At 41.4% G+C, this 72089-nt stretch overlaps 1 protein-coding gene and 2 pseudogenes across 3 annotated transcripts; 2 read left to right on the top strand and 1 right to left on the bottom strand.

Moving 5' to 3' along the window:
* The window catches only part of LOC142422731 (jouberin pseudogene), a 1277-nt pseudogene extending 208 nt beyond the window's left edge, over window positions 1-1069 (top strand).
* Window positions 1070-2605: 1536 nt separating this feature from the next.
* LOC142422730 (ubiquitin-ribosomal protein eS31 fusion protein-like) lies at window positions 2606-3103 on the bottom strand (annotated as a pseudogene).
* A 38468-nt stretch (window positions 3104-41571) lies between these two features.
* Window positions 41572-57337, top strand: LOC142462390 (transmembrane protein 254-like). Of its 3 annotated transcripts, XM_075564214.1 has the most exons (5): window positions 41578-41887; window positions 45052-45155; window positions 45351-45410; window positions 52251-52333; window positions 55061-57337. In XM_075564214.1, the coding sequence occupies exons 1-4, from the start codon at window positions 41603-41605 to the stop codon at window positions 52288-52290; spliced, it is 489 nt and encodes a 162-aa protein (XP_075420329.1). In that variant the 5' UTR covers window positions 41578-41602; the 3' UTR covers window positions 52291-52333; window positions 55061-57337. The 3 variants fall into 3 exon arrangements, with proteins under 3 accessions (XP_075420328.1, XP_075420329.1, XP_075420327.1); XM_075564212.1 differs by lacking the exon at window positions 52251-52333 and having other exon boundaries at window positions 41591-41887; XM_075564213.1 differs by lacking the exons at window positions 45351-45410; window positions 52251-52333 and having other exon boundaries at window positions 41572-41887.
* Window positions 57338-72089: the final 14752 nt, after the last annotated feature.

The following is a 72089-nucleotide window of genomic DNA, read 5'->3' as shown; positions in this document are numbered from 1 at the left end:
ATGAGAGCCCTAAAGTTACAATATTCTTTGAGATTCTTGATTTCTTAAGCAGGTAGTACTTTGAGAATTGTGGATCTCCGAATATTAGCAGCAAGGGAATTTGTAGGTGCTGTGAATCACCGGGAGACGATCCACAGTACACTGACACACTGTGGGACTCTTCTTTATGCTGGAAGTGACCATGGTACAGGATATGTAAGGAGAACAGGAGCACAGGCAGCAATGTAGTCTGACCTTCCTTTCAAGGCATGCATTCAGGACATCTTTTGCTACCCACTTACTTGCGCATGTGGTGGCGTCTTGTACCTTTGAGCAGAACGAACCAATTCTTTTTTATATTTCTGATTTCCATGTTTCCCAGCAGAAGGCAGAAATGTTCCAATACTACAATGGAACACTGCTGTTAGCTAGAACACAACCAAGTCCAGATGCATTGTGCATCTGTCCCAAGCTGCCTCATGGATTCTTTTCAGACCGATGACTTTGTCCATGGCACACTGCTTATTAAATATGCAGCCTGTGAAACAGAGGCTTGATTCTGTCATGGAGGCGATCCGAGCCTGAGCTGCAAAAGTCAGCTGTGTCCTCTTCATCGCAGCCCACATCAAAGCAGGCAAACTTGTCCACTTAAGCGATTCGGTATCATTTTTGCTCAGATTGGGGGTATCAGTATAGAAAGATGGCCGTGTAGCCATCATGGAGACACAGCATCAACAGTAGTGGCTGTTTATGACTACACCGTGAATCGATCAGATGAACTTACTATCCATTGCGGAGACATTATCTGAATGTTTTTCAAAGATATGAAAACTGGTGGTATGGCAGATTAGGAAGGGGCCAGGAAGGTTATTTTCCAGCTAATTATGTGGCCAGTGAAACACTTTATCAAGAACTGCCTCCAGAGATAATGGAGCGATCCCCTCCTTTAAGCCCCAAGGAGAAAACCCAAACAGAAAAGCCTTCCCCAGCGTCTCCTGAGGGGCAAGTCCCGGGGCTTCAGATTGGGCTCAGAGAACATGATGCTGAGAGATGCGGCGCACACACTAGATATGCAGGTGAACAAGAATGAGAAAATGGACCCAAAACTCACCTTAACAGAGCAAAGCGTTGAAGACAAATGAAGAGGAAAAGGATCAATTGCAGGGAAATGAAGCCAAGTGGAATGTCTTGGTCAACGTTCAGGAATTAAAGATACTGAGGTAAAAATGAAGGATCCACTATTTTTGTCCTAATAACAGAATCCAAGACATCCACAGGAGAGTGGGGGTGGAAAAACAAATGTGGCCTTTGAACTTAATTGTTATAAATTATTGTGATTGTTTTGGCGAAAAGATTGGCACTTTGTTTTTTTAATCAATGATTGTATTAGAGTTATCTGATTGGAATAAGCCAACTTCCTTGTGACTCAGTAAACATGAAGAGAAAGTGTTTGTACTGTTGGAATGTCTGTTAAGTAGTCCTTTAATGTTATTGAATCTGTATTGTGGTTATATATATGAATGCTCAGAATATGAAGGATCTGGGTTTGAACTTTAACTTTATTTAAAGATAAAGCACCTTCAGAATATTGTGTACTCCAAGTGTGTTATTTTAGTTATTAAAATGGGAACTACTTTGCATTTTTAGTATTAAAATTTTATATTTAGTTTGCAAGATTCATCTGTGTAACTTGGGATATACCTAAACCCATACGGATTTTTTTGCTGGACTGGCAACATTCTTCTAATTATTATCATTTTATGTCTTTAAAATACGTTTCATTTAAATCATATAAACAATTTGTGGACTGACATTTTAAAAATATGCAATTTAGTTTTAATATTTTATCTAAAATTATTTCATTGAATTATTTACTTCTTTCGTTCCACAATAGCACTATCATGTACACTATCATGACTCTATGACTATAAATTATTTCATTGAATTATTTGCTTCTTTCGTTCCACAATAGCAGTATCATGTACACTGTCATGACTCAATGACTATATATTTTGAAATATGACATTATCACAGGAAAATCCTTTTTTGGTTGCGTGTGTGTGTGTTTTCCCCTTTGATCCTTCTAGTTTCATTATGTGATTCTAAACTGGTTGATAAAATATTTGACCCCAAGAAGATTAAAATTAGAAAAGCTTTTTGTCAAATTAGACAATTGGCCCCATTAATATAAGAAGTGAGAAGAAAAAGGAAGAAAAGTAAGTACACACAAGCCTGTGCTACGGCTGTGGACATCATTGCCACCCCATGGCATTTGCACCTACTTCTCCTGGAGCGGAGTGTGGTGCTGTCCCCCCTGGTGAGTGTTGCTGTAGGAGCTGACAAGGCTGGCAGGTCCTGGGAGACCTAGAGTACTGTGAAGACAGACAGACTTTGCATGGCCCCACACACTCTACCAAGGCAAGCAGGTCCCAGGAGACCCAGGTTGAGTATGGGCACCTTCCAAGGGTGCCAACGCATATAGGCCCAAAACAGAGCCCTCTTTTTTGTTTCTTCTTTTGACTTTTCCTAGGCCTTTTTTTTTTGGGGGGGGGGGGAAGGCGAGGGGAGGGTGTGTCTACTCTCTTTTTTCTTTTAAACAATGGACCTCTTTCATATTAAAATTTTTTTAAATGTTCATGGTCTTTATTACCCAGTACAGTTCCTTGTCCTCCGGTTTGTGGAAGCAGTGGGCCAGACAGCACTGGCCACAGTCGTGTCTGTCAAAGGGGCTGGCCATGAGAAGCCCAGCACGACACTCGTCTGAAGGGCACTTGCCCAAGTCAGCTGATTTTTCCATTTTCATCCACCTTATAGTGTTTTAAGATGGCCAGTGTAACCTTCTTTCTCTTATGCTTGTTCTTCTTGAGAGCGGTGTACGACTTCTACCTTTTCTTAGCACCACCACGAAGTCTCAGCGCAAGATGAAGCGTGGATTCCTTCTGAATGTTGTAGTCAGGCAAGGTACATCCAACTTCCAGTGGCTTGCCAGCGAAGACCAGCCTCTGCTGATCAGGAGGAATTCCCTCCTTGTCCTGGATCTTGGCCTTCACATTCTCTATTGCATCTGAGGGTTCGACCACGAGAGGGATGATCTTCCCATAAGGGTCTTCACGAAGATCTGCATCCAGGCGGCGGCCCCACCAGATGGCACGTCAGAAAGGGCTTCATTTGAAAAATATTTCAAAGTTTACTTTTCTCTCTTCCCCAACTGCAAAGTCCCTTCAGTATTTTTTATTTCCTTTCAAATTTCATTTTCCTTTGCTTTCTCTTTCTGTTTTTCCTCCCCTTTCTCTCTTCCTTTTTCTTTTTTTCTTTCGTGAGACAGTGAGTGAGAGAGTGAGTGAGTGAGAGAGTGAGTGAATGAGAGTGAGTGAGTGGGAGAGTGAGAGTGAGAGAGTGAGTGAGAGAGAGAGTGAGTGAGAGTGAGAGAGTGAGTGACTGAGAGTGAGTGAGAGAGTGAGTGAGTGAGTGAGAGAGTGAGTGACTGAGAGTGAGTGAGTGAGAGAGTGAGTGAGTGAGTGAATGAGAGTGAGTGAGTGAGAGTGAGAGAGTGAGTGAGAGAGTAAGCGAGTGAGTGAATGAGTGAGAGAGTGAGTGACTGAGTGAGTGAGTGAGTGAGTGAGTGAGAGAGAGTGAGTGAGTGAGTCTCTCTCTTCCTTTTTCATTATTCCTGCTTTCCCCTTTGTTTTGTGGATTATTTCGTTCCTCTCTGGCATCATGTTACAGGGTGAACTACTGCCATGTAACCAGCAGCCCCTTCAGTTCTAACAGATTCAATAAGATATGGTGGAGTCAGCAGTCGATTTCAAAATTAAAAAATTAATAAAAAAAAACACTTTGGATCTGAGTGCTGTTCATATGTTTGTTTTTCCAATTTTTTAATTTTAACAATTTATTGGGGCTGATATAATTCTTTTCACAGTTCATACATATACATACATCAATTGTATAAAGCACATCTGTACAGTCTTTGCCCTAATCATTTTTTTCTCTTTTCTTCTTTTACATTTTATTAGGGACTCAAACAACTCTTACCACAATCCATACATATACATACATCAATTGTATAAAGCACATCCATACATTCCCTGCCCCAATCATTCTCAAGGCATTTGCTCTCCACTTAAGCCCCTTGCATCAGGTCCTCTTTTTTCCACCCCCCTCCCTCCCCATTCCCCCCTCCCTCATATGCCCTTGGTAATTTATACCTCGTTATTTTGTCATATCTTGCCCTATCCGGAGTCTCCCTTCCCCCCTTCTCTGCTGTCCCTCTCCCAGGGAAGAGGTCACATGTGGATCCTTGTAATCAGTTCCCCCTTTCCAACCCACTCACCCTCCACTCTCCCAGCATCATCCCTCACACCCTTGGTCCTGAAGGTATCATCCACCCTGGATTCCCTGTACCTCCAACCCTCATATGTACCAGTGTACAGCCTCTGTCCTATCCAGCCCTGCAAGGTAGAATTCGGATCATGGTAGTTGGGGTGTTTTTGTTTTTAAAGGAATAAAAGGCTCTGGAAATAGTAAACAAACAAACAAAAGAATTCATAAAAATAATGGTTAGGTTCCTTCAATAAATGAAGAAAGTAATTGAAACAGCTCCTGAAAAAAAAAATCTGGAAGATGAATAATAGAAACCAGAAGAAAGCAATACTTTAAAAGACCAGAGAATAGAACTGAAGAAATGAAAAACCAAGTTACGGAGCCTGAAGATAAATCTCTGAACTCCAACAAAATAGGTACCTGAAAACACTTAACAATTATGTGGGTCACTATGAAGAGGAACAACTTATGTCTCATTTGAATTCTGGAGCAAGAAGGAAGAAAGAAACAAAGTATCCAGGAATCTGAGAGAACCACAAACAAGATAGACACCCACCCCTCCAAACAGAAAAAAATATCATGGCATATTGTTAAACTCTTAACTATTAAGAACAAGGCAGATGACTGGGAGCAGCTAGGGAAAAAAGAATGGTCACCTAAAAGGGAAATCAGGAAGAACAAGCTTGACTTTTACAGTAGAAACCCTGCAGGCAATAAGAAAAGTGAATGAAATAGATAAAACCCTGAAAAAAATTGCTAATGAAGATTCTTAAATTCAGTAGTCTTAAATATGAGGAAAACTGAGATTCTTTTTTTAAAAAAATCATTTTATTGGGGGCTCATACAACTCATCACAATCCATATATACAAAAATAAGATTTCTAGAAAAATTAAAAACTGAAATTCACTGCCATTGAGTTGATTCTGAATCATAGTAACCTGTGAGGATGGAATAGAACTGCCCCTGTGGGTTTCCAAGTCTGTCAATCTTTCTGAGAGTAGAAACCCTCATCCTTCTTCCTTGGAGTAGCTGGTGGTTTTGAACAGCTGGCCTTGAGGTTAGCAACCCAATGCTTAACCAATACTCCAAGGGATTTCCAGACAAGGAGAAAAAATTTAATTGTAAAAAGTAAGAGCAGTATTAAAAAATATTAAGTGGAGTAATCTGAATAACCAACAATAACAAATAAACCTGAGATCAATAAACAAGACAACACCACTTGTAAATCAAACTAAAAACAGTTTCCAAAATAGTACAGAAAAAGAGGGAGAACAAAGAAACCAATAAATGGGTGGGGAATGGGGTGGAGGGATAACGGGTGTGACACAAAAAAGAAACACAGCAAAATGACAGCAACAAACCCATACATAACAATAAAAACTTTGGATGTTAATGGGTTAAATGCATCAGTCAAAAGAGAGAGAAAAGCAGACTGGATAAGAACACAAGACCAATTAATATGCTGTTACAAGAAACTAAGAAAATAGATTAAGCAGCAGAGAAGAGGGCAGGGGGAGACGTCAGACAGTGTAATATATGACAAAATAATAATATATGAATGATGAAGGGTGCACAGGGTGGAGGGGAGTAGGGAGGGGGAAAATGAGCAGCAGATATTAAGGGCTCAAGTAGAACGCAAATGTTTTGAGAATGATGGCAACAAATGTACATATGCTTTTGACACAATGGATGGATGTATGGATTGTGATAAGAGTTGTATGACTCCCCAATAAAATGATTTAAAAAAATAGAAAATAGATGAAAAACAAGGGATGGGGGTAAGGGGACAAGACAGGAATCAAACTAGTGGTAACGAATAAACAAGCAACAAGAAGAGTGACAATGTTAATCTCTGACAAAATAAGACTTCAGGCAAAATAGATCATGAGAGACAAAGAAGGATGCTACATATAGAACCTGAAGACATAACTAATAAACAGGTGTACCCAATTAAAGAAAGGCGTCAAATTCTTAAAGAACTGAGAGGGAGAGAAATAGACAAAACCATGATAGTTGGGGACTTCAATATCCAATTCCCGAGGAAAGACAGATCACTGGGAAAGAAATTCAACAAGGACCAAAAGAAATTAGCACAATTAAACAATTCGACCTCCTAGATACATACAGAATACACAGCCCAACAAAAACAAAGCATATAATTGTTCCTTCCAGTGTACAGAGAACATTCTCTAGATAGACCAAATATTAGGTCACAAAGCAAAAAGCCTTAATAAATAAACAAAATAAGATTTGCAATTCATTTATTTCAGACCACAAGGTTATAAAACTGGTATGTCCTATCAAGTTAGTTCTGACTCGTAGTGACTCTAAGTACAGCAGAATGAAATGCAACTCGGTCCTTTGCTGACCTCACGCTTGTTCTGATGTTTGAGGCCAGTGTTACAGTCATTGTGTCAATATGTCTTGTAAAGGGCTTTAGTCTTTTTTCATTGCCCTTCTACTTTACTAAGAATGATGTCTTTTTCTAGGGTTGGCTTCTTCTTGTCCAAAAGTACATGAGATGACGTCTTACCATCCTTTCCTCTCAGGAGCATTTTGGCTGTACTTCTTCTAAGACAGATTTGTCTGTTCTTTCAATATTCTTCACCAGCACTATAATTCAAATGATTCTTCATTAGTCTTTTTTTTTTTTTACAGTGTTCAACATTCACATGCCGACAAGATGACTGAAAATATGGCTTGGATCAGGGAGACTTTAATCCTCAAAGTAATCTCTTCATTTTTGAACATTTTAAAGAGGTTGTATGCAGCAGATTTACCAAATGCAATATGTCATTTAGTCTCTAGACTGCTGGTTGCATGAGCATTGGTTGTGTATCCGAGAAAGATAAAATCCTTGACCTTAATCTTTTCTACATTTATCAAGATGCTACCTATTGGTCCAGTGCTGGGGATTTTTGTTTCTTTTACATTGAGTTGTAATCCACACTGAAGTTCAAGATCCTTGATCTTCATCAGCAAGTGCTCTTCACTATCAGCAAGCAAGATTATATTGTCTGCATATTGCAGGTTGTTAACAAACCTTCCTCTAATCTTGAGACTGCATTCTTTTCATTTAATCCAGATTTTCTGATTATTTGCTCAGCATATAGATTAAGTATGAGAAGGTACAAGCCTTATTTTAAAACATGAAATAATACCTTATTGTGTTCAAATGACTGCCACTTGATCCATGTACACGTTCTGCCTGAGCATAACTAAATTTCTGGAATTCCCATTCTTCTTAAGGCTATTCAGTTTGTTATGAATTCCTTTGCATGGTCTATAAAATAATAAAAAGCTTTGCATGTTATTCTCTACATTGAGCCAAAATCCTGACACCAGCAACAATACCCCTTGTACCATGTCCTCTTGAATCTGGTCTGAACCTCTGGGAGCTCCCTGTCAATGTAATGCTGTAACTTGTTGGATGATCTTCAGCAAAATTTTACTTGCATGTGATATCAATGATATTATTCTATAATTTGTCTGTTCTGTTGGGCCACTTTTCTTTGGAATGTGTGTAAATGTGGATTTCTTCCAGTCAGTTAGTCAAGTAGCTGTTTTCCAAGCTTGTTGGCCTAGGTGAGTGAGGCTTTCAGTGCTGCATCAGCTTGTTACATTTCTTTTTTTTTTTTTTTTTGTTACAACATTTCAATGGGCATTCTAACAATTCCTGGTGCCTAGTTTTTGGCTAAAGCTATTAGTGCAGCTTTGACGTCTATAAAATGAAAAGTCAACAATTAGAAGAAAAGGGGTAAAGAACCCAACCACATGAAAACTGAAAAATACATTTCTTAAAAACTATGGAGTTTTGTGTTAGTCTGTATAGACTAGAGAAACAAATTCATAAACACACATATGTGTATAAGAAAGAGCTTTATATACAACAGCAATGAAATATTGAGAAAACATCCCAGCCCAGTCCAGATCATGTCCATAAGTCTGGTATTAGCCCATATGTTCAATACCAATAGATAAATTCCTCTTTAGACTCACAAAACCACTAGATAAATTCCTCTTTAGACTCACAAAACACATGTAATGATGCTGAATACAGGACAATTACAGGCCAGTGGGTGGAAAGTCTTGTGGATCCAGTGGCCGTGTAAGCACCTTAACTCTGGCAGGGGTCTCCATGTAGCTTCTCTATAGTTTCTTCAGTTGAGGCTCTGGCTTCCATCAACCTGTCTCCATGTGATTTGTCAACAAGAATGTCTCGTAGGAACTGAGCGTGTGTCCTACCTCCAATGAGCTATTTATCTCCTTAGCTCCTCCAAATGAGGTCATCAAGCTGCGACCTGATTGATAGGCTTAACTCCACCCCTTCACTCATAAGTCTCAAATTGACAACAGATAATGTAACTACCACAAGTTTCAAAACTTATGAATTAAAAAATGAAAATTTAAAACTCTTTGAAACAAATGAGAACAAAACACAATATATCAAAACCTTTGGGACAGAGCTAAAGAAGTTCTCAGAGGGCAATTAATTATAGAACTAAACTAAGAATAATTAGTTCTTAAGGCATAGTCCTACTGAACATTGCCTCATAAAGAGATCACTGTAGGTTTAAGTGGTGACATGTGGTGAAGAAATCAGATAGTGCCTGACTATCAGAAAGAATAATGTCTAGCTTCTTAAAGGCTCATCTTTTAAAAAAAAAAGTTTTATTAGGGGCTCATACAACTCTTATAACAATCCATACATACATCAATTGTGTAAAGCACATCTGTACATTCATTGCCCTCATCATTTTCAAAGCATTTGCTCTCCACTTAAGCCCTTTGCATCAGGTCCTCTTTTTCCCCCCTCCCCCCAGCTCTCCCCTCCCTCATGAGCCCTTGATAATTTATAAATTATTATTTTGTAATATCTTAAAGGGTCGTCTTAAAATGAGGTGACAGCTAAGTTCACATGGAAGAATATCAGTCTGTGGGATCCAAGGATTGTAAAAAATAAATATTCAAGACTAGAGGACAGAACAATTTTAGAGGTTAAATCCTGAGCACCTGGTTTACAGAAGACTAGATTAGCGGTTCTCAACCTGTGGGCCGTGACCCCTTTGGGATTTGAACGACCCTTTCACAGAGATCGCCTGATTCATAACAGTAGCAAAATTACAGTTATGAAGTAGCAATGAAAATAATTTTATGGTTGGGAGTCAGCACCGCATGAACTGTATTAAAGGGTCACGGCATTAGGAAGGTTGAGAACCACTGCTAGAAGACAATGAAAACCTAAAATCAGTTCGTAGACTCCCCACCTGGATTAAGCCTCCAGTGAATCCCCTCTGACCACCGACCAGGGATGTGAATAGTCTTGCTATCAGACTCATGCAGATGTATTTAGGTTAAAATGTAACCTAATGTAACATTTGCTCTCTTTTGGCCGATTTTAAAGTTGTTCTAGTTTTTGTGATTTTCTGTTGTTTTTTTCAACTGAGGACTTCCTGTTTTTATTTTATTACAATTACTGGTTTGTTTGTTTCACTTTCATTTCTGTATTTCTCTATGAAATCCAGGATAGGTAAATCTATAGACAGTAATTGTTTCTTGTGGTTAAGGCAGAGGAGGTAGGGAGGAAAAGGGAAGATAACAAAAACAAGTACAAGGAAGAAAAAATGTTCTAAAATTGATTGTAGAGAAGATTGTACAACTCTTCATATGTTCAAATATTTGAACTGTGTAATATGTAAATTATATGTCAATAAAACTGCTAATTTTTTTCCTTTTAAAATCATTTTATTGGTGGCTCATACAACTCTTATCACAATCCATACACTCATCCACTGTGTCAAACACATTTGTACATATGTTGTCATCATCATACACAAAACATTTTCTTTCTACTTGAGCCCTTGGTATCAGCTCCTTATTTTTTGCCCTCCCTTTCTGCCCCATTCCCTCACAAACCCTTGATAATTTATAAATTATTATTATTCTGTCATGTCTTAAACTGTCTGAACTCTCCCTTCACCCACTTTTCTGTTGTCTGTCCCCCAGGGATGAAGTTATATGTAGATCCTTGTAATCGGTTCCCCCTTTCAATCCTCCTTCCACCCTCCGGGAATCGCCACTCTCACCACTGATCCTGAAGAGGTCATATGGCCTAGATGCCCTGTGTTTCCGGTTCCTATCTGTACCAGTGTACATCCTCTGGTCTAGCCAGATTTTTAAGGTAGAATTGGGATCGTGATAGTGGGGGCAGGGGAGGAAGCATTTAGGACCTAAAGGAAAGTTGTATGTTTCAAATGTGCTACACTACACCCTGACTGGCTCATCTCCTCCCCACAACTCTTCTGTAAGGGGATGTTCAGTTGCCTACAGATGGGCTTTGAATTTCCACTCTGCACTCCCCCTCATTCACATTGATAAGACTTTTTGTTCTTTGATGCCTGATACCTGAACCCATCGATACCACGTGATCACACAGGCTGGTGTACTTCTTCCATGGGGCCTTTGCTGCTTCTGAGCTAGATGGCCGCTTATTTATGTTCAAGCCTTTAAGACCCCAGATGTTATATCTTTTGTTAACCGGACACCATCAACTTTCTTCACCACATTTGCATATGCACCCACTTTGTTTTCAGTGATCATGTCGGGAAGGTGAGCATCATGGAATGCCAGTTTACTAGAACAATGTATTCTTGCATTGAGGGAGTACTTGAGTGGAGGCCCAGTGTCCATCTGCTACCTTAATACTAAACCTATACATATATGCAAATAGATCTATTTCCCCATAGTCATATAAAATATATTTACATATGAACATGTCTGTATTTAGACCTCTATAAATTCCCTTTGTCTCCTAGCTCTTTCCTCTCATTCCTTTGACTTTCCTCTTGTCCCACTATCATGCTCAGTCTTCATTTGGGCTTCAGTAATTCCTCTTGGTTATATTAGCCTTGATGAAGCCCTACCAGGCCTCCTACACCCGCCTCACCATCGAATTTTGGATCCCTTGTTCCTGTGTCCCTGGGTTTGTTAACACCCACTTCCTTTCCCTTGTTTCCCTGTCTCCCATGTCCCCCCAAAACCATCATTCTTGTTGTTTTCTCCTCCAGATTATTTATCCTGCCTCTCTTATCTAGATAGACCTGCAGAAATAATAATATGCACACAAAATAAGAGAGAGCAAAACAAAGCAAGAAAAGGAAACAAAACAACAGGAACAAAAACCCACTGACACAAAAAAGAAAAGCCTGTAAATAGTTCTAGATCTATTTGTTGTAATCTGATGGGGTGCCACACCCTAGCCTCAGAGTCTATTTTTGGTATTCCCTTGGGACTTCCTTGCTCTTTTCCCTTTGCTGTTCTTTTGCACGCCCTTAGTGTTTTGCCTCAGTGTGTTGGGGTCAGATCAGGCACAATTCCTGCACTTTGTCTCCAGTGTTGTTCCCCATAGAACTATGGGTCCTTGAGGGATGTCGTGTCTCATAATGGGGCCAGCCATATTGTTCTCTCTGTACTTTGGCTGCTCTGAATAGAAATATCATCTTCATAGCTTGGTAAGTCACGATGTGTTCCACTCTCTCTTCCTCCCCCTTTGTTTGCTCCTGTGTGCTCTGGTCAGACATGTCCCTCTTCCTGAGAGTAGCTTGTGTTGTCCTCTGAAGTAAATTCTTCTGGGAGAAGGGGTCGCTGTCCATGTAGTTGGGATTGGGGCCGACCCCTCAGACCTCTCTACTAGTTCATGCTTCATGCTGGTATGTTGCATTCACATCTTGGAGCACCAGATTGAAGTCTGGTCCCTCTTTCCCTGTGGAGATATAAACAATACTCTCCCCTTGGGTGGGTTAGTGCCCTGTTCCACCACTACCCATGTCCCCCCCCCACAGCCCCCTGCTCTTTTTAGTTGGTTATCATATGTATCCCTGGATTTGGTCTGGCCCCAGCCATACTATGTGGACCTCACCCCAGGAATGTTTGAATACAGTAGATTTTCCCTATGCCCCTTTTGCATTTTTTTTTAAAGGTTACCTCAGCGGACTCATGTTGTACTTGTCCTTTTGTGCTTGGCTTACTTCACTTAGCATAATTTTCTCCAATTCTTCCCATGTGGTGATGTGCTTCATGTGCTCACCACTGCTTTTTAGGGATGTGTAGTACTCCATTGTATATATGTATAACAGTTTTTAATCCATTCATCTGTTGATGGAAATTTGGGTTGTTTCCAACTTTTTGCAATTGTGAACTGTGCCAAAATGAACATTGGAGCACAGATGGCTGGTTGTGGTTTGTTTCTTGCCTCTTCTGGGTATATGCCCAGTAGGGGGATTGCTGGGTCGTATGGTAGCTTGATTTCCATCTCTTTCAGCTATCATCTAATCAATTTGCATAGTGGCTGTACATACCTACAGGTCCACCAGCAGTGGATGAGAGTTCCTATTTCACCACAGCCCCTCCAACACTTGTTGCTGATTTTTTGAAATGGGCTGTCTTTGAGGGTGTTAGGTGGTATCTCATAGTTGTTTAAATTTGCATTTCTCTTATGGCTAATCATCATGAACATTTTCTCATATGTTTCTTGGCCATTTGGATTTCTGCCCTTGTGAAATTTCTGTTCAGGTAAGTGAAAAAAAAGTTCCTACAAAAAATAAAACCCATGGCCAGATGACTTCACCAGGGAATTCCACCAAGTATTCAACTAAGAGCTGACACCAATTATATTCTAATTATTCCAGTATATAGAAAAGGACCGCAAACTTCTGAAGTTATTTTATGAAGTCAGCATGACTCTAATATAAAAATTCAGCAAAGACATCAATTAAAAAATGGAATTATAGACCAATATCCCACATGAATACCTGTCTTGGAGGAGGTACAGCTAGAGAGCAGTAAGAGGAAAGGTCATCTCACAGACCTTGGACATATTTTGCAGGAGAGACCAGAATCTGGAAAAGGTAAAGCGCTTGGTAAAGTAGATGGTCAGCACAAAGTAGAAAGACCTTTAAATCGAGGGATTGGTACAGTGGTGGAAGCAAAGGACTTAAACCTAACAACAATTGTGAGACTGGCACAGGAATGGGCAGGGTTTTGTTCGATTGAACACACAGTCGCTATGAGTTGGAAACAATTTGAAGGCACCTAATAAAAACAACAACATCCATGCAAAGGTTTCAACAAAATTCTAGCCATTAGAATCTATGTAATTATGTATCCAACTATATCAAAGCCAAATAGAATTCATACCACATATGCAATTATGGTTAACCATTAGCAAAACAATCAATGTGACACTGTTGGTAGATGCCATTGTGTTAATAATTTCTTTTAGAATAATTAATACCAGACTAGTCTCAAGATTAGTGATGTTCCAAATGTCAACTTTAATGAGATAGTTAAAGTTTATTGTGCCAACCTGGCTGATAAACACATGTGGGACTACTTGAAGGGCAGAGAGATAAATGACCCGGTGAGCCTCACCTTTCTAGTTCTCGGGTCTCTTGCTTTCTGATAGTCAGACCAGGGTGTAGCTGCCTTAGCCAGTTCCTTGCTTCAGCTGGCAAGGCTTACTTCCTGCAAGACATCCCTGAAGAGAAGCCACATTGACCTACACAGATGCAGCCCTGGGTGCTGGAGCAGCCGTGTGGAGACCCCTGCCAGCGCTGAGATGCTTAGGCACTCACTGATTCAGCTTTCCTCCTGTAGTCTGCAATATTACGTGTGTTTTGTGAGATTGAGAAGGACTTTAGTAGATTGGTATTGGACATATGGGCTAATGTTGGACTTTTGGGCTTGGACAGCACTGGGTTGGGATACTTTCTTTTCTTTCTTTTTTTTTAAAATTAATCATTTTATTGGGGGCTCATACAATTCTCATCACCATACATACATACATCCATGGTGTCAAGAACATATGTACATTTGTTGCCATCATCATTCTCAAAACATTTGCCTTCCACTTGAGCCCTTAATATCTGCTGCTCATTTTTCCCCTCCTTCCCCACTGCCCCCTACCTCATGAATCCTTCATAATTCATAAATTATTGTTTTGTCATATATTACACTGTCCTATGTCTCTCCCCACCTTCTTCTCTGCTGTCCCGCCCCCAGGGAGGAAGTTATACATAGATTCTTGTAATCAGTTCCCCCTTTCTACTCCACATTATCTCCACCCTCCAGGCATCGCCACTCTCACCACTGGTCCTGGATGAGTCATCTGTCCTGGATTCCCTGTTTCCAGTTGCTCTCTGTACCTATGTACATCCTCTGGTCTAGCCAGATTTGTAAGGTAGAACTGGAATCATGATAGTGGGGGGAGGAAACATTTAAGAACTAGAGTAAAGTTATATGTTTCATCGCTGCTTCCCTGCACCCTGACTAGTTCATCTCCTCCCCACAATTCTTCAGTAAGGGGAAGGATGTTTTCTTAATGTACACTTACCCTTTATATAAAACTCTCTCTTATATATATGAGTTTCTGTGGATTTGTTTCCCTAGTTTACCCAGACCAACATATCTTCTAAGATGCAATTCAGTTTCATTCCCCACCACCATCACCTGCCCACTTTTCTCTTCTTTCACATGCTTGTGGTGCCCCACAGAAAATCATGAAACTTTGATGCTGTTAAGTCAAAGTTCTGAAGGTCAGCCACATTCAAGGGCCAGAGCCAGAAATGGCAAAAAGTAAAACAAAACAACATCCTAAAATTACAGCAGTTCTCCTTGCTTCTAACAAAGCTCAGGAAACAGAGGTCTGGTTTTCTGGGTGAAGTCATGTGTGTAGAATGGTGTGGTATCACTATTATACAATCCAAAGGGGGGGAGGGAGGCCCAGTTCACACCCACTACTGAGGTGGGGTCTTAAAGTGTCATCTAGAAAACAAGCTAAGGTTAGGTCTTAGTCCTATACTACTTCTGTCCATTAGAAGAGAATGGCCTCCAAAATGGGACGATAGCCACAGATGTATGAAGTTCATAATGTATCACATAAGGAGTTATGGCTAGAAGGCCCACATCAATTGACTCTAATTCAGGGCACTTTCGGGTTATTCTAGCCATTAATGCATTCATACTTGAACGGAGAGAAGATTATTCTCTTGCTTTGAACATCCCTTAAGTAATGAGCATGAGGTTGGATTTTACCTTCTTTGTAATCCAGTTATTCATTCCTTTACTTCCAGCTATTCTTTCTCCTTCCTTCCATTTATAGTTTATTTTCCCCCAAATGTTTTCACCTTGGGAAGGTTGTTGTTAGCAATCACAGATTTAAAGGTGCATCTCCCTCACTCCATTTCTGTTCATGCTGGGTGGGGTTAAATAGGTGCAAGACTAGTGGACTATCTTGACCATGAGGCAATATGACACTATTCATAGTCAACATCAGTTTATCCCAATGAGGAGAAAGCATAACCCACCTGTATTAGTCCGGGTTAAAAATAAATGCAGATACAGACCCCACCACGACAAGCCAAACTAGGAGGACAACGTAAAGTGCGGAAGAATACACAAAGAGACTGGAGTATATGCCAGCCCCAACCAGAATTAGCCCGACCCCCATAATCGAAGGGAGTACCACAGAAAATGAAAATAGATCGTCTGGTGTGGGAAAGGAATTGAGCTACCACACCACACCCAGAAGGAAGCTGAAGCAAAGGAAGGAGGAAGAATGGAGTGGAGCACACCTGGGCCCACCAAGCTCAGAGGACGATAGCCCGGCTCGAAGGGCCCATTGTACAGAGAGGACCATACAGCCGGACCCACGGCGAGATGCAACACCCTGTACTGACCCATGGCCCTACACGGGACAGCACCTGAGACACAGTGGGGGATGTGCGACTGAGCTGACCTCACCACACTGAGGCAAAACACTGGGGGCGTGCAATGGAGCAGCAGGGGAAGCAGAACAAGGAGGTCCTAAGGGAGTATAAAAGATGGACTTTGGGGCCAGGACGTGGCACCCCATCAGACTCATCCGGAAAACACTCCTAAAGGTCAACAAACAGACCTCAAACTACTAACAGGTGGTGGGTATTTTTTGCTGTCTTTTTTTTTCTTTTTATCTCTTTTCAATTTTGTATGTCAGTGACTTTTTTGTTTGTTAGCATGTCAGTGTTGCTGCTGTTGATGCCATGTTCTTATGTGCCACTTTGGTGCTGTCAAAGCCATCTGCATTTTTATGCACATATTACTATATCTGCAGGTCCACTACATAAGAGAGGCTGGATAAACAATATGAGAAGAAAATAACCGGACCAACGGTCCCAAAGGGACATGAGAGTGTGGGAGGTAGGGGAAGGGAGGAGGTGTTCGCCAACCCAGGGACAAGGGAACAGCGAGTGGTTCAAAACCAGTGGAGGGAGGGGATGGGAGGAGTGGTAGGGAGTGACCAAGGGCAAGGTAACTGAGAGGAATTACTGGAACCAGAATGAAGGCTGAACATGGTAGTGGGACAGGAGGAAAGTGTAAGGAAATAGAGGAAAGGAGTAGGAAGCAAAGGGCATACAGAGAAGCCTAAATACAGACATGTACATATGTAAATATATTTATGATTATGGGGGAAATAGACCTAGGTGCATATATTTATAGGTTCAGTAGTAGGGTAGCAGGTGGACATTGGGCCTCCTAGCGCACACTCCCTCAATACAATAGCACCTTGCTCAGCTAAACGATCATTCCATGATACCCACCTTCCTGACATGATCACTGAAGACAAACGTGTGCATAAGCAAACATGGTGAAGAAAGCTGATGCCGACTGGCTGTCAAAAAGATATAGTGTCTGGGGTCTTAAAGGCTTGAAGGCAAACAAGCAGCCATCTAGCTCAGAAGCAACAAAGCCCACAGAGAAGAAGCACACAAGCCTAAGTGAACACGAGGTGTTGAAGGGATCAGGTAGCAGACACCAAAGAACCAAAACCATCATCATGTGATCACCTAAGGCTGATGGTGCCCGGCTATTGAGAGATATAGCACCTGGGGACTTAATGGCTTGAAAGTAAACAAGCGGCCATCTAGCCCAGAAGCAACAAAGCCCACATGGAAGCAGCACACCAACATGATCATGAAGGACCGAGGGGGCCAGGTTTCAAGCAATAAAGGCGGGGGGAAATCATATCATAGTGAATGAAGGGAGTGCATGATGGGGACCCAGTGCCCGTTTGTAGACAACTGGACATCCCTTGGAGAGGGGTAGTGGGGAGAAGATGAGTCACCCAGGGTTCAGTGTAGCAATAATGAAACTCACAACCTTCCTCTAGTTCTTAAACGCTTCCTCCTACTCCAACTATCATGATCCCAATTCTACCTTGCAAACCTGGTTAGACCAGAGGATGCACAGCGGTATAGTTGGGATCTGGAAACACAGGGAATCTAGGACAGATGAACCCCTCAGGACCAACAGTGAGAGTGGTGATACCGGGAGGGAAAGGGGTGTAGAAATGGGGAACCAATCTCAGGGATCTACATATAACCTCCTCTCTGGAGGATGGGTAATGGGAAAGTGGGTGAAGGGAGATGCCAGGCAGTGTAAGATAAGATAAAATAATAATTTATAAATTATTAAGGGTTCACGAGGGAGGGAGGAGTGGAGAGGGAGGGGGAGGGCAAAAAGGAAAATGAGCTCATTCCAGGAACCCAAGCAGAAGGCGAATTTTGAGAATGACAAGGGCAATGAATGTATAACGGTGCTTTACTCAATTGATGTATATATGGATTGTGATAAGAGTTGTATGAGCCCCAATAAAATGATTTATTAAAATAAATAAATGCAGAGATACTTATGTGTGTAAGAGAGTGTTTTAAATCCAAGAATAATGATATATTATGAAAACATCCCAGTCCAGTCCAGATTAATTCCATAAATTGGATACCCATTAGTCTGATATTAGTCCATGAATTCCTCTTCAGACTCACACAGCACATACAATGATGCTGAATTCAGGAAGGTCACAAGCCAGTGGGTGGAAAGTTTTGTGAATCCAGTGGTGGTGGAAGCATCTCAGCACTGGTTTGGGTCTCCACTTAGCTCCTCCAGCTCCAGAGCTTTGGCTGTCACCAGCATAGCTCCATATGGCTTGTCAACAGGAATGTGAAGCAGAAATATTGTGTGTTCCGCTTCCAGGGAGGAAGACAGGAGTTCCCAGAGTCCTTAGGAGAAGGCCATGCCCACATAGAGGCATCATTGGCTATGACCTGATTGATAGGCTAGATCCCACCCTTTTGTTCAAGTTGGCAGGAGATTATGTAACTGCCACACCATCCCATCAAGACCCTGAGAATTCTCTCATAAATTGCCTGGGATTATAAAGAGACTTTTCCCCAGCTTTGTCTCTCCCAAAGACATACCAAACATTAGGGATTTTTTTGTCATAATATGGTGTGAGGTCAGATGCTTAGAGACATCCTCCCTAAAGGCAGTCAGTTGCCAGACACTGTCTGGTCTCACCAAGGTAGGGCCTGTTCCCTGCTGTTAAGGACAATGGGCTACTTCTCTCTAAAGACTTGCAGTCATGATTTGGTTCCTGTAGGTGGAGTACACATCCTACTGATAATGGTCTCCATAGTTGAGCCAGGGAACAGGTCAAACCGGCTCAGTGACATCCAAAGTTAGGCTGCCATTCTGAATCTAGGATCCACCCTTCTGGTCACATGCATACCCCAATCCCTCCTCTTCCTATTGCGTGTATATCCCTAGATTGTCCCCTCTCGTTGCTGTATAACCTATAGTGCAACCCCTTCCCATGACGACCTGTAATTAGTGGGCTTGCACCACTCCCCCCAATGGCATATAGCCCTGGGTTCGCAATGAAGAGCTCTCCCCTGCTCCTTTCCCCTTGTCCTCCTTCCCTTCACTCTCTCTCCATGTGGACAACCAAGTGAGACTGAGGTGAGCATACGACTATGAAATATGTCTGACTCCATTATTTCAATCTCTCTTCTGTCTCTCATGCTCTCTAGAACTTTACTATAATCTTTAGATATATGAACTGTATAATTGTGTTTATCGAACCCACAATTAGTTTTGGGGTGCTGGCCTTCACCCACAAAACAGTTTTGGGGTATAGTCACAATCTGTTGAGAGACCTCACCTGTTTCTAGCATTTGAAGCCTCATCTTTGATCCTGGGATTGCAGCATCTGGCAGAAAAAAACCAAATTCAGGTGCTGTGGGGAAGAACCTCAGTCCTCTAAAGAGGTCTCGTGCAGCCAATTTACTTAATGCAACTCATCTTTTGATTTTGTGACCGTGGCTTTCATGAACAATGATTGTGGATCCAAGCAAGACACAATCCTTCACAACTTCAAACTTTTCTCCATTTCTCATAATGTTACAATTGGTCTAATTGTGAGGATTTGTTTTTTTTTTTTACTTTGAGTCCTAATCCCCACTTTCAGCAAGAAATATGTCATCTGCGTCTCTCAGGTTGTTAATAAGTCTTCCTTCAATCCTGATGCCACATTCTTCTTCACATAAGCCAGGTTCTCTGCTGATTTGCTCAGCATATAGATTGAATATGTATGGTGAGAGGACACAACCCTGACTCACACCCAGCAATTCTCAACCTGTGGGTTGCGACCTCTTTAGGGGTTATGTTGGACAGGGTTCTAGAGAAACAAACCCAGGACACTAATAATTATATATGTATCATAAAAATAAATAATTAATCTATGAAGCAGTACACATGACTCAGTGCAACTCACTTCCATGAGAAAGATAATACACTGGCAGTCCTTCAAGTCTTGAGGGCCACCAGGTAGTAGAGCAATTCAGGCTATCCGGTCACAGGCAGCAAACAGCAAGGCAGGTCACCAACAGTCAGCCAGTTGACCGGGTCCCACAGTCCCCAGCTCAAGAGATGTATACTCCAGAGCGTGGTGAAGCAGGTTGAAGGAACCTCAAATTACAGCTGCACAGTCCATGGGTTAGGTGTTCCACAGGTAGTGTAGCTTGCAAATTGAGGCAGAGAACAAGCAAGGCAGCCACACACTGATCCGATGATCAAAGAGCGAGAGACAAGAAAGGTGAGACTCACTGAGCCATTTATCTCTCTGCCCTTCAATTAATCCCACATGTGTTCATTGGCCATGTTGGTACAATAAACCTATCACAAGGGTCAAACAACCCTTTCACATAGGTCGCCTAAGACCGTCGGAAAACGCAAAAATATTTCACAATATATAATTACATATTGTTTTATGATTAATCACAATGCTTTAATTATGTTCAATTTGTAACAATGAAAGTATATCCTGCGTATCAGATATTTATATTATGATTCATAACAGTAGCAAAATTATAGTCATGAAGTATCAACAAAAATAATTTTATGGTTGGGAGTCACCATCACATGAAGAACTGTATTGAAGGTTGAGAACCACTGTTGTATTGGCTTCCTCTATTGTTGGAGAAGGAACCCTGGTGGCACTGTGGGTTAAGCATGCTAACAGCTGGTTTAAACTCAGCAGCTGCTCCACAGGAGAATGATGAGGCTATCTGTACCTGTAAAATTTTACCGTGTGGGATACCCTGTATGCGGTCAGTACACGTTGGAGTAGGCTTGATGGCAGTAGTTGTGTTCTAGTGAGAATTAGTAGATGGCCTGTGGCTGTTGTTTCAGCCACTTTTGCAAATGGCAACCACGGCCATGAAGTGAATGAGGACTGAAGGCACTTGCAAATGCAAATGCACTTGCAAGTGCACAGACATAGGAGCACTTGCAAATGCACAGACATAGCTGTGAAATTCACTATCCAGGCGTATTTGTTAGTTTTTTATTATACAGTTTTATTGGAACATAATCCAAATAGCATATAATTCAATAGTTCAATCACATCAAAAAGTGTTGTACAATCATCACCACAATCAATTTTATATTCAGATACGTATATTTTCCCCATATGTTATCAGAGACAGGCCATATCACATAAGACCTTTCAAGTGATTTAATTTTTTTCACTCTCAAACTTCCTGTAGAGCTGTCTGGCTGCTACTTGTCTCGCTTTTCACTTCGTCTGGCATTTGATTTGCACGAGCCTTCAGTGGAGTTCAATAATCTTTAGGGAACTGAGGTGGAGGGAAGGCCTGCAGTAACTGAACTTTACGAAAGCCCACACAGGAGGCCGTCCTCTGCAGCTGGCCAGCCATCTACCACAGCCCTGTCCTTAGCCTTGTCCTCTCCTACTTCAGCTCTCTACTGTGGCTGGTTGAGGAACAGCGGGTACTCATTTCAAGCCCCTGCTGAGAGTCTACGAAGATGTTGCCAGGTTCTTTGGGGCCAACCACAAAATCTGTTGTATTGTGGCCACAAAAAAGGCCTCCAAGCCATGGCTCAGGCCCCCAAATCCCATTTTTTCCTGTCAGAAAATGAATCTGAACTCATAAGCAATAAAAAAATCTTTCTCCCCACAACCTCAGATCCAACTTAGGCTGCTTTGGAAGAAATTTCCAATTCTTCCTTTTGGGGGAAAACCTAATTTTGTTTCCAAACACAGACCCCACGTCTTATGCCTGCAGCTTCTTTTGTCTGAAAGTAATCACAAGTGGCACCAGAGACCCAAAGGACAGGAAGTGATACTCTAGTTCTGTTCTCATTGGATGTAAGCCAGAGGGGAGACCTGTTGCGGCTTTTCAGTCCTAGAGCCTCTCTCCACTAGGCGTGGATATCCTTGTGGAGGAATTGGAAAGATGGGGAGAGTAGACAATCTTTGTACAAGATTTATGCAAGAGCAGTGGAGACAACTTTCCAAGAAGCTATGTCTTCATTGAGTGCCCAGATTTCTTTTTTTCTGGAGGGCTTTCCAAAACAGTATGAGTTCTACTGTGTGGCCCAGGTCCTGGTTTTAGAAGCCCCTGTGGGCAGGACTCTGATCTTCAGGGTAGGAAACCTTTGTGGTATTCCAGCTTTAATTCTGAGCTCTAGGCTTGGACAACATTATGGCTCTATGTTGATGGTCACCCTTATGCAGATGATTTGTCTTTGTCATGTTTAAGACTTAATAAATGTGCCAGTGCCAGCTAGAGCTAGTGACAGCTAAAGCCTGAGTGATCTATGAGGTCTGAATGATTCTCACATGATCCATTCCAATGGTCATTTTAGGTGACTTATTCCAACCATTTTACCTGATCCATTCCACCAATCATGTCAAGGTCAGCTAGAGGTCTGGATAAACCATGTCCAATTGCTTCAGATGATCCATTCCAGCACTCATGTGCAGAGGGATCATAGGCTAACACCACCCTACATGAAAATGAGGCACACAAGTCATGAATTATGAAACCAACAACTGACTGGAAATAAGGACGAATCAGGATGCAAGAATAAGGGCCAGTGGGAAAGCAGGATAGAGGCTGAGGTGAACCAATAGGGTCTCATCACTCAATTCCTTGAGATCCGACTGAGGTCCCCTTCAAATTGCTAGGAATCCACTTTATGATTGAAGTGAAGAGCACTTATTAGACATTTAATCCACTCAGCGTTCTGCCATACTGTCTTTTCTTGCTGTGCTGCATGTGTGGCTCCCTCTGTAGTAGTGACAGATTGCAACTGAGGGACGTGATCGTACCTCGGAGGGCAAGAGCCTGGTAACATAGACTATCGACACATAACAAATGTGTCTCTATAAATTGTATTTGAATTTGAGGTCTCTTTTTCTCCCAGAACATTGTACAATGGCTAAACACTCAACTTCTAATCGAAAGGATGGTTAGAACACACCAGCGGCAGGGAACAATGCAGCAATCTGCTTCTGTGAAAATCACAACCCTGGTACTCCAGGTTCAATTTTACTAGGCCCCACAAGGTAGCCAGTACAAAGGGCTTAATTTAGTCATCTTTAGGGGCGCCAGCTGACACTTTTTTCAGGGGAACTTTAAAGGAGAATTTTAGAAAAATCAAGAAACTAGCATATATGAAAAGGTGGCTTCATATCTAAATCAAAACTCCATTTTCAATTAAGATGTTCATTTCTACCTTTCTAAAGAAAGCCACCTGGCTTTTATCCTTATTAAAATGTTACTGTTCAAATAAAAATCAAAAATAAAAATGTCTAACCTTGATGAAGACTTGTTAACTTCTTTTTAAACTTGCTTTCTTAATTTCACCACGAATCACTAAGTAAGTTGTCTGAGCCATACACTCATACACCATCTGCCACGCAGGTGTTTCATTTTCAGAGTCTTCACACTACACTTGATTCCCCTTCTCTTCTTAGTCACATGATCAGTTTTTGCATTTCAAAGGTTTCGGCAAAAATTGCTATCAGCAACTTGGGCCTTAAAAGCTTTTAAGCAGTCATCTAAGGTGATTATTGGTTTCTCCCTGACCAGAGCAGAGTGAAGAATATTGAAGACACTTGACAACAATTTGTCCTATGGACTAATGGATCACTGCAAGCAATCCTCAATTTCCATGACACTGAGACCAGCTGAACCAGATGGTGCCCAGCTACCATTAAAAAAACAAACAAACAAAAACAAAAAACTCTGAAAGGGATCACATTAGAAAATCCTGCACAGAGTGGAAGAAAAACACGGACCAAAACTCAAAATAAAAAAGGCCCAGTTACTGGTCAGATATAGACCAGTGGAACACCCAGACTGTGGCCCTAGTCACCCTGTAGGCCAGATACAATGCTCACCTTGCTGGCTCAATTTTCATCCAAACAATATAAAATCCTACTAGGGGGACAATAACACTAGAGAGGGATACATCCCTCAGAAATTAAACCATTTGAGATTTTTAAAGAAAAGTAGTTGTGTTAGGCTAGATTGACTAGAGAAACAAATTCAGTGATACTCATATATGTGTAAGAAAGAACTTTATATCAAGAAGCTTTATATATTAGGAAAACACCCCAGCCCAGTCCAACCAAGTCCATAGGTCCAATACTAGTCCATAAGTTCTTCTTCAGACTCACACAGATACGTGCAATGACAGAAAGCAGAAGATCACAGGCCAGTGGGCACAGTCTTGTGGATCCAGTGGTGTTGTAAGCATCTCAGCGCTGGCAGGGCTCTCCATGTGGCTTCTCTGGCTGTGAGTCTCTAGCTCATGTGTCCTGTTAGTAGAGCATCACTCAGGAAGTCAGCATAGAGAGAGAGTGTGTCTCCTGCCTCCAAGGAGGAAATACAGGAGTTCCCAGAATCCTCTGGAGAAGGCCATGCCCACAGAGAAGCCTCATTGGCTATATCCTGATTGACAGGCTAGACTCCACCCTTACACTCTCTATAATCCTCAAATTGACACCAGATTTTGTAAACCACCACACAAGGTTGATAAATCTTCCTTACTCCCTTGAAATTCCTTTTGTCTCTTTTTGTTTGCTTTACCAACTGTAGTAGTTACATAATTTTATGTCAACTTGAAAATATATAACGTGTAGGTGTGGAGTTTAGCTTATCAATCAGACCACAGTCTGCTGGTGACTTCTTGTGAACGTGGCCTTCTCATAAGTAGGGTACTGGGAACCCCTTGCTCTCTCTGACTTCACCTTCCTGCTGGCTGACCCTGATGGCAGCCAGAGCCCTGGAGATGCATCCACGGCCATTGGACCCATAAGACTTTGCACCCACTGGCCTGCAATATTCATCACTGCTTGTGACTGCGTGAGTCTGAAAAGGGGCTTATGGAATAACATCGGACTATGGACTTGAGTTAGACCGCCTGGCATGTTTTCCTGATATATAAAGCTTCTTATACATACATGAGTATCACAGAATGTGTTTCTCTGGTCAATCTGGTCTAACAAACCAACTAAAACGTGATTGTTTCTCCTGCAAGGGAGGACAAGTGATTCATTTGGGGGTGGGTGGGGGGAGGCGGGCAGCAACATGGTGGATAGGATCCTATGTAGAACCCATTTCATGATATGCAATTCATTATTCATTTCATGAAATAACCTTGTTGTAATTTCTAACAGCATTAGTCTCCTGTTCTCACCAAGACAGTTCAAACTGAGTTTTGTGTATAACCACTGTGACATCAAAGAACTCCAAATAGATATATTTTTTCGAAAATTCACCTTACCCAAACTGACTCAAGTAGAAATGACTATCTTACATTGGTTAAGATTAGAATTAGCAGTCAAAAACCTTACCACAAGTTTCCCAAATTTCTTTTTTTTTTCACCAGACAACTCCCCCAGTTTCCCAAATTTCTTTAGGAAATTCAACCAAACATTACTGATAGAAAAGACAATTTCACCCAACATTTTACAGAGCAGTGAGCTTGAAGCTACCCAATCTCCTCCTCCAAACTATCAAAACGTTGGGTTCACTGCCATAGAATCAGTTCTGATTCATAGTGATCCTATGATTACCATCGAGTAGAACTGCCTCTATGGGTTTCTAAGACTGTGACTCTTTGTTGGTGTAGAAAGCCTAATTTTTCTCCTGTGGAATGGCTGGTGGTTTTAAACTGCTGACTTGTGGTTAGCAACCTAACATGTAACCACTATGCTACCAGACCTCCTATAAGAAAGTACCAGCAAAAAAAAAAAAAAAATAGAAACCATCTTACTCATGAACATAGATGCCAAAGTTTAAATTAAAATGTCAATAATGCTCACCCAATGTGATAGTGAACTTAGAAAGACCAGGCTTCTGTGTCTCCGTTAATAAAGAGGGTGCTGCTAATCCTGGCTTGAGATGGTGATATTAATAGGCAAAATATCATCACCAATTGATAATGTATTGGGGAGAAGTGAGGCTCTGGGTTATCACATATTTGATACGTTTCTGAAATTTGGCAGGTTGAGAAATATAAGGAAACTTGTTGGTTTGTTTTGCTTAAAATAGAGAAGGAGGTATAGAATAGTACTGAGCTCAAGGTTTCAGAGTCATAGCTTAAATACTGTGTAAAAGATCCCAAATCTTTCCATTCATATCCTGAATGAAAGAATTATTCTTTGTAGCAGTAGAGTTGATATAGATGAAATTCAAACTTTCAGTATTATCATAAGAGTGGCTGAATTATAACCTAACTGAATTCTCAAACTCAAATGTTGTTCAATCTTAAAGGGTGGGCATTGATCAGGAAGAAATAGTATCCTAAAACATGAGTGGAGATAAACAGGAATGTGGGGACACTGAGTCCCTAATTTCATTGAAATGGTTCTGGCAACAGAACCTGACCTCTTATTCACATATGATGACATTAACCCAGGTGTACCTCATGAATCATTGTCTGAGATATATCACCTTTGGAGAAGCAAATTTTGGCTTGTTATTGGGCCTTAGTTGAGAATGGACTCCTCACCATGGGCCACCAAGTCACCATGCAGCCTGAGCTGTCAATCATGAATTGGCGGTTGTCTGACACAGAGTCATAAAGTTGGATGTGCACAGCAGTACTCCATCAGTGTGTTAGTCTGAGTAGACTAGAGAAACAAATCCATGGACACACATATGTGTATAAGAAAGAGATTTATATACATGAGCAATTGAACATTGAGAAAACATCCCAGGCCAGTCCAGATCAAGTCCATAAGTCTGATATTAGCCCATATGTCCAATGCCAATCTATAAAGTCCTCTTCAGACTCATGAAACACATGCAATGACACCAAATGTAGAAGATCACAGGCCAGTGGGTAGAAAGTTTTTGGATCCAGTGGCATTGGAAACATCTCGGCACTGGCAGGGGTCTCTGCATGGCTTCTCCAGCACCCAAGGCTGCATCAGGGTGGATGCATGTGTCTTGGCAGCTGCTATGTCTCCCAGGGTGTGAGCAGAGAGTCTCCCACCTCCAAGGAGGAAATACCGGAATTCCCAGAATCCTTAGGGCAAGGCTCTGCACACACAGAAGCCTCATTGGCTATGACCTGATTGACAGGCTAGGCTCCACACCTACACACTTAATCCTTAAATTGAAAATTATATGACTACTACAATCAGTAAATGGAAATGGTATGTATGAGATCAGGCTCAAGCAGAACTTGAAAGTAAAAGTAAATTGATTGAAGAAATGGTGTATAATCTCCATTCCATGTCTTTCTCCAAGTTTGTTTGAATGGCTTCATGGGGAGATCTTTATGATCAATTGGTAGAAGAGAACTCATGCTTTGTTTACAGATGGTTCTGAATGATATGAAAGCGCTATTCAAAAGTGGACAGTGGCAGCACTATAGCCACGCAATTGGGCCTCCGTGAAGGACAGTGGTAAAGGGCAGACTGTTGAGTAGTACATCTGGTTGTTCCTTTAACTTGGAAGGGAAAATGGTCAGATTTGTGACATATATCGATTCATGGACAGTGGCCAATGATTTGAGTGGATCTTGAGAGACTTGGTGGACATAAAGTTTGTGAGAAGGAGGTGTGGCGAAAGAGGTATGTGGCTAGATTCTGAACAGGCTAAAACCAGTGAAGATTTTGTGTTCCACGTGAGTGTTCATGAAAGAGTAACCTCTAGGGTCCAGATGGTTTCATTGGGGAACCATTTAGAGAGGACGTAATACCAAGTTTATATAACCTATTCCACCAAATACAAATGTACAATGTACTAACAAACTCACGTGATGAAGCAACTATTACTCTGATCCATGAAACAGGCAAAGACATCACCGGAATTGAAAACTGGCTCCTAGAGACCATATAAGGACAGAGTAGAACTACCCCCCATGAGTTTCCAAGACTGTAACTATTTACAGGAGTAAAAAACCATGTATTTTTCCCAAAGAGTGGCTGGTGATTTTGACCTGTTGACCTAGCAGTTTGTGGCCCAATATATAACCACTACACCCCCAGGACTCTCTAGAATGGACAATTATAGACTAATATCTCTAATGAATATAGATGCCAAGATCTTCAATAAAACACTACCCAACAGAATTCAACAAAGCATCAAAAAAGTAAAACATCATGATCAAGGGATTCTTACTAAATATGCAAGGATGGTCAATAGTAGAAAAGCAATCCGTGTAATTCACCACATAAAGTAAGAGAGAAGACGTTGAACTACCTTACAAGAAGCAAACACAAGAAACTCCATTTCAGAGAAGAAATAAAGTGCGACAATGGGGCTCAGCTGAAAAGGGAGGCCTTGAAACTGCCAAGAATCAACAGATAGCTTGAGGAGCCACCCCAGAAAGTCTGGAGGAACCTAATAAGACCAGAAGGATGTCAAGGAGCCAGCTGAACTGCCTACTTAAACCTGGGTAGAGATACGGACTTTTCAGAGAGATAGAATCCAAGGAGACATCAACTCCTCTCTCCAACTCTACTCAGGGTTATGAGAGTTCACGAGCGAGTTCAATCACGGCCTTTGACGCCATTGCTTTCTAACTTAGAGCCTTCTCTTTGGTAAGTAAAGCCCAGGTCTCTGTGTCTTCACACTCAGGAGATAGCTCAAGAGGAGCTCAAGATGGGTGGGCTGCGGGCTCCATACCACGCTGCCCCACACAGTCCACCGTGATTAACATCCAGAGTGAGCCCTACGTGCCCGACCACGTTGTCTGGTCCATCTTCAATGCACTCTTACTCCACTGCTGCTGCCTGGGCTTTGTGGCCTGCACCTATTCCGTGAAGTCTAGGAACTGGAAGATGGTAGGTGACATGATTGGGGCCCAGAGTCGCGTGTCCACTGCCAAGTACCTGAACATCTTCTCTACAGTCCTTGGCCTCCTGTGAATCCTCATCTTCATTTTCGCCACGGGCACAGTAATGAGCTTCCAAGCCCTGTCACATATGATGGGCCAGCAAGGCCACTAGCCATTGCACCATGCTGTGTCTTGGATCCTCCAGCTCACCCTGCTGGACAACCTGCCCCCTGCCTGGCCTGCCCCCACTCCTGTCTGCAGCCATTCGTGCATGTGTCTCCATCTATCAGCAAGTTCAATAAAGTACCCAGGGTGTTAAACAAAACAAAAAAGAGAGAGATAGAAGAGCCATATAATTATATCAATCGATTTTTAAAAGGCATTAGATAAAATTCAACATCATTCCTGATTAGAAAACATGGTAGAAGCACAATAGCCTGTCTGATCACCAGGTGCAGAAGGGGACCAGTTATCAGACATCAAAGAATTAAAAATCATATCAATGGGTTCCCACCTCCCTGATACGATCAATGAAGACAAACATGTGCATAAGCAAATGTGGTGAAGAAAGCTGATGGTGGCCAGCTATCAAAAGATATAGTGTCTGGGGTCTTAAATGCTTGAAGATAAACAAGTGGCCATCTAGTTCAGAAGCAACAAAGCCCACATGGAAGAAACACACCAGCCTGTGTGACCACGAGCTATCAAAAGGATCAGGTATCAGGCATCAAGGAACAAAAAAGCGTATCATGGAAAATGTGGGTGAGTGCAGAGTGGAGACTCAAAGCCCATTGGTAGCCAAATGGACACCCCTTACTGAAGGGTTGTGGGGAGGAGATGAACCAGTCAGGGTGCAGGGTAGCAACGATGAAACATATAACTTTACTCTAGTTCTTAAATGCTCCCCCACCCCACTATCATGATCCCAATTCTACCTTACAAATTTGGCTAGACCAGAGGATGTACATAGGTACAGACAGCAACTGGAAACACAAGGAATCCAGGACAGATGACTCCTTCAGGACCAGTGGTGAGAGTGGCAATGTCTGGAGGATGGAGAGAATGTGGGGTAGAAAGGGGGAACTGATTACAAGAATCTACATATAGCCTCCTCCCTGGGAGATGGACAGCAGAGAAGAAGGCAGGGGGAGATGTCAGACAGTGTAATATATGACAAAGTAATGATAATTTTTGAATGCTGAAGGGTTCATGAGGTAGGGGGGAAGTGGGGAGGGAGCAGGAAAATGAGGAGCCGATATTAAGGGCTCAAGTAGAAGGCAAATGTTTTGAGAATGATAATGGCAACAAATGTACATCTGTGCTCGACACAATGGATGGATGTATGGATTGTGATAAGAATTGTACGAGCCCCAATAAAATGATTTTTTTAAAAGAAAACACTCAATAAAATAGCTATAGAAATTTCTCAACATAAGAAAGGGTACATATGCAAAACCAATGGCCCATATCTCACTTAACTGACAGTAATGGAAAACATTCCTTCTTCAAATGGGAACTAGACGGTTGCTCTTTACCACTACTTTTATTTAATATAGTCCTGGAAGTTTTAGCTAAAGCCATAAGACATAAAAAAGATATTAAAGGTATCCACATAGGTACAAAGGAAGTAAAAGGGTATTTATTTGTGAACAATATAATTCTATACATAGAAAACCCCAAAGAGTCCATTTAAAAATTGTTCAGATTAGTTAAAAATTATGGCAGCATCGCAGGCTATAAATAAGATCTATGTACAGAAATCAGTTGGATTCTTGTATATTAAAGATGATACTGAAAAAGATATTTAAAAAACAATACTGTTCCCTCCCCCCAGAAGAATTTTTTCAGAGGACAGCACTGAATCTGCAGCTCCGGGAAAGGGACATGTCTGATCAGAGAACATGAGAGCAAATGAAGGGGAAGGAAGAGAGAGTGGAGCACATCCTGGCCCACCAACCTTTGAGGATGATATTCCTGCTCAGAGCAGCCAGTCCACCGAGAGGACAATATGGCTGGCCTCACTATGAGACATGACATCCCTCACTGACCCATAGCCCTACAGAGGACAACACGGGACACACAGTGTGGGAATTCTGCCTCATCTGATCCCACCACACTGAGGCAAAACATTAAGGGTCTGGAATAGAACAGCAAGGGGAACAGAGCAACAAAGTCCCCAGGGAATACCAAAAATAGACTTTGGTGCCAGGACTTGGTGCCCCAACAGACTCGACCAGAAAACATGTATAAAGGCCAACAAATAGTCCTTGAACTAACTACAAGCTTTTCTTTCCTGTTTTTGTGTTTTTTGTCATTGGCTTGTTGTTTTGTTGCTTGGTTTTGCTCTTATTTTTGTGCATGTTACTATCTCTGCAGGTTTGTCTAAATAAGATAGGCTGGATGAACAATCTGGAGGAGTAAACAATTGGACCGATAGTTCTGGGGGATATGGGAGAAGGTGAGGTGGGGGAAAGGTAGTGGTGTTAACAAACCCAAGGACAAGGGAACAAGTGATCCAAATCGGTGGTAAGGAGGGTTTGGAGGGCCTGGTAGGGCCTGATCAAGGGCAGTGTAATGGAGAGGAATTACTGAAACTCAATAAAGACTGAGCATGATAGTGGAACAAGAAGAAAGCCAAAGGAAATAGAGGAGAGAGCTAGGAGATAAAGGGCATTTATAGAGATCTAAATACAGGCATGTACATATGTGAATATATTAATATATGAGGAAATAGATCCATGTGCATATATATATAGGTTTAGTATTAAGGAAGCAGATGGACACTGGGCCTCCACTCAAGTGCTCCCTCAATGCAAGAATACTTTGTTCTGTTAAACGGGCATTCCATGATGCTCACCTTCCTGACACAACCGCTGAAGACAAAGCGGGTGCATAAGCAAATGTGGTGAAGAAAGCTGATGGTGCCCAGCTATCAAAAGATATAGCGTCTGGGGTCTTAAAGGCTTGAATGAAGACAAGTGGCCATCTAGCTCAGAAGCAACAAAGCCCACATGGAAGAAGCACACCAGCTTGTGCGATCATGAGGTGTCGAAGGGTGAGGTATCAGGCATCATCAGAACAAAAAATCATATCATTGTAAATTAAGTGGTGTGCGGGGTGGAGTCCCAAAGCCCATCTGTAGGCAACTGTACATCTCCTTATGGAAGGGTCGTGGGGAGGAGATGAGCCAGTCCGGGTGCAGTGTAGCAATGATGAAACATTCAACTTTCCTCTAGTTCATAAATGCTTCCTCCCCACCCACTATCATGATTCGAATTCTACTTTAAAAATCTGGCTAGACCAGAGGATGTACACTGATATAGACAGGAACTAGAAACACAGGGAATCTAGGGTGGATGATTCCTTCAGGACCAGTGGTGAGAGTGGTGATACCAGGAAGGTGGGTGGGAAGGGGGAATCGATTACAAGGATCTACAAATAACCTCCTCCCTAGGGGGATAGACAACAAAAAAGTGGGTGAAGGGAGACGTTGGACAATGCAAGATATGATAAAATAATAATTTATGAATTATCAAGGGTTCATGAGGGAGGGGGGAATGAGGAGGGAGGGGAAAAATGAGGAGCTGATGCCAGGGGCTAAAGTGGAGAGCAAATGTTTTGAGAATGATAAGGGCCATGAATGTACAAATGTGCTTTACACATTTGATGTATGTATGGATTGTAATAAGAATTGTATAAGCCCCTAATAAAATGATTAAAAAACAAAACAGAACAATACTGTTTATAATAATTTCACAAAAGATAAAATATTTAGGAACAAATCTTACCAGAGAAACAAAAAATATACAAGGAAAACGACAAAATACTCCTATGAGAAACAACAACAACAAAATTACACAAAAAGAATAAGCTACCATGTTCCTGGATGTGCAGACTAAATAGTTAAAATGTCAATTTATAAAAAATACTTCACAAATCCAATATAATTCTCATAGAAATCCTTCCATAATTCTTCAAAGAAAGAAAAATTAATCAACTTTTTGTGGAAAGGAAAGAAACCCAGGAAAAATGAAACCCTATTAAAAATTAAAAGCAACACGGACCGACAGTTCCAGGGGGACATGGGATAGGGGGAGTTGTGGGGTAAGGAAGTGGTGTTAACAAACCCAGGGACAAGGGAAAAACAAGGGATCCAAATTGGTGGTAAGGTGGGAGTGGCAGGCCTGGTAGGGAATGATCAAGGGTAAGGTTATGTAAAGAAGAGGAATAGCCGAAACCCAGGTGGGGATGGAGCATGATAGTGGGACACGAGGAAAGGCAAGGGAAATAGAGGAAAAGGCTAAGAGGCAAAGGGCATTTATAGAGGTCTAGACAAAGATATGTACATATGCAAATATATATATATATATGAGGATGGGGAAATAGATCTATGTGCCTATATTTATAGGTTTACTATTAAGGTGGCGGAAGGACCTTGGGCCTCTACTCAAGCACTCCCTCAATGCATGAATACTTTCTTCAATTGAAAAAAAAATCTTACCATAGTGAATGAGGGGGAAGTGCAGAGTGGAGACCCAAAGCCCATTTGTCGGCCACTGGAGATCCCCTCACAGAGGGGTCTAGGGGAGGAGATGAGTCAGTCAGGGTGCGATGTAGCACTGATGAAGAATACAGCTTTCCTCCAGTTCCTAAATGCTTCCTCCCTCCCCCCCCACCCCCCAACTATCATGATCCGAATTCTACCTTCCAAGTCTGGCTAGACCAGAGGATGTACACTGGTACAGATAGGAACTGGAGGCACAGGGATTCCAGGGCAGATGATACCTTCAGGACCAGGGGTGTGAGGGGCGATACTGGGAGAGTAGAGGGTGAGTGGGTTGGAAAGAGGGAACCGATTACAAGGATCTACATGTGACCTCCTCCCTGGGGGACGGGCAACAGAAAAGGGGGTAAAGGGAGATGCTGGACAGGGCAAGATATGACAAAATAATAATTTACAAATTATTAAGGGCTCATGAGGGAGGGGGCAGCGGGGAGGGAAGGGAAAAAAGAGAACTTGATGCAAAGGGCTTAAGTGGAGAGCAAATGCTTTGAAAATGATGAGGGCAATGAATGTAAAGATGTGCTTTATACAATTGATGTATGTATGGATTGTGATAAGAGTTGTATGAGTCCCTAATAAAATTATTTAAAAAAATTTTTTTAAGTTAAAAGCAAAATTGGAGGCCTTTCACTCCTAAACTTTAAAATCTATCATGTAGGCATAGTAATCAAAACAGCCTGGTATAGGTACAGCATAGCTATGAAAAGCAATGGATTATAATTGAGCATCTAGAAATACAACCAAGTAACTGTAGACACCTAGTATTTTTGTAAAGGATTAAAACACATTAAGTGGGAAAGAGATTGCATTTTCAATATTGGTGCTGGAAAACTGGTTCTTCACCTACAAAGGAATGAAACAGGACTCGTACCATACACTACATAGGAAAACAAACTCAAGATAGATCAGTGACCTAAATATAAACTACACAATTATAAAGACCATCAGTAAAAATATAGGGACAAACCTGAGGACAATAGGCACAAACCTGATACAAGCTATAAACACACTACTGAACATAATAAAAAACATCCACACTATTTCCTCTGTACTTATATGGATACAAGAAATAAAGAACTTGGGCCTACTGAAAATGTGACATTAATGCACATTAAAAACTTCATCAGACAGATTAACAGAGAACCCATTGAATGGGAAAAATATTCAGGAATAATATATCAGATAAAGGGCGAATCTCCAAAATCTATAGAAAACAGTAACATCTTAATAAGAAAAGCACAAATAATCCAATTTTTAAAAATGGCCACAAGAGATGACTAGATAATTTACCAAAGAATACATCCAGGCAAACAACAACCATATGAAGAAATGCACGGGTTCACTAGGAATAAGAGAAATGCAAATCAAAACAACAATGAGTTACCATCTCATACAGACAATGTGGGCAAAATTAAATAAGGCAGAAAATAGTAAATGCTGGAGAGGATGCAGAGAGATTAGATATTATTACACATAATGACACAAATTATAATTACATCTTGCTGGTGAGGCTGTAAAATTGAACATCCACTATGGAAATCAGTATGGCACTTCCTTAAATGCAAATACAAGTACCTTTTGATCCAGCAACCTCTCTACTGAGTGTATACCTTAAAGAAATAAAGAATACAACATGAATGACATAAGCACACCTATGTTTATTGCAGCAATTTCTATAATAGCAAAAACATGGAAGCAACCAAAAGCCCCTATTATAGAGAAATGGATTAAAAAACCTCTGGTACATCCACACATAGAATATTATGCATCAATAAAACAGAATTACAACTTTCAAATACTACAAGGCATGGACAAAAGTAGACAACATTATGCTTAGGAAGTTTAGTCAATTTACAAAGATAAATATTTAATAACACCACTATTATAAGAAAAAAAAACAACAAAGAAAAATGTGGTTTATACACCAAAAGAGAAGACTTTGAAAATTACAAGGAGGCCAGGGATGAGGGTGAGAACAGGTAGAGGGAAGGGATAGGATACTGGGGAAGGAGGTGAGGGCGCGGGGTGGGGGGAGGAAGAGAACCACATAGATGGAAGGTTTGACAGGATATTCTTATTGATTTAAGTTCTTGAGATGGACTGTGTAAATACACAGTGCACTCCTTTTAAAAGAAAATCCTTCCAGACACCTTATCCCTCAAACCTATATATTGGTCTTAATGGTATAAAAACAAAAGGGAGGAAAAGTAAAATTGTAATGGACTTGGAGTCTTCAGAGACAAACAAGTTCATTTTAAACAAATGAGAAAGGGGGCGGGGAGTTAACCTCAGCAGATGAGTTTACCAATCAAGAGGCCAGGAAGACACATTCTGTGGATACCAGTGATCCTCTTAACCTAGTGTGTTAATCTCGGGAAACTGGGGAAACAAATCCATAGAAACACAGATGTATAGGAGCAAGTTTGATATAAAGGGTAAGTGGGCATTAAGAAAGCTTCCCAACCCAGTGCTGTCCAAGCCCAGAAGTCCAGTATTAGCCCATACGTCTGACACTAATCCACAAAGTCCTCCTCAGCCTCACAAAATACACGCAATGATGCCGACTGCAGGAGGAAAGCTAAATCAGTGAGCATGTAAGCATCTCAGCACCGACAAAGGTCTTCATGTGGCTGCTCCAGTACCCAGGGCTGCATCAGGGTAGGTCCATGTGGCTTCTCAGGGATGTCTTGCAGGAAGTGAGCCCTGCCAGCTGAAGCAAAGAACTGGCTAAGGCAGCTGCACCCTGGTGCGACCATCAGAAAGCAAGAGACCCAAGAACTAGGAAGGCGAGACTCACCGAGCCATTTATCTCTGGGCTCTTCAATTAACCCCACATGTGGTGATCAGCCACGTTGGTACAATAAACCTTAACTATCTCACCTAGCCACTCCCTTCACTGACCAATGGGTACAAAGGTGGTTATGTAAAGCTGAGTAACATGGACTTCTGCTCACCAGGCTGCCTTGATTACAGTCGCTGCTAAGGGCGCAATCTCCCAGCAACAGAGACAAACACAGTTCATGATATGGGACCATTCTTCAGGGCGCTCTACCAGCAGCAACCTGGTGGCAAATGTTTTACATCAAACCGCTTTCATCATAGGAAGGGTAGCATTTTGTCCTTTCTTAAATAGACATTTACCTTCCCTACATGCACTGCTTCTCCCAAAATTACCATCCATGAATTTACAGAATGTCTTATCTACTGTCATGGTAGCCCGCATAGCACCTTCTCAGATTAAGGGACTCACTTTACAGTAAATAGAGTGAGATAGTGGGCCCAATCTCATGGAAGTCACTGGTCTTACCATGTTCCCGATCCTCTTGAAGCAGCTGACTAGATAAGACAATGGAATGACCTTCTAAAGCAGAATTCTGGTGCCCTCTGTGACAATACTTTGCAGGCTTGGAGCAATGTTTCATGTGTGCCTAAAGTAGCATCCTGTAGAACAGTTTCCCAAGGTGCGTGATATGACCCTCTAAGCAGTGCTCGGGTGATCCAGGATTTGGAAAGGCACTGCCAAACAAATACCTACACTTTATCCTAGATTATGGTACAAAAGTTTTTAATTGCGAGGGTCCTGAGTAATGTATTATTTTATTATTTTTCTGAGAAGGACCTACCATCAAATCAGTTTGAGAATCTTACAGCTAAGATTCACAGGTCCAGGAACCCAGGTGTCATAATGGAAGTGGCACCACTCATTTCTCTTAGTAACCCACTCTAAAATATTTGTTGACTTTCCCTTGAGCCTATACTTTCAGGGCTGGAGGTCTTAATTCCAAAAGTTAAGAATAACTTCCAAGCACTTTGGGTTTCTTATGTTTCTGGATAAACAAGAAAAAAAGAACATTAGGTGCTATGATTGATCTTCACAACCAAGGGAAAATCAGATTGATTATACATAATGGAAGTAAAGAGGAATATGTTTGGAATCAAGAAGATTCGTTAGGACATCTCTTATGACTACCATGCCCTGTAATTAAAGTGAATGGTAAACTACAGTCTACTCATGTCTGATCGCCACCTCATAGGAATTGGCCTTAGGATGGTGCTAATGTTGTTTCTTCTCTCTCTCCCCCTGATGAAAATACTTCTCTCTAAGGAGCACAAATTACAAGCGTTCTAGTATTACTATTTGGGAGAGAGAATAGTAACATCTGTAACAAGATGGTAAAAGTGCAAAAGAAAATGTAGTAATTAAACATAAAACAAAATAGAAAGACTTCACCAGTCAGTAAGGTCCAATTGGTAAAATGGAGCAATTTAAAAAATAACTATTATTAAACACAAAGCAGTGACTCTAATTGTGTGATACAGAGAGGTTTTCCCCCAGGTTGTCCCCCATACTATATGCCAGACCTAAGGTGCTACTTGCTAACACATTGTCAATGACTATATACTTGGAAGGCAACTGCTTAAAGGTTATCTGCCTGAGGATTATCAACCATCTAGAGCAATCAGAGCCTATAGGTTGTCCCCCCCTAGGTGGGGCCCACTCCTTTCTGATAAGGATAGTGGACTGTTCCCCTGAAGGAGAGCCCAAAGACAAGGTCAAGCCCACTCAAGGAGGATCAAGTTTAGGCTGCCATCTGGAATCTAGAGTCCGCCTATCTTGTCACACGTATGCCCTGCAGTGCCTCCCCTTCCTATTGCGTACACACCCATACCTAGTCCCCTTCCTGTCTCATGTATGTCTATTGTACAGCCCCTTCCTGTTACGTATTTGGTTACCTGTAATTAGGGGGGGCTTGCATGCCCCCTAATTGTAAATAAGCCTTGGTTAGAAATATATTCGCTCTCTCTGCACGGGCCTGGCTGCTGAAATCATGGCATCCGGGAGGTGAGCAATTGCATGCTGTACTTTGTCTGATGTCTCTTATTTTCACCCCTCAATTATACAACCGCCCCTTGAACACATTCAATTGTGGGGGCTGGTACCCCACACTCTAATAACTCTCATATATTCAGGTGGTCTTAAGTCCACTTTAATTTTAAAGAAGCTCTGGTGACACTGTGGGTTAAGTGTTGACTCACTCACCATAAGGTCAGTAGATCCAACTCACCAGTCACTCTGTGGAAGAAAGATGAGATATGTGCTCTTATAAAGATTTCTAGTCTCAGAAACCCTATACGGGCTCTCTGAGAGCCAGGACCAACTGGACGGCAGTGGCTTTCGTTTGTTTGTTTGTTTATAATATCGAAAATATAAGAAGCAGCAGTATACAAAATCTAAAGATTCTACCTGACCTTCGTCTGTGGTCTAGGGCAGTCATCTGTTTGGGGCCATCAGACTGGATAACTTAGGTTCATGAGTGATCTGGACAATCCACTCTGCAATCTTTTAATTAAGAGAAGTGAATTCAAGTTTTAACTTTGTGAAATTCAGTGGCACACGGTCCATAAGAACTCTATACAATTCTTTTTAATGCAGCTTTGTAGAATCTTTTAGCTGATGTCCTCTCTTTTTAATATACATGATCCTTCAGAATGAATGTCAGAAAACTTTGGGGGTTTTGGTTTTCGCTCATTAAAAGGTACTTGCCTATGGAAAAATTCTTTGGAGTATTGAATATGCATAGTAAGGGTGTGTGTGTGACAATTTAATTAAAAGCACTGGATAAACTGTTTATATAACACTATCTTTGAAGACCAATTAAAATAATTATTGATTTGCTCTAAACACAACTATAAGTTAGATCCCTGGAGTTCATTTCTGGAAACAGACGGAATCCATCCAAAGAGCATAATTCCCAGGCAAAGTGGATTCCTGCTTGCATGGATTTTGCCTCTGCCTCTGCCTCTGCCTGCTGATTTTAGACCCACGTGACTCTGCGCCAGCCAGTGGTCTCCCAGCTTCCTGCTTCAGCTTCCTGTTTCACTGACTTGCAGCTCCGTGAGTCTGGAGGGTCGTCCCGCTAGCATTTAGCCCATGGACTTGAGTTAGACTGGGCTGAGCCCTTTCCTTGTTATAATTTTTCTTCTTGATATAATTTTTCTTCTTTCTTACACATATATGAGTATCACTGATTTTGTTTGTCTAGAAAACCCAGCTTAATACAATATCCCAATCATGATACCTCTCCCATTCTTATAGACCCACCTGTGAATGTAATGAATTGATCTTCACCAGTCATGATTATGTGACAATTTTCTTTGTGTTTTTATTTATTTATTTAAATCAAAAATGGGTTTATTAGAATGGTTTGCCACTCGTTGAGATTCAGGGTTTTTTAGTACTGCTTCCGTCTGAAGGAGCATCCTTCTGTGAGCCTTGCTTTTCCTCCTGTAGGCTTGCAGAGGACAGTAGAGCAACCAACACACAAAACTACTGTTTGTGCATGGTTGAAGACTGTGGTGATTTTATAGCAGCCTGGGCATTACATCCATGGTAGGAATTGGGGGTCTGCACCAGGCGCTTCTTCTTGTGATTTCTCCTCTTCGGAGAGGGATGAAGGCGACCCTTTGGAGAGGCATGATCCACAGGGTGGTCGTCAGCACTGGAAGAACGCTTTGTGTTCTTTTAAAGTACCTGTGTGACTGTGACCTTTGGACTCAGGATAATAGTCTCATCGGAATGATTTGTCTTTGTCCTTTTTAAGCCTCAATAAATGGGCCTCTATAAATAACAGAGCTAAAGTTTACAAAATCATAATTGGATGAAAGATATTCAAGGACATCAAAGGTGGAGATCTGAAAGTGCAGTGTAGCAAGGGAAGGTGGAAACCCGTTGGTAGGATTGCATGGTTGCTTAGGGGTACATAATTGCAAGTGAATGTGCTTTTCAGTTTATTAAAGGATGGTCATAGGACCAATGAAAAGGCAGGTTTTTCTGGTAAACTACTATAAAAATGGATCTCTCAATCCTGTCTGTGTCCGAGGGTCACGTGTTTGACTGTTAAGGAGAAATCCTCTGGGGAAAAGCTGACACCAAACCTCAGAGAAAAGGGATGTGTCCTTTAGGGCAGGGAGGCCCACATCGAGGTTATAAGAACTGCGATTAGACGAGGCAGTTTCAGATTCAGTATGCTTTCCAGACTCGTGCCAGTGCTTTAAAAGACTCTCCGCTCTGAGGCTGCTCCACTAACACACCCAAAGGCTTCTGATTTCAGTTCTCAAACCGGACGAAGCAAGATATTCTAAAATGTGTGTTTTCTTTTTTCAAAATAGATAGCTTAAAAATCCCCCAGTACAGGGCTCAATAGAAAGTAAATGTTTAGAAAACAATGATGGCAACATATGTACAAATATGCTTGATAAAACTGATGTATGGATTGTTATAAGAGCTGTAAGAGCCCCAATAAAATGATCTTTTAATAATAAAAAATCCCCAAATAACTCAATTCTATTCTCTCCTGCATAATTTGACAGAGCACCTCTATCATAAAGCAAATGCTTGGCTATATCCAATCTTTCTTACTGTGTATCAAATACATATTTTAAATTGTAGCTCCTTATCATATATGTCTTGATACTAGGTAGGCTGGTCCTTTTTTTTTTTTTTTTAGTTTTTTTTAGGTAGGCTTAGGTTAAGGAGAAAATTAGCATTTTGATTTTTCCTTATTTTGTTTATCTAAAATTTCTAGTAAGGTTTAACAACTTTTCAAGTTTCTTGGCCATTTAAACTTTATTTTAGGGCTATCTAAATCATATCCTCTACTTACTTATCTTAATGCTGTTGGGTAAGCATTAGGCTGCTCACTGCAAAGTCTGCAGTTCAAACCCCCAGTGGGACAGAGAAGAGGCTGAGGCTTCTGCTCCTAGAGAAATTTATTGAAGCCTCAGAGACCCTCTATCCGGTTGCTATGGATTGGAATCCACTTGATTGAAGAGGGTTTTAGGGTTTTCAACTCATTTTTCTATACTATCTATTGAAAATTCCTTCTAGCTCTTGTAGCTTTACTTATGGCTTTTATAAGAATGGAAATTTTAATTTGGGCACAGAAAAATTGATTATTGTGCTACAAGTAGGTATAGCAAAACATCTGCTCTTTCAGCATTTAACATTTAATTTCTTATAATTTAATGATGCAACATTAATACTACCTATTTGCACAATTTACCATCACCTTGACCAGAAACTCAATGCTGAGAACAATGCCTTTTACAGACAAAAACTTGTGTCACAGGCATGTTGCACAGGATTTAAGTTAAAAAAACAACTCAGGTCTGCGATTATTCAGTGTCCCAGAGCGCTCTGTTCCAAAGCTTTCAACATAGACGTGGGACAGTGACATTGATGGTAATGCTGCTGATTGATGATGAACAGTTGCGCCACGCCAGAGGGACGAGTTAGTTCCCAGGTCTCACTTCGCAAGGAGCAGCGGACTCGCTCCGGCTCTCGGCAGTATCTCCTCGGAGCAGCTGCGGAGGGGACCGCCCGCTCCGCCCTCGGCGCCGCCCGGAACGCACGCCGGGGTTCGCGCAGGGCCGCGTCCCCAGGGGCTCCAGCGATGGGGAAGGGCTCAGCCGAGGAGGCCTACTTCCAGAGGGGCAGTCTGCTGTGGCTCACGGTCATCACGCTCTCTCTGGGCTACTACACGGTAACTACGAGGGGCCAGCGCTCGGCCGAGCTCAGGTTCCGCTCCCACCGGCCACGGGCACACCTGGCTGCGGCGCCTGGAGCCGAGCAGGGCGCCCGCGCCCGGAGGCCTTTGTGGGCCTAACAGGGCCGCAGAACCAGTTAGGCGGTCCCGGAGGCGGCGCCAGCTCGCCACCCGACAGCGCAGTGTCTAGATCCAACGGGGTGGCGGTGGCGAGTTCAGAGTCGTAAGGACTGCCACCTCTCGGGTCACAGCTCTGGGTCGGGGGCACGTCCTCCACGGTGAGACTGCGGGGTCGGGGGAGTGATGCTCGCGGGTATTTTGATCCTCGGAGGTGGGGGTGGGGGTGGGGGTGGGGGGAGGGGACGGGTGGGGGTCGTAGAGCGAGGGCAAAGTTTGCCTAGGACACTGGTCAAGCACTGGCAGTTTTCTAGGTTACTGGTACCAGGAAGTTCTGTGCGCTCAGAGAATGTGAATCTTTTTTAGAGCAAACCCGCTTCTCAACCCCCCTGTGATTCTGTGTCTAAGAAAGGTGAGCGAGCGCACGGAGGTGGGAAGACAAGCGCAGAGACTGGCATAGGACCGACCAAGTAGGGCTTTTGGAAGCAGAGGCTTTATAGGCCCTTGAGAGGGCTTTGCAAAGGGGATCAACCCGAAGAAAGAGCAGGTGTAACTGGTAACTGTAGTGTGGTGTGGGCGTGGAAACAGGAAAAATGATCTCTGCGGAGCGCAGGCCAAGCTCTTCAAGGTTAATGGGAAAGATGGCTGTCAAAGTCGGCTGGGGGTGAAGTTGGAATGACTTTGAAGGAAGGCATTTCCAGGAGATCCTGAAGGCTGGGACACTGAAATATGATATTTTGCCCACAGTGTTCTGTTTGATCACCTCTGCCCTGGTTTCGGAGAAGTGAGCTGAGAAATTTCAGAGGTGACTTTCTGTTATAAGGTTCTGGGTCACCTGACTAGTTGGTCTATATACCAGTGGGCTTGTCTTTTTTATGGGGGGGGGGCTTGTCTTCTAATCCCACATTTTCATGAGCAGTTTGAAGCCCCCACTGTACGGAAGAAAGCTTTGGAGAACTTCACATTGGGACTTTGTGGAGCTGGTTACTCCTTCTAGTCCTATGGTTTGGAAGGATGAGGTGATGTTTGCATTTGCATTTTGGTTGTGAAACAGTGTAGGAGAAGTGTTACTTTAGGCTGAGATATGAATAACGTCATGCGTTTTGGGACTGTTGATACTTCAGTTTTCTCAGCGAATCCTAAAGTGGCAGAAGTCAAAACAGAAACTTGGGGAAAGATAATATTACAAAATGTAATTAAACTATTAACACTTCAAAAAGCTGTTCTCGGTTATTTTCAGACTTCAGAGTATTCCATTCTCAGGTTAGAGGTGAAAACAGGGAAGAGGGAGCAAACAATAAAAAACCGAATCGGTTGCCATTGAGTCGTTCTGACTTCTGGCAAACCCACGTGTTATAGAGCTCAGTGAGTTTCCTCAGTTGTGTCATTCTTGTCAGTTATCAAATTTGTTCTGATCCATAGCGACCCCATGCACATCAGAGAAAAACACTGTTGGGTCCTGTGCCATCCTCACAGTTGTTCCTGTACTTTAGCCCTAGTAATTTTTAAAATTTTAATCTTTAAAATTTTTATTGGAGGCTCATACAGCTCTTATCACAATCTATACATCCATCCATTGTGACAAACACATTTGTACATATGTTGCCATCATCATTTCCAAAACATTTTCTTTCTACTTGAGCTCTGTATAAGCTCATTTCCCCCCTTCCCCACACCGCCTCCCACATGAATCCTTGATAATTTATAAATTATTATTTTTTCATGTGTTATACTGACCGCTGTCACCCACTTTTCAGTTGTTTGACCCCCTGGAGGGTGAGTATATGTTCATCATTGTGATCGGTTCCCCTTTCACCCCCCCACCTCCCCCTCCTGGTATCACTACTCTCATTATTAGTTTTGAGGGGTTTATCTGTCTGGATTCCCTGTGTTTTCAGCTCTTATCTGTACCAGTGTACATGCTCTGGTCTAGCTGGATTTGTGAGGTAGAATTGGGGTCATGATAGTGGGGGGGGGGGAGGGGAAGCATTATATATAGAACTAGAGGAAAGTTATATGTTTCATCGGTGCTATACTGCACCCTGACTGACTTGTTTCTTCCCTGTGACCCTTCTGTAAGGGAATGTCCAGTTGTCTACAGATGGGCTTTCGGTCTCCACTCCCTGCTCCGTCCCCATTCACATTGATAAGAATTTTTCTTTTGACTCGAACCCTAGGAATCTTTATGAAAGTAGATCGCTACGCGTTCCTTCTGTGAAGCTGATAAATGGATTCTAACCACCAGCCTTTAGGTTAGCCAGTTGCAAATTGCTTGTACCAGGCACTGAAAGAAGGGCAAGAGAAAATAAACAAACAGATAATTAAAGAAGAAGGGAAAGAGGTAAAAAAAAAAAAAAGAAGGGAAAGAGGATTCAGAAAAGAGGTTGGCTCAAGCCATCGTTTATTAAGTAAAGGAGCTCTCTGAGGTACATACATTCTTTAGACGGTTGAGAATTTTTATAAAATAATCGCCTTGGTAGAATTAATCAAGAATAGAAGCCATCAACCTGTGGCAGCAGCTCCAATAATCACATAGTTTCCTCAGCATGAGTCTTCCCATGGAACAGCTTTTTAGAAATAGAAGTGAAGAATGGGGCTCTACCGATCACAATGGTCTACAAATAACCCTCTCCCAGGGGGACGAACAGCAAGAAAGTGGGTGAAGGGAGATGACATGATGTAAGACATGGGAAAAAACACCAACCAATTTATAAATTATCAAGGGTTCATGAGGGTGGGAGGGGAAAACAAGCTGGTACCAAGGGCTCAAGTAGAAAGAAAATGTTTTGAAAATGATAATGGCAACATATGCACCAATGTGTTTGACACAATGGATGTATGTATGGATTGTGATAAGAGCTGTACGAGCCCCAGTAAAATGATTTTTAAAAAAAGGGGTTCCAGATGACTTTGATCAGAGGTGTTTATCTTGGTTGCAGTTGCTAATCAAACTGAGTATAGTTGTATTAGTTCATAGTCATGAGACCAAAAACTTGACCGGTAAATGACCTAATAGGTATTTTGTGCATGTGGTTCTCTTTCAGTGGGTTGTCTTCTGGCCTCAGAGTATTCCCTATCAGAGCCTTGGCCCTCTGGGCCTCTTCACTCAGTACTTGGTGGATCATCATCAGACCCTCGTGCACAATGGGTAAGGAGATCTGCAGAGATGGATGGCGAACATAGAAGCTGCAGGCTCACTGGAGACGGGAAGACCCGAAGTTGTACTTACATGTATCAGAGGGGGCAAATTCCAACTAGGGTACCTTTTTGAGATTAGTGTTAGAGTTTATCAACAAACAACCACTGCTTTTAATTAGACTGGCTTTCTTTGTTGTTGTTCCAGGTACTGGCTTGCCTGGCTGATTCATGTGGGAGAATCCTTGTATGCCATGGTATTGTGCAAGTGAGTCTCTGGAATAGGTCTTGCTTTCTTCTTGATGTGTCACATAAATTAAAAGCAGCCATGAAATAATGCAGGCTGAAGGTCGAGGCAGGGTAGACTTCATGCCCAATACTGAGCTGGGTCCACAGGGAGGGTTCAGTAAACATTTCCTCAACGAGACCACTCTGTGTTAATCAATTTGTAATTACTTAATTTAGATGATTTTTATTATGTATGTATTTTTTCTTCTGTATAGCTCCAATAAGAACAAAAGATTATTATTAATCTTGCTTCCTCAATGGAACCACTTGAGCTTCTTCAAATTACAGTTTTCTGGCTTCTAGAACCAGAGATTCTGTTTCTAATAGAGCTGATTACAGATACAGGGCTCTATTAACTTTCCAAGTTGCGCCGATACTTTCCATTGAGCCTGATACTACTCAGCAATGCCAGGTTAGGTAATATAAATGCACACATTTATAATTTATAATCATAAATGTGTGCATCCCAGAAAAAATACAGTATTTAAAATCCAAAAACCTCACTGCCATTGAATCGATGCTCTCATAGTGACTCCATAGGAATGGGTGACATTGCCCGTGTGAGTTTCTGAAGCTTTGACTCCTTATGGGAGTAGCAATCACTGTTCCTCTTTCAGAACAGCTGGTGGTTTCAGACTGCTGATTGTTTTACAATGAATATTTTTTCTGGCCAAGATTAGCTATCATCTCTATTATTGTGTAATACTTCTAATCATAGAGAATAAGGTGTTTTATTATATCTGTCTGTTAGTAATAAAAATAACCTGTATTGGTTGAATTCAGACTATGCACATATTGTAGGTGGTTTATATAGGTTACATTACTCTGTCCCCTGATTCATTAAACAAGCTTGGGACATGACCAGAAAACACATTTATTCTCATTCACCGTGTGGAATTTTCCTTATTTCCCAATCCAGCCCTGCATGAGCAGATTTTCTGGTCACTATCTGATATTAATCACGTCCAGTCTAGCAGTTTTTAAAAGCTTTTTATTGGGGGCTCTTACAGCTCTAAGAACAATCTATACATCCATTGTGTCAAGCACCTTTGTATATGTGTTGCCATCGTCCTTTTCAAAACATTTTTTTTTTCTTCTCAAGCCTTTGGTTTCAGCTCCTCAATCCCACACCACCCCCCAACCCTCCTCCCCTCCTCTCCTCCGGAACCCAGCCAGTTTTTGAAACGGTGAACTCCCCATGCAGTGTCTGTTCTCATGCAGCTAGGGATGTGAACGCTGTCGTGGAGAAGGTGCCGCTGCTAGGGTCCCTCTCCAGCGCTCTCGTCACTAGCAGCAGTAGCACTAGCAACAGCTCTAGGCACCCTGTGATGATGGGAGTAGTCCGGGGGCTCCGGCCTTGTGGCCTAGCAGAAGAGTGTTTACGTGTTGGGCTGCTAATGGCAAGGTCAGCTGCCAGCTGCTCCTCAGGGAAAGATGGGGCCTTCTCCGTAAATACTTATTGTCTAGGAAATTTACGGTAACGGTTCTACCCTGTCCTGTAGGGCCATTAGGGGTCAGCGTTGACTCCATGGCAGTGAGTTTTGTGGCCTGGCTGTAGGGTATTGGCTCTCTCCACAGGGGTTTTGGTGGGTTTTTGGAAACTGCCCATCACTAGGGATTTGTAGTTTCCTTGCTTGATCTTTCACATATGTGTTTCAACCATACAGTGATTCTTCTTCAGAACTATATACCTCTTCACAGATATTATTACTACCTTCCAGTTAAGCCTCTGGGACAAGGCCTCTTTTTTTAAAAATCTTTTTTTGGGGGCTTGTACAATTCTTATCGCAATCCATCCATACATCTGTTGTGTCAAGCACATTTGTACATTGGTTGCCATCATCATTCTCAAAACATTTTCTTTCTATTTCAGCCCTTGGTATCAGCTCGTCATTTCCCCCCCTCCCTCCCCACTCCATTCTCACTCATGAACCCCTGATAATTTATAAATTATTATTATTTTGTCATATTTTACAGTCTGACGTCTCCCTTAACCCACTTTTCTGCTGTCCATCCCCCAGGGAGGAGGTTATATTACAAGATAGATCCTTGTAATCGGTTCCCCCTTTCTACTCCACCTTCCCTCCGCCCTCCTGATATCGCTACTCTCAGCACTGGTCCTGAAGGGATTATCTGTCCTGGATTCCTAGTGTTTCTAGCTCCAATGTGTACCAGTGTACATCCTCTGTTCTAGCAGGATTTGTAAGGTAGTATTGGGATCATGATAGTGGCGGGGTATGAAACATTTAGGAACTAGAAGAAAGTTGTATGTTTCATTGTTGCTACGGTACACCCTGACTGGCTGGTCTCCCCGCGACCCTTCTGTAAGGGGGTATCCGGTTGCCTACAGATGAGCTTTGGGTCCCCACTCCCACTCCCTCTCATACACAATGATGTGATATTTTTTTGTTCCTTGATGCCTGATACCTTATCCCTTTGACGCCTCGTGATCATGCAGACTGGTGTGCTTCTTTCATGTGGGCTTTGTTGCTTCTGAGCTAGATGGCCTCTTGTTTACCTTCAAGCCTTTAAGACCCCAGACACTATATCTTTTGATATCCAGCACCATCAGATTTTTTCACCACATTTGCTTATGCACCCATTTGTCTTCAGCGATCATATCAGGAAGGTGAGCACACAATGATATGATTTTTTTGTATTTTGATGCCTGATAACTTATCCCTTCGGCACCCTGTGATCATGCAGACTGGCATGCTTCTTCCATGTAGGCTTTGTTGCTTCTGAGCTAGATGGTCGCTTGTTTACCTTCAAGCCTTTAAGACCCCAATGCTATATCTTTTGATAGCTGGGCACCATCAGCTTTCTTCACCACATTTGCTTATTCACCCGCTTTGTCTTCAGCGATTGTATCGGGAAGCTTGTGCATCATGAGATTCCAGTTTAATAGAACAAAGTATTCTTGCATTGAGGGAGTACTTGAGTGGAGGCCCAATGTCCATCTGCTACCTTAATATTAAACCTACAAATATATATACATTGAAAGATCTATTTCCCCATCACCATATATAAATATATTTACATTGTACATGCCCTTATTTAGACTTCTATAAATGCCATTTGCCTCCTAGTTCTTTCCTCTCTTTCCTTTGACTTTCCTCTTGTCCCACTATCATGCTCAGCCTTCATTCAGATTTCAGTAATCCCTTTCAGTTACATTGCCCTTGATCAAGTCCTACCAGGAATCCTATGCCCTCCTTGCCATTGATTTTAGATCACTTGTTGTTCCATTGTCCCTGGGTTTGTTAACACCCACTTCCTTTCCCTTGCCTCCCCCTCTCCCACATACCCCCAGAACCATCAGTCCCATTGTTTTCTCCTCCAGATTGTTTTCCTGCCTATCTTATCTAGTTAGACATGCAGAGACAATAATAAACACAAAAACAAGACAGATAAAAACAAAAAAAGCAAAAACAATAAAAACCACCAGCGAAAAAGGAAAAGCTGATAAATAGTTCCAGGTTTGCTGACCTTTAGCAGTGTTTTCCGGTGGAGTTTGATGGGATGCCACACCCTGGCTCCAATGTCTTTTTTCATATACCTTGGACCCTTGTTGCTCTGTTGCATGTCCTTAGTGTTTTGTCCCAATGTGGTGGGGTCAGATCAGGCACAATTCCTGCACTGTGCCTCCAGTATTGTCCCTTGTAGTGCTATGGGTCAGTGAGGGACATTGTGTCTCGTGGTGGGGCCGACCCTATGGTCCTCTTTGTGCATTGGCTGCTGTGAGCAGGAATATTGTCCTCAAGGCTTGGTGGGCAGTTAAATCACTTTTACATCGAGTTGTGTAATCACCACTTCTAGAGAGCGCTCCCTTCCTCATTCTGCATACACTGTCTGCTCCTTCACAATTTCCTTGCTTATTTTCTAAGGGAATAAGGTTTTGAATTTTGGAACAGTTTTTTTAACCACTTTATTTTTTAAGTACTAAGACATGACATAGTATGCATTTTAATGTATTCATTTATGTCGTTTCAACAAAACTGGGTAGGAATTAGTACCCTATAATTCATGATCCAGGATGTCTTATTATAGTTATAAAATTTTATTATACACTGTTTAAAAATATTTATATTGTTAATTAAGTGACAATGAATTCTCATAAATTCTGGAGAGAATTATGGCCCAATAGTCCTTGCTGAGATTTCTTTTTAGCCAATCAGAATATTTGGTTTTCCTCTGAACATACTCACATGTGCGACAGGAAGGCTTGTGAATAATTGCTCATTTCGTTCGACCTCTCTGTAATCTCAAGAAGCAATCTCTCAACACAGTTCATCGGCATAGAGTTTATAAGAAGGAGATCATTTTCTTGGGAGTATTTTTTAAATCATTTTATTGGGAGCTCAGACAACTCATCACAATCCACACATCCATCCATTGTGTCAAGCATATTTGTACATTTGTTGCCATCATTATTCTCAAAATCTTTGCTTTCTACTTGAGCCCTTGGCAGCAGCTCCTCCTTTCCCCCTCTCCTTCCCGGCTCCTCCCTCCTGAACCCTTGATAATTTATAAATTTTTATTATTTTGTCATATCTTACACTGTCTGATGTCTCCCTTCACCCACTTTTCTGTTGTCCATCCCCCAGAGAGGAGGTTATATGTAGATCCTTGTAATTGGTTCTCCCTTTCTATCCCACCTTCCCTCCACCCTCCTGGTATCGCCACTCTCACCACTGGTCCTGATGAGGTCATCTATCCTGGATTCCCTGTGTTTCTAGTTCCTATCTGTACCAGTGTACATCCTCTGGTCTAGCCAGATTTTTAAGGTAGAATTGGGATCATGATAGTCGGTTAGGTAGGAAGCATTTAGGAACTAGAGGAAAGTTGTATGTTTCATCGGTGCTACCCTGCACCCTGACTGGCTCGTCTCCTTCCTGCTACCCTTCTGTAAGGGGCTGTCCATTTACTTACAGATAGGTCTTGGATCCTCAATCTACACTCCCCTTCATTCACAATTATTTGATTCTTTTTTTCTTTGATGCCTGATACCTGATCCCTTCGACACCTCATGATCACGCAGGCTGGTGTGCTTCTTCCATGTGGGCTTTGTTGCTTCTAAGCTAGATGACCGCTTATTTATCTTCAAGCTTTTAAGACCTCAGATGCTATATCTTTTGATAGCTGGGAAAACTGTCAGTTTCTTCACTGCGTTTGCTTATGTACCCATTTATCTTTAGCGATTGTGTCGGGAAGGTGAGCATCATGGAATGCCACTTTCATAGAACAAAGTATTCTTGCATTGAGGGAGTACTTGAGTGGAGGCCCAATGTCCATCTGCTACCTTAATACTAAACCTATAAATATATGCACATAGATCTATTTCCCCATCACCATATATAAATATATTTACATATGTACATGCCTTCATTTAGACCTCTGTAAATGTCATTTGCCTCCTACTTCTTTCCTCTATTTCCTTTGACTTTCCTCTTGTCCCACTGTCATGCTCAGTCTTCATTTGGGTTTCAGTAATTCCTTTCGGTTACATTACCCTTGATGAATCCCTACCAGGCCTCTTACACCCTCCTCACCAATGATTTTAGATCACTTGTTCCCTTGTTCCTGGGTTTGTTAACACCACTTCTTTCCCCCCCCTCTTCCCCCTCTCCCATGTCCCTCTGGAACTGTCGTTTTCTTCTCCAGATTTTTGTTTGTTTGTTTGTTTTAAATGTTTTATTAGGGGTTCATACAACTCTTATCACAGTCCATACATATACATACATCAATTGTATAAAGCACATCTGTACATTCTTTGCCCTAATCATTTCCTTTTCTTTTTTTACATTTTATTAGGGACTCATACAACTCTTATCACAATCCATACATATACATACATCAACTGTATAAAGCACATCCATACATTCCCTGCCCCAATCATTCTCAAAGCATTTGCTCTCCACTTAAGCCCTTTGCATCAGGTCCTCTGTTTTTTTCCCCTCCCTCCCCGCTCTCCCCTCCCTCATGTGCCCTTTGTAATTTATACATCGTTATTTTGTCATATCTTGCTCTATCCGGAGTCTCCCTTCCCCCAGATTTTTTATCCAGCCTGTTTTATCTAGATAGACCTGTTAATCTATTCTTTCAAGTGTTGCTTAATTATGTCATCTTAGTACTAAGATTCTGGGTTTCTATCTTATTATTTTGTTGAAAAGTCTCTAGTTTTCCTGTTTCTTTAGCTCTCTATTCCCCCCCCCCCCCATCTTTTGGAGCTATCTGAACATCATCGTAATGCTTTTCCTGGTTACTGAAGAGCCCTTTCTTCTTCAGAAAATTCCTTTGTATATTTGAATTGTTCACTTTTTGTGCCATTTTTCTTGTTTTTCATGTACACCATTATTGTCTGCTTTGTCTGCAACATTGTGATGCAGCCCTTAGGAGTAGGAGTGAGGCTGGGTCCTATGGGGGTAGTTGACTCTGTGAAGTGGTGCAGGAGAGGATTAATAGACCATGAAACAATAAGAGGAGAAAGAAGAGAAAAAGAAAATGTAGTAATAAAGTATATATTAAAAGAGAACAAAGGTGTCAGGGCTTCCTTGGAGAGGAAAAAAAGTGCTATTTATCTGGGATATTTCTTCAACTCAAGAGCCATATGCCTGTTGTAGTTGAGAACATCAGTGAACAAGTGCTGGGTTGGGCACAGAGCACCTACTGGGCACGACAGGGCACTCACCTATGGGCTGGGCTGATGGGGCACCTGCATGCAGACTGGGGCCAGTGGAACCAGGCACACACGTTGTGGCTGCAGTGGCTGTGAATTTTTTTATGTGGCTCTTTGACTAACCATCCTTTCCCTGCATAGGTGTGGTAAGACAGTGGGGGCAGGATTCACCTGTGAGTAATGTTGAGCAGAATTCCCTGGAGCACCGTCCTGCTGTGTATAAAGTAAGCCCTCTAAGAAGCAGGAGGAGGGGTCTTATCACTCTCAAGAGCCAGCAGTTGAGCGCATTCTCCAGACTTGAAATTCCCTGCATGTAAGCTTCCTGCATCCAGAAGATAGTTATGCAATCAGAGGAGCAACGGCAGAACCAGGGATTGGAGCATGAGACAGGGACGGCCTTTCCCAACCACACAGCAGAGAAAGGAGCGTGGTTGGGGGCAGGAAGCTGGCTTGTAGAGGGAGGTGCTGCTGGGCATTTAATTGGGGAAATGGCACTTGCTAATCCAAGAAAGGAGCTGGGTGCCTTTAGGCTGAGGCTTCCTGGAGTGGGGTGCCTCTGGGAACTTAATCCAGAGAGCTGGGTGTGCTGATGTAGGGAGCTTAAGCTGAATGCTGTTGGGTTCTTTTAGCTTCAAAAATATTAAGGATGTGCTTCATTTTTTGTTTTCTAATTCTAGGTCTTTGCACATTTCATCATGATACTTTTGTCTTCTCAAGCCATTCTTTGAAATCTTCTACTTGTCCATTTTTCTACATGGTTTTTTGTCTGTTTGCTTTACCTTTTCTGGAGCAAGTTTCAGGGTTGACAATCATTTTGATCTTTTCTTTTTAATGGTATTTTCTTGTTTTTATAGCATATCCTTGATGTCATCCCCCAAATTAGCTGGTCTCTGCTCATCAGTTTTCAATGTGTCAAATCTATTCTTGAGGTGGTCTTGATAACCTTAGAGGGAATATAGTCAAGGTGATACTCTGGCTTTCTTGAACTTTGTTCTAGGAAGTTTAAAAGACTATAAACCAAACCAAACTCACTGCCATCAAAGCTATATCAACTATTAGTGACCCTGTAAGACAGGTAGAATTGCCCTTGTGCATTTTCCAGACTGAAACTCTTTACAGGAATTGAAAATTCTGTCTTTTCTCTTGTAGAGTGAGATGGTGGTTTTGAACTGCTAACTTTGTGGTTAGCAGCCTCACACATAAGAAAGACTATTGTGGTAGGCCAGGTTGACTAGAGAAACAAATTTAGTGACACTCACATATGTGTAAGAAAGAACTTTATATTGAGAAGTAACTATATATCAAGAAAACATCCAGCCCAGTCCCATTTAAGTCTATAAGTCCAATATTAGTTCATAAATCCCCCTTCGGACTCATGCAGCCACATGCAATGATGCAGAATGCAGGAAGATCACAGGCCGGTAGATCCATAAAGTCGAATGGATCCGAGGTCAGTGGAAACACGGCAGGACTCCAGCAGTTCTCAGGAGGCCAGTAAGCAGGAAGGGGAAGGCAGAGACTGGCCTCCAGAGACCTATATATTTTGGTTGCACCTCTAAGGGATATCATCCAGCTGCGCGCAACCCAATTGACAGGCTAAACTCTACCCATTCTTTTTACAGGTGCCATATTGTCACACAAAAACCTATCACAACTATTGTGTTAGACAGGGTTCTCTAGAGAGACAAAACCAGATTGCTAATAATTATATATAATTCTACAGATAGACAAATATATAACATAAGAAATAAACAGTTAATTAAATTATAAAGCAGTACAAATGGCTCAGTGAAGCTCACTCCCATGAGACAGTTGTGAGACACTGGCAGTCCTTCAAGTCTTGAGGGCTGCCAGGTAGTCTCTGTAGAGAAATTCAGGCTCTCTGGTCACAGGCAGCAAACAGTAAGGCTGGTCACCAACAGTCAACCAGATAACAGGGTCTGACAGTCCCCAGCTCAAGAGATGTAAATTCCAATTGTGTGGTGAAGCAGGTCTTGGAAGAACCTCAAATTACAGCGACACAGTTCATGGGTTAGGTGTCCCACAGGTAGTGTAGCTTGCAAATTGAGGCACAGAACAAGCAGGCAGCTGCACCCTGGATTGTTGATCAAAAAGCAAGAGACAAGAAAGGTGAGGCTTGTGGAGCCATTTATCTCTCCACCCTTCAATTAATTCCACATGTGTTTATCGGCCAGTTTGGCACAATAAACTAAATACCTCAACTATGTAAACAGTTTATTATTTTTATGTGCTAGGTTATACTAAGTAATTTGTATATATTATAAATCATCTCAAAACTTGGTGACATCGTGATTATTCAAATGAGGAAACTGATTCTGAGAGAGATGTAGTGACTTGCCCACGGTTACAGTTTTGGTTGGGCTAGATTAGGGTTCACATCTAGTCCAGGGGGCCACAATCTGTGGCTCGAGAGCCGTTTGCAGCTCTTTCAGCATGTATGTATGGCTCTGAAGTAAAGTTGAAAATGGAAATAAAATGATTATTCAGATAATGTTGATTTAATTTGTTTATAAATTGTTGTGAGGGACTGGATTGGCTCTTCCAGCTCAAATAGTTGCCAACCCCTGATCGAGTCTATTCAAATAATTTTCTCTGAAGTTATACCAGTTCTACTTAATCATGTCTGTATGTTAGAATCATATGAGAAACAATTTTATAATAACAGGTGCCCTAGACAGTAGCAAGATTGGATATTGGTTGAACAAGGGACTGTTTTAAACACATCTATTAAAAACTAATAAAGATAAAACATATATGAACTAACCTCTAAAGTTTAGAAGCCATAGAAAAACAAAATAAACTCAAATGAAAGTTGATGGAAGAAGTATATTTCTTTAAAAATATCAATATTCTTACTTAGCCACATGATTAAAATTCCAGTGTTTCAATTTTACTTTGTCATTCCCCACCCCCCACCCCCTTTTTTTTAGGTATAAAGGCATCACGAATGGCCGGGCTCGGCTACTCTGGTTCGTTCAGACTTTCTTCTTTGGAATAGCATCTCTCTCCATCTTGATTGCGTACCGACCAAAGCACAAGAAGAAAACTTAAAGAAGACATTCTTTCTTTCCATTTTGACATTCAACCTCACCTTTTTAAGGCAGGGTGTATGTGATGTGGGTAACACATTGTGATGTTTGCTTTGTCTACTTTCTAGAAAGTTTGCCTCCTTTGAAGTTATTTCAGACCTTCTAGTTATTAATTTAAGAGAAAGATTAAAGCTTTCTTATCCCATAAAACATCATTCCAATATAAATAAAAAGTCATAGTCTCAGAAACCCATAGGGCCAGTTCTAATCTGTCCTTTAGGATCACCTTTGGGTTGGCATCAGCTCTGGCAGTAAGTTCTGAGTTATTCATTATTCTGTCATATGTTGTGGTTGAGCTTAGTAGACCACTTGTTACGTAAGAGGAAAGTAGGGAAAGAATATAGCTCTTCAGTTCCACAGACTAACTTCTTTGACTTTAAGCTATCTTCTTGAGGTCCTGGAATTTGTTGGTACTCTCTGTACCATCTAGGCTAAGAACCTAGCAACTGCTTTGGATGCTTTCCACTTTGATATACTACTGGGCACAATGAACAAGTTCTTTTGTCACTTCAGGATCTCTTTGTCATTCCCACTCCAGCCACTCTTGTCCAAGGTCTTAGTTAACACTGGACTATGGCAGCAGCTTCCTTAGTTCTGGGTTTTCTGCACGTCATTGGGAAACAAAACCAATCTTTTTTAACTGAAAACATGTTACTCCCTTTCTCTCATGCGTACAAGTGCTCCAGCTAGTCTCCAGAATAAAGACCAAATATACCCAAACCCGATTGTCAGGTGACACTTTAGTAATTTGCCATCTTTCTCGCTCCCCTTACTATTTAAGCAAAGCTCTCCTCTGGCTAGTCTAGTCTATACTTCCTACTGTTCTCCCCAATACTAGATTTGCCTTTTGGCCTATATCCTCCACCATGTAACCTCTCCTTTCTCAAAACTTTCCCCATCATTCTGGAGCAACCCAACCCATCTGGAGCAAGCCTACAACACATCCATTGCTCAGACCTTCAGCAGGCACTGGTGAAGCAAGTTCAGACTCTCACACTCCAGAGAAAGGAGCAAGACATGATTGTCTGGCAGGGCAGACTGAGAGATTACATCCGCTTACATACACAGAGGACAGGGGTAGAGCCCAAAGGAGAAGACGGAGAATGCCTTCTCAGATCCTTCCCTCTGCCTGGGGACCCCACATCCTCTGAATGTGTGTTCTTGGTGTTGAGGTCTTATTGTGATTACTACCAAATTGCTCTTTCAAGTCAGCACCACATCTTAGTTTGATTTTCCCCTCAGCCTCTGACTCATTGCCGTGCATGCAGACTCCCTATCACTGTTTATTGAACGAGGGAGGCAACCTGCCAGCCTAGTTTCCTCTTTTAGTATCATTTCAGCTTTCACTTAAAAATGGCAGAACATAGTCATGTACACTCATGTCATAGAAAATCTCTAAACTGTCCTTGATTCTGGGGGTCCTCTAGTGGGAAACCTGTTAATTGTTTTCATACTTTCTTATTGTCTAGAATTTTTTCAAGACTATGAGTCTCTCTCCCTTCCCCCGACTTACTAAACACACAGACATTCCTGTTGCAGAGACTCTAACCCAGGAGTTACCAGCTAACTACTTCCTCTTCCGTTCACCTAGAGACTCACTCTTACTACTGACTGACCGGCTGCAGGGCTCTGGGAGGATGCACAGACTCGTACTCTAGCATAGTGACAGGCACCCCTGTGAGCCGTCAGGGCTCTGCTTCTCATTCCCACTTGTTGTAGAGGGAGGTGTATAATTTGTATTCAGCAATAGTTTTACGCCCTCAGCCCCCCAAAAGGTCCACATAAAAATACAATCCTGAAAAATTATGAGTGTCATGATTTATTTCTAGTGGAGATAAATTTCTGCACCATCTCTTTTCCTCAGTTTCTATTGTGATTAAGGTATTTATACAGTAAGGTTATATTTTTGACTATTGGTATAAACATGGGAATCCAACCCAGACTTATCCTTATTATCCTTTTCTAGGAGAATAATGACTAAATAATATTAAATAGTAAGTGAAATAATATTAGTGGGAACTGATTATTGTATGAATGGATTAACTTGAATAAAATGCTGTGGATTATATCTCTAATATAATGTCGTTTTTATATTTGTAAGTTTTGATGTATACTTGATTCTACTTTTCTCAAATAGACTATTTCAGAACTATAGAACTGTATGTACAGATCCAATATCAGCTTCTTTTTCACTGATGAGGAAATGCAGGATGTTCCGGTTGTAGAGTGTGTGCTCCCCCTTGTGGTTGCACAGCGGCAATGTCCCATCATCCACACACCGAGCAGTTGAAAAAAGGTCGCCTTTTGGGAGGGGGCTGTGGGGAGGGAGGGGGAAAATGAGGGCCTGATGCCAGGGGCTTAAGGGGAGAGCAAATGTTTTGAGAATGATGAGACCAATGAATGTACAAATGTGCTTTACACACTTGATGTATGTATGGATTGTGATAAGACTTGTATGAGCCCCTAATAAAGCAATTTAAAAAAAGATGATCTGAAAAATAAAAAGATTAAATCTGAACCTAACTTAAAAAAATGTCGCCTTTCATCATACTTTTTGTTTTCATTCTCATTTTCATTCATTCAGCTTTTGATATAGGGTTTGCAGCAAGTGAGACAATTAGAAGCTTATTAGTATGCAAGGTTTTTGTTTTTATTTTTAATGCCAGATGTATCCTATCATGGTTTAGCCTCCAAGGGAATCTTAGGTCCTGTGTTCCTGCCTATTTAGAAGTGAATCTGTGATGCACAACATAACCGCAGAGTGAGAGTCACTTGGATATAAATTTATATCCATCACATCGTTTTGATAAATTACTTCCTAAATCTAAGTCTCAGCCTCTGTAAAAAATTCAGCATATTTGCCATCTCACTGTTTCTAATTGACGTGTGTGTGTGTGTGTGTGTGTGTGTGTCCATATCCCTGGCTCCTTGCGGAAAAGATGAGAGATGAGGCTATCTGTTTGCAAAGATGTGCAACCTCAGAAATCTTGTATAGGATTTCTGTGAGTCAGAATCCACTTGATGGCAGTGAGTTTGGTTTTATATGTGGATGTGTGTGTATTAGTGAAGAAATGCTTTTTGAAAAAAGGAAAACAGCTTTATATGAATTTAGATACTAAAAGACACCTTAAGAACAAGTCTCCATAACTGGGCTCATTGAACAAAAGCAGAATGAATGGAGACACGGCTGAAGCCGCCAAGGATGTTGTCACATTTGAAGCCACAGTGGACACCTATGGAAGCAGCACACTCAACTCACAGGACGGTGCACCGGGCTGATCTGGCTAAAGACTTCAAGTGCTAAAAGGCAAACGGAAGGAAATGTTTAGAAGAGGATGATGGCAACCTACATACAAATATGCTTGATACACTTGATGTATGGAATGTTATAAGAGCTTTAAGAGCCCCCAACAAAATGATTTAAATAAATAAAAAGTGTTAAATGGCAAATATGTCACTTGAGGACTAAGTTGCTCTTGAACCAGATCATAGCAATATCAGTCACATCATGTAAATGCAAAAGCTGGCCAATGGATAAAGACAAGGCAACTGATACCTTTAAAAATAGTGTTGGCAAAGACTATGGGATATATCATGGACTGCTGAAAGGATGGACAAATCTGTCTTGAAAGAATACTCCTTAGAGGCTAAGATGGGAGATAATTCAGGTAATTTGCACATTACCAGGAGGGGCCCATCTGGAGAAAGACATAGTTGGTGTAGTAGAGGGTCAGTGAAGAAAAGTTTCAACAAGATGAACTTGGACAGTGGCTGCTACAATGAGCTCAAATATAGTAATGAATGTGAATGTTATCAACCCACTTCTTGTTGGAAATAGCTGAGAAACAGACTGAATGAAAGGGAAAGCTTTACTTTGGTTGATCAAAGAAGGAGCAATATGTGTTAGTCCAGGCAGACTAGAGAAACAAATCCATAAAAACGTATATGTGTATAAGAGAGAGTTTTATATAAAGGGTAATTGTACATGAAGAAAGCATCCCAACCCAGTCCAGCCTAAGCCCATAACTTCGATATTAGCCCACATGTCTGATACCAATCTATAAAGTTCTCTTCAGACTCATAAAACACATGTAATGATGCCGAATGCAGGACGATCACAGGCCAGTGGGTAGAAAGTCTTTGGATCCAGTGGCATAAGCATCTCAAAGCTGGCAGGGGTCTCTATGGCTCCTCCAGTTCCCAGGGAACAGGTCTATCAGCACAGCGCCATGTGTCTTGTCAGTACAGAGTCTCCAAGGGAGTGAGCAGTGAGAGTCTTTCACCTGCAAGGAACCAAAACAGGAGTTCCCAGAATTCTCAGGAGAAGGCCATGCCCACTCATTGGCTATGATCTGATTGACAGACTAGACACCACCCCTTCACTCTTCATCCTCTCAAGTCCCAAATTGACACCAGATTATGTAACTACCACACAATCCAAGACTGGAGATGCCAAGGCAGGCTTTCTCCCTCCCCCATGCCCCCATGCCCCAAAAAGGGGATTTTCAGTGTTATACTTGTATAGCAGGAAGTAAATCGAGGGGCTTATGAATATGTAACATTTCTGGAGAATACTCATGAATATGCATTAGTTCTATTCTTGGCCAAGCATTAGTTTGACTTTTTGTTTGAAAATGTCTGATTTAAAAATAAATGTCTGATTTAGTTATATCTTTTGTTGTGACTATTGTTTCTTAACCAAAGTTATTTTGTTCTTGGGTCAACTGTAGGTTATGACTATTGGTTTTTCAAAGGTCCGGCAGGCCAGACCTGGTTAAAAGTGCTTGTTGTGTTGGGATACTTTCTGTGTTAGTCTGGATAAACTAGGGAGCAAATCTACAGAAACTCATATGTATAAGAGAGTTTTATATAAAGAGTTAGTGTACATTAAGAAAGCATCCTAACCTAGAGCTGTCCAAGTCCATATGTCCAACATTAGCCCATATGTTTGACACCAATCTACAATACCCTCCTCAATCTCACAAAACACACACAATGACACAATGACAAGAGGAAAGCTGAATCAGTGAGTGTGTAAGCATCTCAGTGCTGGCAGGGGTCTCCACGCAGTTGCTCCAGCACCCAGGGCTGCATCGGGGTAGATTCATGTGGCTTCTCAGGGATGTCTTGCAGGAAGTGAGCCTTGCCAGCTGAAGCAGGGAACTGTCTAAGGCAGCTGCACCCTGGTCTGACCATCAGAAAGCAAGAGGCCTGAGAACTAGGAAAGTGAGGCTCACACAGCCATTTAACTCTCTGCCCTTCAATTAACCCCACGTTTTTATTGGCCAGGTTGGCACAACAAACCTTAACTATCTCAATCCACACCTTGCCAACTTGGCACCTGTACACAATTCTTTAGCTTAACAATTTCAGTTAAGTAATGCCTACACCTTAATCCTATAATCCTGTGACTATGTACCCCCACCTATGAAAGTTTGTAAGCCAACCACTTCATGCCTTATCCCCCCAATTTGGGATATCCAATTTCTATACTGCCTACTTACATCAACCCAGTGCTCTTAGGAGACGATCATGTTTTTGATGTGAAAAATCTTCATTCCAGTTGGAATCACGTGAAGTCCACATCCATAAGCAAAGTCAAATCAGGACAGGCCATCCATAAAGTCAGCAATAATATGCACCAGTTCACAGGCTCAAAAATCTCCATCTGGTTGGTTCTGGTCAACTCAATGTGGGCTGCCTCACTCAGCCTCCCCAGGTTGTCCATTGGTCGCGTCGCCTTGCCTTTAGACCATGGGCTCTCGCAAATACTCAACAAGCCTAGCCCCCTCGTGCTAGGTCATGAATTTTAGACCAGTCAACCTGCTCTTTTTTTCTTCTCCTCTAAACCAACTCCACAGGTGTCACTGGCCAAACTCAACCTGTCTCTTTATCGATGCATTTCTCCCACTTCCACTCAAAAAGTGGATCCAGGTGGGCACCTATCAAGTGTTTCAGCATGCCCACAGGCTCCCTTTAACATTTAGTCCTAGAGAGGAATTTTCTTTGTGGCTCCAGAATTTTTCCAGCTTCTGACAAAGACTGCTGGTCCCTGAGTACTCCAAAGCACTGGGTGGGGCATATCTTTTCAAAGCTTTCTTTGCAGGTGGGGCCTAAACCCATCTAAGAAAGGTGTCTTAGTGCTAGAATAACAGAAATAACACAAGTGATGACTTGAGCAAATTTACTCTCTCACAGTTTGGAAGATCGAAATCTGAACTTAGGGAGCTGGTGCTAGAGGAAGTCTTTTACTTTGTGTCTCCTGGTTTTAGAATGTTCTCAGCACAGGAAGCAGGTCCAGGATACATACCATTCCTGGATCTTTCTTAGTGGTAGTCACTATCCTTTGTTTCCTTGGAAGTATGGTCTGCTGAAAGACAAAACCTACTCCTCCATATAAAAATGAGTTCTCTCAGAAGCAGGAACACACAAAGTAATCCCAAGACCTACAGAAGAGCCACCAATGGAGAACGCTCAAGATCTCTGTCTTAAGTAGCAGAGGTTGAGACCAGAGGCACCAGAAGCTATGGGACGGAGACCATGGGGTAGAGCAGAGGGACCAGGCTGAAACCAGAGGTAAAGGTAAGGAGACCCAGAGTTAGAACCCAAGAACAGCACTGAGACTATAAAACTGTTAGAGCAATAGGTGGGCTTCTTGGTCCGTGAAAGCAGAAACCAAGGGACTACATGGCTGGGAGGTCAAAGACCAGAGAGGGAGATGTGGCTGCTGGTTGAGAAGTGGTGTTTCTACGAACCAATGACTATCCTTACTATTTCCTGATCCTGAGTTTTAGCCTGTTAAATTCCCTTAATTTTGAGTATTGTCTACAAGTTCTATGTGACCATTGCAACGGATTGTTTAACCCAGCGCACAAGCAGTGTTCCATGGAAAGAATGGTTGGTGTTGGATAGTTAAGGACAGACAGAGGGTGGAGGCCTGTCTGACCTCTATCTTGTGGCAGTAGGGAAGCCAGCAGAGGTCAAATATGGCCCCCATGCCATTTTCATGACAGCTAATCCAGCCCATTTTGCTGGTACTCATGAAGAGCGACCCCATACACCAGAACTGCACTAGTGGAAATCTGAGGTTTTGAAATCTGAGGTGCTGTGGTCCCACCTTTAAAAGCTCAGAAATCATGGCCTCATAATTTGAAATCCCAAAGGTTTTGGCCCTGCCCTTTGAGAACCAGGCAGCTCTGTCTTCCATTCTCCTTCTCTCTCCAGTATCTGAGTCCTGCCTTCTTATTCTTTCCAAAAAGAGGCCAGCTTGGCTTCTGCCCTGTTTTAGAGGGCAAGTATCGCAAAGCTCTTTAGCTCTACTAATAACTACCTAAAGGCACCCCACTGCATCAGTGATCCCAGTTCTAAAGATGCTCAGCTCGCTCACTCCGTGGGTCAGCAAGTGTAACTCCTCAGAAAAAAATGCCCAGAGGTATCCCCCTTCACCAGAAAGCCTCCTGTTCGAACACACTCAATCCCCCTGCTCTCTGGGTTGGCTCCCACAGCATCTTACTCTGATCTTGTTCTCCTCTCATATTTCCCTGCCATTGCTCTTGCTATCTGTGCTGTCTTCGGTGTGACATTCATGGCGACAATATTGGAGTCCCCAGGACCGTTTAAGTTGTTCTAGACTTCAGAAGGCCCAGTCTTCCATCAGGAAGTAACTTGGTAGCCAGCCTTATGATGCCAAAGCAGGTCCACCCACTCAGAGCCCCCTTCCCCAATTCACCCTCTACCCACCAAATACCCTCCCTACCTGCCCAATCTCATTGACTAAGCAAGTAGTCTGCTTGTCGTTAGGTGCTGTCAAATTCATTCCAACTTATAGCAACTCTAAACACTATAGAATCAAACATAGCCCAGTCCTGCAGCACCCTCACAATGGTCATGTTTGAGCCTGTTGTTGCAGCCACTGCATTCATCCCTTTGAGAGCCTTCTTTTCTCTCACTCTCCACTTTACCAAACATGATGTCCTTCTTCAGGGTCCAGTCCCTCATGACAACATCTCTAAAGTGTGAGCCATGGAATCTCGCCATCAGCACATGAAACAAAATGTGTATCAGTTTAATGAGAAACTGATGTGCTATGAAATCCTTTACTCAATTAACAATAAAAAGCAAAGGGAAAGTAAGACTACCTAGTTGTATAGTGGATTATGAACCTAGAAGAAATTCATTTTGATGAAGAAAATACGGTTTACTTCTGGAGTCAGACCCTTTTTAGAAGTGGCCAGTTATTCCTCTTATGTGGACTGGTTCACAACACTCACTCCAACCAGAACCAGTCCTTCCTAAAGACAAGAGCCAGAATAGCGCCTAGTTAGTATAAGGTGAAAGGTGCTCAGCTAATAGAAAGGTTAAAAAGAAAATCTTAAAAAGTTAGTAAACAATAAACCAAGAGTAAATAACAAGAAAACCCACAAACAAAATGAACTCAGCACAGAAAATTATGTCAAAGAAATCAGAAACACCACACTGAAAAACTTACTGTCATTTATTTGTTACTGACCCATAGTGGCCCTATGAGGAAAGAACTGACTCTGGTTTTCTGAGACTATATAAATCTTTATGAGAGCAGAAAGTTTCAGTTTTTCCCAATGTAGTAGCTGGTGGTTTCAAACTGCTGACTTTGTGGCTAGCAGCCCAATGCATTACCCACTATGACACCAGGGCACAGGGACAGCAAAAAACTGATACCTATTAATAATTAATACTGAATGTAAATGGACTAAATGTACCAGTGAAGAGACAATGAGTAGCAGAATGAATAAGGAACATTCACTGCATGCATTTCTGCTGACAGCTTTTGAATCTGGAGCTATGATAAAGCATAAGCCTATTAAAGATAAGGGAAACAGCAGGTTTGCAGCTATGGCTGGCTAAAAATTAACTTAATTCTTACTGACAGAATGCTATATTAAACAAATTTCAACATGTAACAATCTCAGGGTGCAATAAATAAATTTACTAACACTTAAGGTTATAATTTAACAAAGCCCTGTAACTTTTTGTGGTAAGACACAAAAGAAACCTTAACTCTCAAAGATAATTTATGGAGACCATTTATTAAGTCTTTAACAATAGAAGACAAAACAAAGACACGTCATCTAGATGAGGAAGATCATTAACATCAAGCCACAATTGCCCCCGATGGTTTGCAGAGATTAAAGGAAACTGGGAGAAAGCATGATTAACGGCAGATAAATATATCACAGTTACTGGTGGGACCAGAGAAGTGGAAAAGGTACCATGGTTGAGATATGTACATTATATTAGACAGAAGAACTTACAAGAGCTTACAGCCTTGACTATGTGATCTCCATCACGGATACAACCTAGGCAAGCCCTTAAGGAGACTGCTTCTCTCTTAGCTGGTTAGTGGGTGGAGGTAATCCACTTTCTAATGCACTCTGCATAAGGGCAAGATTGTTCACATTCCTGGTTAATAGATGGAATTCAATGGAGGTTTAATATACCTCCCAAAATGAGTTTTGGCTTTCACTGCTCTCTATAGCCTTCTGCAAATCTAGTACTTAGATTAGAACTTAAGCTCAGATGCTATCTCCTCTCCAGATCATGGGGTTTGTTTGAGTTAGCAATCTGTTGATTACAGGAAAAGGCAAAACTTACTTTTAGGGAGTTGCATGACCTGTCCACTACTTCCTTTCTAGCTTTCACTTTGAAGCCCTTTACTTCCTGTAAACTCTTAGTGCCAACCAGGCTTGGCTGTTTTCAGGTATTACGATGGTATCTGTGTGCCCTAGCCTTTATGCCTTCTTTAGTTTCTAGGTAGAAAAGCACCAAATGTCCTTTGAAACTAATACTGTGGCCATAAAAAAAAATCTGAACAATCTGGTGATTTTATTAAAGCCATTATCGTGTGTGTGTGTGTATGTGTGTGTGTGTGTTTAAGGCAACAACACAGTTGAGTTTGAAAATTTGATATGCAGAAACCCTGGTGGTGTATTGGATTATGCATTGGGCTGCTCACCACAAGATCTAGAGTTTGGAATCACCAGCTCTCTGCTGGAGAAAGATGAAACTTTCTATTCCCATAAATAATTGCACAGGTAATTCTACCCTATCATACGAGCCAGACTAGCCTTGATAGCAGTGAGCTTGTTTTATGAGAGAGTTGGTTTTGTTTTCCTTTAGTGTTTTTCTTTTTCCAAACATTTTGAGGCATTTTCTCCACTTTTTTTGCCCCTGTGTATTTTTAGTTCATTTCCCCCATTAGGTTTGTGACAATAAAAGTTAGCTTAACTTAAACTTCCAAATATAGGGTTCTTATTTTGCTGATTAAAAATAATGTAGCATTTTCCTTCTACAAAGAAATTTGGAATAGGATTTTTTTCATTCTTTTATTCAGTAAATATTTCTTGGTCCCCCTACTATGTGCCAGCTTAACAATCATGTATTTATTATATCAAAGTTTGGATTATTTGGGGGGGGGGAGGCAGGGTATTTTTTACCCCTTCTTTAGAAATATTTTGCATTACATCTGTGACACGATTGCCATTCTATATGCACTCAGAAAAACTATTAGGCATTTTTACTTCTTTCCATCCTGTACTGTTGTAGAGAACAAAAGGGCCCAAATCCAAATATAATTTACAGAGATGCCTTTAATATTTCAAAATGACAAAGACAATTAATCCAAATGAGGAAAACCAGGCAAGAGATCATAATGGGAGCCAAGTGTTTCTGGAGCGCTTGCTTAAATAGGACATGGAGTGCCAAGGAGTGTTACAAAGGCATAACTGGCAGCAGCTCAGTACATCAGGGTTGCAGGCGGGACTACAGAAGCAAGCGTGGGACCATAATTGGGACATGTACATTATAGATAGAAGAGCTTACAAGATTGGTTGAAGTCCTTCCAATCAAGGTGGTCAGGGTATGACTCATAATCATATGATGCTAATACCTCAATTCCAATCAAGGACACACTCAGGCAAGTCCCTAAGGGCTAGGTCTGTCCTCGCTGGACTGGCTCGGGAAATGGTAGTAATTCACTTTGTTATGCATTCTACTTGAGGGCCAAGCTATTCACATAGTCCGTTAATGGTCAGAAATAATTAAAATGGAGACATAATACATATGGAGATTAAAAAATTAGATTTAAGGTTTTCATTGTAACTTCCACAGAATTGGTGCTCTGAATTTAAGCTTTAATACAATCCCTTCCCCTGATCCTGAATTTTATTGAAAATCCTTTGATCACTTTCAGGATGGTGTGTTAATTCTACATGGGCTAGCTGACACCTTCCTTAAATGATTGTTTGTTATTTTAAAACAAACCTTTAAAGTTTCAGTTGCTATTTCTAATAGCTAGGCACCATTAGATTTATTTACCATGTTTTGCTATATCACCCATATCTTCAGTGATCATTTCATGAAGGTAAATATCAAACAGGGTCATATTATAATAATTAATTGTTCTGAGAATAGGATTTGCACCTTAAGATGTGAACTCAAAATCCATTCCTATATCTCTGGCCCACTTCAGAGACAGCTTATTTGCTTCTTGAGAAATAATATGAAAAGTAACTTCCATGGACATTTGATAGTCCTAATAATATTAGAGATCTAAAAATTATATATATAGATATATGAAAACATTTTAGGATAAAATAAATGGAAAAGTTCACTTATGCAAATAAACAAGATTTAAGTGGTAGACACTTTACAAAAACACAAGAATTAGACACAAGTAAACATTTTCAGTAATACTCATTCACTAAGCAAAATTGTTAGTCTGAGAAACCTGAGGCTAATAATGAGCAAAGAATATAACAATATATGTCAAATATATTATAGGCCTAAATAGTTCATTATCAGCAGATGGGAAAGCAATAGAGATTTGAATATTGCTCAGTGATTTCATACGCCATGACCTTGAGATAGCTGTCCTCTGTTTCTGTTTGTAGGGCATTTCAGCTGAAGTTCAAAGGAGTATTTCACTTCCTTTACTCTGCAACAAGTGTGTTGAAGGTAAAGTGAACTTCACTTTAATATGGCTTTAAATACTTTTGATGTCACCTATGAAAAATGCTGCATATCTTCCAAAGATAAATCTAAAGTCTAGGTCCTATAAAGCATGATCCCTGGATTACTAAAGGAATAAATTTATTTATTTTATTTTAAAATCATTTTATTAGGGGCTAATACAACTGTTATCACAATCCATATATATATCCATTGCGTCAAACACATTTGTATATCTGTTGCCACCATCGTTTTAAAACATTTCTTTTCTACTTGAGCCCTTGGTATCAGCTCCTCATTTTTTTACCCTCCCTCCCTCATGAATCCTTGATAGTTTATAAAATTTTGTTTCATATGTTACACTAACCACTGTCTCCCTTCACCCTTTTCTGTTGTCAACCCCTGGGAGGGGAGTGTGATATGTCAATCATTGTGATCAGTTCCCCCCCCCCCCTTCCCTCTACCCTCCTTGTATCACTACTCTCATTATTAGTCCTGAGTTTATCTGTCCTGGATTCCTTGTGTTGTGAGCTCTTATTTGTACCAGTGGACATGTTCTGGTCTTGCCGGATTTATAATGTAGAATTGGGGTCATGATAGTGGGGAGGAGGAAGCATTAAAGAACTAGAGGAAAGTTGTGTTTCATCTAAGTTGCTGTTCTTAAGGATTTTTTGTTGCTGTTGCTTATCTTGGGTTCTTCCTCATCATATAAAGTTAAATAGTTTTTTCATTTCTTTAAAGATAAAATAAAAATTTTGGTATATATGTACAATGAAGTTGAAATCTGTATCAGAATTGTGTTATATTTGTAGATTATGTTGGGTAGCACTGGTATTTTCACAACATTAAGCCTTCCTATGCAGGAATATGCAATATTCTTTTATTTATTCATTACAAATATATTAAATCCATTAATTTTGATCTCTTTTGGTTTCTTGTAATAGTGTCATTTAGTTTTCTGTGTGCAAATCTCTGTTTCTCTGGATAGGCTTATTTGGAAGTATTTCATTTTTGTTGCAAGGCCACCATTTCAAAATGACCAGCTGCTCCTCAGGAAACAATGAGGCCTTCTGTCTGATAAAGAGTTAAAAATCACAGAAACCCACAGGAGCAGGTCTATCCTGTCTTAAAGATTTTCTATGAGTCAGAAGTGACTTGTTTGCAGTGAGTTTGGTTTTTGGTTATTGCACATGATATATTTTTCAACTCCTTTTTCAGAGCTATCTTTATTAGTATACAGAAATCTGATTGAATTTTTAAATGTGAATCTGCATTTTGTCACATTGCTGAATATCTTAATTGTTTCCAACAATTTTTTGTTGAGTCCTTGGGATTTTCTATAGTGGACAAGGAATTACTCTCTAAAATCTATAGAATACTGCAAGACCTCAATAAGAAAAAATCAAATAATCCACTTAAAAAGTCAGGAACATATATAGATAGTTTACCAAAAATAAACATATGGAAAAAATGCTCATGATAGACTCTGAGGTCACCCTGAGGCACTCAAACCCCACTCTCTTGTACTTCTCTTGCTTTTTCACAACCATGTCTGACAAATCTAATATGGCTGATATGGCTGAAACTGAGAAATTCATATTGAAGAAGACAGAAACACAAGAGAAAAATCCACTGTCTTTAAAAGAAATGAACTGGAGAAGCAAGTAGGTAAATGTATTGAGGTGCCTCTGCCAATATGCAATGTACAGTCTATCAGCATGGGCATCTTTTCCTTCTTTTAGCAGTTTAACTTTGTAAGATGCGAAGAGGTTGGATCAAGTTTAAATGACTGTGCTGTCTCTTTTCACATAAAAGAACCAAGAACTATTTATAACAAAGGCTGCATGTATTTTGTGTTTTTGAGGTGTATAACATTCTTCATGGACCATATAAAAATTATATGATTTGGAAACCACTCACAAACTGGATTTTACTTTAAACACACCAGTTGCAGATGAAAGGAATTGAAATATCCCTTTAGACTTAAGATGAAACACCCTAGTTGTAAGCCCCAATCTAAGAATAACTAGTTCGTATAATATGGCCTTGCTCAGTATTTGCCCTCATGATGTGATCACTGAAGAGGTGGGCTCTGTAGCAAAACATGTAGAGAAATCAAATGATGCCTGGCTACCAGAAAGAACATTATCAGGATTCTTAAAAGCGTGTCTTACAAGAAGTAGTCATCTAAGTGAGGCTAATTCCACACAGAAGAAGCATCCCAGCCAATGAGATCCAAGGATTATAAATAATAAAATTCAAGAGCAGGAGGAAGTGGTATTAGAAATTAAACTCTGAAGACTATGGATGACAATGAAAACCCAAAATCTATTTGCAGAGTCCTGGTTTGGATTAAGCCTCCAACGAATTCCCTCAGCACACTGACTAGGGATATGAATAGTCTTATCCTAAGACAGATTGCACTGGAAAGTGCATTCGTGCAGATATATTGCTGGCGTTTTCATATTATTTTCTTTATATGAAATACAGTCTAAATAATCCATAGAAACAGTAACTAGATTCCTCTTTCCTTAGGATCATGGCAGGGAAGTCGGGAGGGTAGTGAGGAGCTCATCAGAATGGGGACAAAAATGAAGAAAAGGTCCTAAACTGATTGTGGTGATTGTTGTACAACTGAAAAAAATGTATTTAAACCATTGTATTATATGAGATTTATATGCCAAAAATGTTAAAAATGAAGAAAAATATGGGCCAGACAAAATTTATATTTGTATTTTAGTTCTTTTATTGATCCAATATAAATTCCCTTTTTTTGTTGTTGGGAAATGTTGGTCAAATATTTTCAAAAGTTCACAAAGTAAAGCTTATCTGTAGATGACAAAACTTAATTGGCTATAATATATATTAAAAAATGAGAGACCTGATGGAAATTTAGTAACCAATGCAAGCAAAACAACATTAATTTAAAGCCAGATGAGCTAGATGGCCGCTTGTTTATCTTCAAGCCTTTAAGACCCCAGTCGCTATCTCTTTTGATAGCCGGGCACCATCAGCTTTCTTCACCACATTTACTTGTTCACCCACTTTGGCTCCAGCCGTTGTGTCGGGAGAGTGAGCATCATAGAGTTCCAATTTATTAAAAGAAGGTATTCATGCATTGAGGGAGTGTTTGAGTAGAGGCCCAAGGTCCTTCCGCCACCTTAATACTTGAGTCCACATGGAAGAACACACCAGCCTGTGTGATCGAGTGGTACCGAAGGGATCAGTTACCAGGCATCAAAGAACAAAAAATCCTATCATTGACTGCACACCTCCATGATAGGATCGCTGAAGACAAATGGGTGCATAAGCAAATGTGGTGAAGAAAGCTGATGGTGCCCGGCTATCAAAAGAGATAGTGTCTGGGGTCTTAAAGGCTTGAAGGTGAACAAGCGGCCATCTAGCTCAGAAGCAACAAAGCCCACATGGAAGAAGCACACCGGCCAGTGCGATCACGAGGTGCCAAGGGACCAGGTATAAGGCATCATGCAAAAAAAAAAAAAAAGATATAAGTATGTATATATGTATATGTATATATATACCATATTAAATGAAGGGGGAAGTGCAGAGTGGAGACCCAAGGCCCAAGTGTCGGCCAATGGAGATCCCCTCATAGAGGGGTTTAGGAGAGATGGGTTAATTAGGGTGCGAGGTAGTACCGATGAAGAACACAGCTTTCCCCCAGATCCTGGATGCTTCCTCCACCCAACTACCATGATCCGAACTCTACCTTGCAGGGCTGGATAGGACAGAGGCTGTACACTGGTACATATGAGGGCTGGAGGTACAGGGAATCCAAGGTGGATGATACCTTCAGGACCAAGGGTGTGAGGGACGATGCTGGGAGAGTGGAGGGTGAGTGGGTTGGAAAGGGGGAACTGATTGCAAGGATCCACATGTGACCTCTTCCCTGGGAGAGGGACAGCAGATAAGGGGGGGAGGGAGACTCCAGATAGGGCAAGATATGACAAAATAACGATGTATGGGTTGCCAAGGGCACATGAGGGAGGGGGGAAAGGGGAGGGAGGGGGAAAAAAAAAGAGGACCTGATGCAAGGGGCTTAAGTGGAGAGCAAATGCCTTGAGAATGATTGGGGCAGGGAATGTATGGATGTGCTTTATACAATTGATGTATGTATATGTATGGATTGTGATAAGAGTTGTATGAGTCCCTAATAAAATGTAAAACAAAAAAAAAGCCAGATGAATGTTAGACAAAAGTAATGTTGAAATACAATGATTTTCTTAAAGTTTCAGATATATTGCCTAACCACCAAGTTATTAAATTTTTGATTTAAGCTGATAGGTAAAAGCTGATTTAAGCTGACAGGTTTAAAAGAAACAAATTGAAAATTAAAATGAAATTTAAAAAAATTTGGTGACTTTCCATGAAGTTTCAAATTGTTATGAATATATAACAACCTGAGAAATGACTCCTGAGCACTAGCCTTTCTCAAAATCAGGTTGTTTGATGAAACCAATTTACCCTTATCCTGGAAGGGTGTTATTATTATTTTTATTATTATTCAAAGACTGAAGTTAACTCTTTTTTTAAACTCTTTTTATTGGGGCTCATAAGGCTCTTATCACAATCTGTACATACATCAATCGAGCAAAGCACCCTTATACATTCGTTGCACTCATCATTCTCATAATTCACCTTCCACTTGGGTTCCTGGAATCAGCTCGGTTTCCCTTTTTTCCCCTGTCCCCCCTCCCTCCCCGATCCCACCCCTGGTCCCTTGATAGTTTATAAATAATTATTATATCTTATCTTACACTCCCTGGAGTCTCCCCTCACCCGCCTCCCCATTGCCCATCTCCCAGAAAGGAGGTTACACATAGATCTCCGAGATCGGTTCTCCCTTTCTACACCCCCTTCCCTC

This window comes from Tenrec ecaudatus, chromosome 12, assembly GCF_050624435.1.
Source record: "Tenrec ecaudatus isolate mTenEca1 chromosome 12, mTenEca1.hap1, whole genome shotgun sequence".
NCBI classification, from domain to species: domain Eukaryota; kingdom Metazoa; phylum Chordata; class Mammalia; order Afrosoricida; family Tenrecidae; genus Tenrec; species Tenrec ecaudatus.
This window is presented reverse-complemented; position numbering and strand designations above follow the sequence as displayed.

Excerpts from the sequence above, each read along its gene's own strand:
- LOC142462390 (XM_075564212.1), top strand. The coding sequence starts at position 41,603 with ATGATGAACAGTTGCGCCACGCCAGAGGGACGAGTTAGTTCCCAGGTC. Across the intron at positions 41,888-45,051 it reads TCTCTCTGGGCTACTACACG|TGGGTTGTCTTCTGGCCTCA; the intron begins GTAACTACGAGG and ends GTTCTCTTTCAG. Across the intron at positions 45,411-55,060 it reads TATGCCATGGTATTGTGCAA|GTATAAAGGCATCACGAATG; the intron begins GTGAGTCTCTGG and ends CCTTTTTTTTAG.